This window comes from Diabrotica undecimpunctata, chromosome 3 (genome assembly GCF_040954645.1).
Source record: "Diabrotica undecimpunctata isolate CICGRU chromosome 3, icDiaUnde3, whole genome shotgun sequence".
In the NCBI taxonomy this organism is placed as follows: domain Eukaryota; kingdom Metazoa; phylum Arthropoda; class Insecta; order Coleoptera; family Chrysomelidae; genus Diabrotica; species Diabrotica undecimpunctata.
This window is the reverse complement of record NC_092805.1, coordinates 152,730,888-152,802,976: the sequence shown is the minus strand read 5'-3', so window position 1 is coordinate 152,802,976 and position 72,089 is coordinate 152,730,888. Positions and strand designations below refer to the sequence as shown.

At 33.0% G+C, this 72,089-nt stretch overlaps 4 protein-coding genes across 8 annotated transcripts; all 4 read left to right on the top strand.

Moving 5' to 3' along the window:
• Positions 1-595: 595 nt before the first annotated feature.
• Positions 596-9,903, top strand: LOC140436237 (facilitated trehalose transporter Tret1-like). Its single transcript, XM_072524934.1, has 2 exons — positions 596-885; positions 8,550-9,903. The coding sequence occupies exons 1-2, from the start codon at positions 741-743 to the stop codon at positions 9,884-9,886; spliced, it is 1,482 nt and encodes a 493-aa protein (XP_072381035.1). The 5' UTR covers positions 596-740; the 3' UTR covers positions 9,887-9,903.
• Positions 9,904-19,328: 9,425 nt separating this feature from the next.
• Positions 19,329-41,860, top strand: LOC140437598 (facilitated trehalose transporter Tret1-like). 5 transcript variants are annotated; one of them, XM_072527200.1, is made up of 3 exons: positions 19,329-19,477; positions 35,999-36,171; positions 39,909-41,853. In XM_072527200.1, exons 2-3 carry the CDS (start codon positions 36,009-36,011, stop codon positions 41,240-41,242), a joined length of 1,497 nt encoding a protein of 498 aa, XP_072383301.1. In that variant the 5' UTR covers positions 19,329-19,477; positions 35,999-36,008; the 3' UTR covers positions 41,243-41,853. The 5 variants fall into 5 exon arrangements, with proteins under 5 accessions (XP_072383301.1, XP_072383305.1, XP_072383303.1 ...); XM_072527202.1 differs by having other exon boundaries at positions 19,331-19,447; positions 39,909-41,854; XM_072527201.1 differs by lacking the exon at positions 19,329-19,477 and adding an exon at positions 28,753-28,849 and having other exon boundaries at positions 39,909-41,854.
• A 3,350-nt stretch (positions 41,861-45,210) lies between these two features.
• On the top strand, positions 45,211-49,387 carry LOC140436236 (facilitated trehalose transporter Tret1-like). The gene is made up of 2 exons (XM_072524933.1): positions 45,211-45,401; positions 47,987-49,387. The coding sequence occupies exons 1-2, from the start codon at positions 45,275-45,277 to the stop codon at positions 49,333-49,335; spliced, it is 1,476 nt and encodes a 491-aa protein (XP_072381034.1). The 5' UTR covers positions 45,211-45,274; the 3' UTR covers positions 49,336-49,387.
• A 1,856-nt stretch (positions 49,388-51,243) lies between these two features.
• On the top strand, positions 51,244-63,146 carry LOC140436235 (facilitated trehalose transporter Tret1-like). Its single transcript, XM_072524932.1, has 3 exons — positions 51,244-51,962; positions 54,560-54,747; positions 61,750-63,146. Exons 2-3 carry the CDS (start codon positions 54,591-54,593, stop codon positions 63,096-63,098), a joined length of 1,506 nt encoding a protein of 501 aa, XP_072381033.1. The 5' UTR covers positions 51,244-51,962; positions 54,560-54,590; the 3' UTR covers positions 63,099-63,146.
• Positions 63,147-72,089: the final 8,943 nt, after the last annotated feature.

Sequence of the window (72,089 nt, the reverse complement as noted above, 5' to 3'; positions counted from 1 at the left end):
TCTCAAGACCTATCAATACCAAATATGGTTCTCTTCTATTCTCGACTCTATAACTGTCTCAAAGAAAACAAGATATCATCAATATCTCGTTTTATCTAATCGAAAAGTTTAAAATAATTTCTATTTGCAATAAGTTTTTTAAAAACAGTTGCCGAAAACAAATGTAAAATATAATTTTTGTTGTACACAATTGTTGTTAAATCCCATATAAATACAATATTTAATTCATTGCAGGTGTATAGGGCAAAAAAGGATGCTAATGTTTAGTGAAATATTAAGTTTATTTGCTAAAGTGGCAAACAAATGAGATGTTAATAAGAAACATTGTTAATTTGTTTGTGAACATCCTTATTTAACATGATTTTTCATCAAATAGGAGCCGATTCCATAGACGTTTTATTACGTAAGTATATTAATTTTTTAACAACTAAGAAAATATCTTAATAAGCTTCAAATCTAAATTCCAAACGATGTTAAATACAACGTACTATGTGAAAATTTATAACTTATTTATTCTTGCTAAAACATCTTTATAACGTTTAAATCTTAATCAAAGAAATATTGTTCTAGATCATGTCTCCATTGTATTGTCAGGATTACGTATTTGCAATGGACTAATATTAAGCGACTTGTTAATTGTTATTTTAAGTTTCAGTTTAATATTTATAAAAAATTGTTAATAATGCGTTTTTACTTTTTAAAACTGGTTTTTCACGTACATAACATAGGTTAAGGTCAGAATGACTCTAATTAAAGAAAACAGTAAGACTAGCTCACAAGAAATTAAATATACTGCAGTTAGTGTAGAAACTCGACAAGAATACAAAGTAAAAAATACAAACGAGAAGTCAGATACATTATTTTTGTATTTTACTATAATCACAGGTAAGGCAATTATATTGTAAATACAGTTTTTTATTTTTATTGTAATTTTGCTTGCGATTTTTATATTGTTGTATTGGTTGCTAGTAACATCAGCGTAATGTCATCAGCGTAATGGAGATTGTTGATGTATTCTCCGTTAGTTCGAATTCTTATCTCCAGGTTCAAGTGTTTCAGTGAAAATATCTTTAAAGGATATACTAAAAAGAGTAGAAAATAACACATAGGATTGCGTTAATTTTTGCATGATCTTTATATTTACGCTTCTCCAGTTTTCCTTCACAACGGCAGTAAATATCCATTTACTGATCTTGATCAATAGTCAAGATGGAGCTGTAAATGTAGGTTGTGTTAATGGGCTTCTATATATAGTTGTGAAAAATAGTAATAATTGTTTGTTAATAGTTAAAATTCATCGTATTTATTCTTCATTAAGTCACGATATATGAAAATTTAAGAAAAACCTGTGTCGGATCAGGAACATCTTGAAAGTCAGGTTAAGCGGCTTGAAACCGACGTGAAAAGTGGCATTGAGGAGATCAAATCGCTTATTGATTAAAATACGGATGCGGGTATTGCATTTAATCCCAAAAGTAATAATCTCTTGGACAAAATTAAAGTGCTCGAAGAAACTTTTCAAAAATTTCCTTGATAGTATTAAGAGCGTAGGCGCAAGATTTCGGGCCAATGCTTTTTAAATGCAATCATTTTTTTCGAATCCTGACAAAACTAACAAATATTTTTAAATGAAAGACTACATTATTACCGAGGGCCGAAAGTCCGTTAGAATAAACAGAAAGTATTTTTGAATAAGATAGTTGAAATTAAAAATCACACTAAATTTTCTCTTTTTTTCACCCCTGTAACTTATTAAAATAAACATTATAGAAGTTTTCAGGGACTTTCGGCCCTCAGTAATAATGTATTCTTTCATTCTGCGTTTAGATTTTTCAAAAATACTTATTAGTTTTTTTAGGATTCGAAAAAAATGAATGCATTTAAAAAGCATTGGCTCGAAATTTTGCGCCTACGCTCTTAAGGCTTATCCTCGAAAATCCTAACGGTAAAATTCAGTACGATATCTATTTCAAAAATATCTTTCTTTACGAAAACACGAAGAATATTCTACACGTCATCTTGTACTAAAGTTGGGCTTTTTACCTACTTACAACCGGACACCCACCCCCTGTAGTGAAAAGTCTTGGGTCTATACAATAAAGCGAGCGGGAGATCTTCTATTCAGTGCGGTTATGGGGTAATTAGAATAATACGAGTATACCAGAGTAATATTATTTATTAAATAATTCATTCACAACTTAGCAAAGGTACATACAGGTATGTATAACAAGATATTTTGAGGTCACAGTATTGCCGAATTCGTTTTTTTATGTCTTATATTTTCTTTTGTTTTTTTTTTGTTACTTCTTTACTGACAAATTGGCTTTTAACGTAGAATTACAGTTCGATGATAAATATTCTGAAATGTAAATAGTTGAGATGTGGCGAATAAAAACATTCGTGAAATTAAAATGAAAGGATTTACGTCTATTAATAGTGCGATTTATAAAATTAGTACTTGAAGCCCAAATCGCGGGAGAAATATGTGCATCAGTTTTCAAATATTTATTATTTACTATATAATTTCTAAATTGAACCACTTTCACTTCTTTAGGTAATAATGTATCTGTTTTGACAACTAAATAGGTAATTAGACAAAATAATGAGTATTATTTTGAAATTATTAATTTCAAAACAGGAGTGTAAAGAATTAGAAGGAGGTAGTCCGGGCCCAGTTGAACGGTCAAGCTTATTCCAGTGGAAGCAATACGGAGGATTATTTTTCATTTTGGCTCAGCTGACATGCTCTCTCTAGCACTACAACCCATGAAATTGTGGTAAAAAGCATGCTTTTATTTACACGGTTGTGAAACGAGACGATTAACAGAGACATCGAAGAAAGATATGAAGCCGAACTGGATGCAATAAAGTATGAGAATAGTAGGTACAGTCATGGATGGCATACAACGAAAGCAGCTCAAATGGTACGGACATGTCCAATGAATGAAAGACAGTACCTGTATGAACACTTATTGTTTGATTTAGTTTTGGCTCTTCCTAAACACAAAATTCTTGAAACAGTCAACATTTTCAACAATCATAATCAACTGTTACGATAGGTGGTGACGTGTCGTATGACTCAGAACGGTAAACATGTTTATTACTAATATGCTTATTCATTCGAGTATTTTCGAAAAAGAAGATCGACGGGTCTCCCTAGGCTGAATAAAACCAGTATGGCGTGACCTTCTAGATTTTTTCGCCAAGGGTCAGGTCGACATCCTTCGACGAGATTCTAGTTAACGGTGCTTTTTATATAAATACGAAAGTTTTTAAAGAACAGTTGGTTAGTTTTGAAGATTCGCGGTCGCGATTTAGTTGTAGCGTTCGGATACATAAATTATGTAATTATTAATCAAATAAATTGTTGATATATATGATCGTGCTTTTTAATAAATTAAAATAAGAACAATATAATAAATTAGTAAAGAAGTAATAAATAAAATATAAATAATTATAAATAAATAAAGACATTACACAACATATACAATTTACAGTTGAGGAAGAGGTATATAATTCTCTACCATTCCTTGACATGAGAATTGTAAGAAATACAGACAATATGTTGAAAACCAGATGGTTCAGAAATCCCATATGTAGTAATAGATTTATAAGCTATTACTCTCAACATCCAAATAAGATGAAAATGAACCTTATAACAGAATTAAAAGAACGTGCTTTAAAGCTTTCTCATCCAGATTATCTACAAGAAGATCTTCAAAGAATATTGTTGGTCAATATCAATGCGGATTTACTGCTGCAAAATCAACTATACATCAAATTCAAGCACATGGGCAGATTCTAGAAAAGTCACTAGAATATAACATAGATACACACTATCTCTTCGTCGACTTCAAAGCAGCCTATGACAGTGTTAAAAGAATTGCATTATATAATGCAATAATAGACTTTGTTTGGGATCCCACCGAAGTTGGTTAAGTTGACCCAACTAACATTGCAAAACGTAAGCTCGTGCGTTAGAATTGAAGGAGAAAACTCTACATGCTTTGACGTTAATGATGGTCAAATACAGGGAGAGGCTCTGGCGTGTCTCCACTTTGCGTGACATAAGTGTAATTCCTCTGAGAAAAGGATGGAAGACAATTATCAGAATTATGTACTTTCTAAACGGTCTCGTGTTTAACAATAGTTCTGAGAGTGAGACAGAATAACTACATTAACAGGTAGTAAAAGCATTAACAATAAATTAAATATACAAATATCCGAAAACGACATTAATTATTGTTATCGGATTGGTAAAACACAAGATCCAATTGTTAGTTGAAGTAAAGTACGACCAACGGCAGTGATGTTTATAAACAGATGGAAACGAGATTTAGTGTTTAAAAATAAATCGAAATTGAAGGGCAGTGGATTAGTTGTAATAAAACTTCCAATAAAAGAGAATCAAGCTATTTATAAATACACGTGTAATAAGTTTGGCTACAACTGCTGCTGGTTGTAGGTGGTGCGAAGAAACATATTACCAGATTGGATATTCTTCTTCTCATTGCGCCGTCTTCTTTCGAAGGTTGGCGATCCAAATGGCAATTGTAGTTTTGGAAACTGCTGCGCGAAAGATCTCTGCGGATGAGCGGTCGAACCATCTCCTCAGGTCTTTCAGCCACGAGTTCTGGCGTCTTCCTACTGATCTTTTGCCCTGTACTTTTCCTTCCAGTATAACTTGAAGTAATTCATATCTTTCGCCTCTCAGCACATGACCCAAGTATTGCATTTTCCTCTCTTTGATTATTCTTAGTAATTCTTTTTGTTTACACATGCGACGAAGTACCTCAACATTAGTAACTATTTGTACCCATGGAATCCTCAACATTCGTCTGTATATATACATCTCAAAGGCATCTATTCTTTTTTCTATTTCAGAGTCCATTGTCCAACTTTCACAGCCATACAGTAAGATAGAAAAAACGTAACATCTGATCATTCGGATTCTAAGCTGTAGACTAAGGTCTGATCTTGTAAAAATGTTTTAATGCTCATGAATGTTTTCCTTGCTTGTTCGATTCTTGATAGGATTTCTTTTTTTGGATTACACTGACTATTGATATTTGTTCCCAAATATTTTATGGAATTTACCTGTTCTATTATTTGACCCTTGGCATACACCTGTACGTTTATTGGTGTCTTTGAAAATACTAAAGTTTTAGTTTTGGAAACGTTTATATGTAAACCGAACATTTCGCTGTGGTGAACTACCGCATTTATTATATTTTGTAGTTCTTGTGCGTTGCTTGCTATTAAGACGGTATCATCAGCATATCTGATGTTGTCTATGCTGATTCCGTTAATCTTAATTCCGCCTTAGACCTCGTCTAATGTTTCTCTGAATATAGACTCCGAATACAAATTAAAGAGTAGCGGTGATAAGACGCAACCCTGTCTCACTCCTCGTCGGATTTGTATGTCTTCGGATGTTGTGTGCTCTATTTCAATTGTTGCCGTTTGGTGCCAGTATAGTTCTGAGATAATTCGCAAGTCTTGTTCGTCAACTCCAGTTGTTATCAGAATTTCGATCATCTTTTGATGGTTAACGCAGTCAAATGCTTTTCGATGGTCAATAAAACATGCATATACATCTACATTCATGTCTCTGCATCGTTGCGTTAACACATTTAAAGCAAAAAGAGCCTCTCGTGTTCCCAATCCGTTTCGAAATCCGAATTGAGTGTCACTCATCTGGAACTCGCACTTCTTGTAAATTCGTGTATGGATAATTCTGAGAAAAGTTTTAAGGACATGAGACATCAAGCTTAATATTCGATAATCATCGCATTGTGAGGAATTCGATTTTTTTGGTAATGCTACGAATGTTGATTTTAGAGAGTCTGTTGGTATTTTACCTGTGTCATATATCTTATTGAATAGTGCTGTTTTTAAATCTATTAAAGCTTGGATATGGAAGATTCAAATTTAGACAAATCAACCTGTGAGTAAAAAATATATTTGTTGCATTGTGGCTATTAACAAAATGTTGAGTCGTGGGGCTAACTGAATGCTATTTTTGACAAACAAACACAAGAAATTTACGTAGAGTTATAGTTAACTTTTTATTTTGTTTTATTTTTAATTAATTGTTTTCTGCTGTTATTATCGCAAAAATAAATGTACAGTTCTACGAAAAGTGACAAAAATTTAGAAAAATTACATGTTTCTGGAAACGTTCCGGGGAAAAGACTTAAAGAACGGTCACTAACCAGGTGGTCCGAAACTCTGATCAATGGAGAAAATTTGTTGGAGTATTGGAAAAAATCACGGTTCTCAATAATGGAAACACGACAAAAGTGAGAGAAGCGAAATTCGTGTAAAATATCTATCATCATCATCATCCAGCCCCATTTTCACATCCATTGTTGGATATATTCCTTCTCCAAACGTCTCCAGTTTCCTCTATCTCTAGCTGCTGCAATCCAGTTTGTTTCTATTCTCCTTAGGTCGTCGGTCCATCGGGTGGGTGGTCTGCCTCGACTTCGCTTGTCGGCTCTTGGTCTCCACTCCAATAATCTCTTCGTCCATCTTCCGTCTTCCATTCTAGCAACATGTCCAGCTCACCTCCACTTTTGTTTATTGATTCGCAGTATAATATCGTCTACGCCAGTTCGTCGGCGTATCTCCTCATTTCTCACGCGATCTTTCAAGGTCAGGCCCAGCATTGATCTCTCCATTCGCCTTTGTGTTACCCTCAGTTTTTCGGCAGTAGCTTTCGTTAAAGTTAGGTCTCTGCTCCGTAGGTCAAGACTGGTAAGATGCATTGGTTAAATGCCTTCCTTTTCAGGTGAATTGGGGTATTTGTTTTAAAAATGTCTCTCATCCTTCCATGTGCCGCCCATCCCAACGTGATTCGTCTATTTAAGTCGCAGGTTTGGTTGTCTCTGGTTATTGTAATTTCATGACCCAAGTATGTGTATTTATCGATTAATTCTACCTTGTTATTGATCTGTATCTCTTCGCTGGGAACCATATTGGTCATCATTTTGGTTTTCTCGAAATTTATTTCCAGCCCAGTTTCTTGTAGTAATTCTTGTAATTCAGTTCTTGGAGCATGTCTTTGATCTCTCCCAGATTATCTGACAGAAGCACGATATCGTCCGCAAAACGTAGATGGTTTAATCTTTCTCCATCGATGGATATTCCTTTCTGTTGCCATGTTAGTTTTTTAAATGCATACTCAAGAACGGTAATGAACAGCTTTGGTGACATGGTATCACCTTGCCTGACTCCCCTTTTTATCTTTATTTTATTAGTTGCTGAATGTAGACTTATGGTTGTTGTGGTATTTTCATATATATTTTTAACTATATTACAATATCTGTGGTAGACCCTGCAATCTTGTACTGCTCTTAAGATGGACGGTAGTTCCACTGTATCAAACGCCTTTTTAAAGTCTACAAATATCAATGCCAAGGGACGGTTATATTCGTTAGTTTTTTCTATCAGGGTTTTTAGACACTGCAGGTGATCGTTTGTGCCGTAATTAGGGCGGAAACCGGCTTGTTCCCGAGGTTGGTAAAAATCCAGCTTTGTCTCTAATCTGTTCGTTATTATTCGGGTGTATAATTTATAAAGATGGTTAAGGAGACTGATTGGTCTGTATCTTTCCAGGTCTGCTATATCTCCCTTCTTGTGTAAGAGTACAGTTATTGAATTATTCCACATTGTTGGGATATTTTGATTCCATAGGCATAGATTAAAGAGCTTTTGAATTTTGGTTATCAGTACTGAGCCTCCTATCTTTATCGCTTCCGTGACGACACCGTCCTCCCCCGGAGCTTTGTTATTCTTCATCTTTTTTAGAGCCTTGTAAATTTCGTCCAAGGAGATTTCTGGGATATCTTCGGAACCTTGATTTTGAACATTCCTCTGCTGATATTCAACTATATCTAGGGTCGATTGGTTGCTATATAATGTCTCATAGAATGATTCCACAATTTGTAACAAATGTTTTCTGTTTGATGTGATGTTGCCATTTTTATCCTTGAGTTTGACTATTTGTGAGTTTGCGTCTCATTATTTTTATACTCTTATTTTCCTCAATGGTTTTGATGATTTTCTCATCTTTTTATTTTCTTAGGTCTTTTCTGATTTCTGTTGATACTTCCTTGTTCATTTAATTTATATCGTCGTTACTAGAGTTTTCGTCGCTTCTCAGTATTCTTCTTTGTTCCATTTTTTTCTGTGTTTCCAGACTAATTTTTTCTTCCTTCACGCTTTTTGGGCAGCATTTCTTTTGAGCTTCTGTTATTGCTTCTACTATTATGTCATTTAGGATGTTAATATCATTTGTTGATAATTTTTCTTGAAGGAATTTACCGATATGATCTTCAAAATGTTATTCGTTGTTTGGATGTGTCCATATGTTTATTTGCTTCTTTTTTATCATATTGTGTCGTTCATAGTTGGTATTTAACACAATGGTGGCTCTCACCATACGATAAAATATTTTAACTATAAAACAATTGCAGTATTCTATTTATTTGCTTATTAATTTTTGTGTAATTTGGATTTAGGAATAATATTTTTTTTATTTTTAGGAGCACTAACATGGTTTGTAGGAGCAACCACAATCGTTTGGGCGTCACCTGCAATTATGAAACTAAAATCAAATGATACGAACATTAACCCGCTAGGAAGACCCATATCAACCAAAGAAATTTCCATGTTACTTGGAGTACCAGGGATAGTGGGTCTAATTGGTTCCATTCTTCTCCCTAAATTAGCTGATTATATGGGAAGAAAAAAGGGTTTACAAATTACTTCATTCGTAATGTTTCTAAGCATAATTGGAGCATCATTCACTCATAGTGTTCTTACATTAACGGTTTTGATTACCTTTGTGGTCACTTTCTTTTTTGGCGTTTGGGCAATACTTCCCATATATCTAACAGAAATATGTGAAAGTCATAATAGAGCAAAATTTAGTTGCATCATGACACTATGTATTCCTCTCGGTCAACTATATACGTATTGTATTGGACCCATTTTTAGTTTTAAAACTTTTACATTACTAACTGCAGCTCCGTTGATACCTTTTTTGGTGTTGTTCTTTTTTGCACCAGAAAGTCCAGTCTATTCATTATCAAAAGGCAGGAAGGAGGAATGTTTAAATGCTCTAAGAAAATTAAGAAGTAATAAATCTGAAAAGGAGTTAGAAGCCGACTTAAATCAAATAAGTGAAAGTTTAACGTCTTCTATACAATCTAAAAATACTAATTTATTGGCATTATTCCGTACCAGAGAGACAAGATTAGGAATGCTACTGGGCTTTCTACCCATCACTGTACAGTATATGTCTGGAGTTCCGGTATTTATGCCACTTATGGCACCCATCCTTAACGAGTCTGGTTCAAATCTGTCTGGAAATACTTTAGCGATTTTTGTAGGAACTGTCAAAGTAATAAGCTATGGATTTACCTCCATTATAGTTGAAAGGGTAGGCAAGAAGAGATTGTTGGTTATATCATCTGCAGCAGCAGCGATTCCAGTAACAGTTTTGGGTATATTTTTTTATTTCAAAAATAGTGGCTCACCTTTAGTAGTACAATTTCAATGGATTCCACTTGTATGTGTCTTGGCATATTTCTTCTCTTATTCTTTGGGACTTGGTCCAATTCCTCTTGGCCTTATTGGAGAATTATTTCCGCTCGATGTGAGGTCTACTGCCACAGCTCTAGTTATGACAGCAGTTAATTTTATCGTTGTATGTTATATTTCAGGTTATCCATTAGTAGCAGAAATTATCGGCAGTCATAATTGTATGTGGATCTTTGGATTAACATGTTCTTTAGGAGCATTTTTAATATATTTCTTTTATCCAGAAACTACTGGTAAGAGTGTTCAGGAAATTCAGCAGATTTTAAAGAGCTATTAATATTAAAATATTTAGTTGCTCAGTGTAATATTTGTTTTACTTATTTTCTCTTCTTTTTTTTTTAAAAGAAAGGCGCAGTCGATATAATTTTCAATAATCCGCTTTTTAAACCTAACTCTAAAATAAGCAGGAAATGATAAAGAAATATCAATCTCCCAATTTTTAAAAATATATCAAGAAAAACACATTATATTTTATTACTATGGGATAGAGCTAGAAGTACAGATATACGATGTAGATACAAGGCGGAAAACATCAAGAACTGGGTAAGAAATAAGAGAGTAGAATGGAACGATCCTAAAGCCGAATGACAACAAGACAACAAATAGATTAGTAAAGGCCGTCAAGAGACGGTTCCTTAATAGGAAGACGATAAGTAGGAAGACCACGAAAACGATAAAACGACAACTTACTGGAGGCACATTGAAAAACAGACGGAGTTATGTCTACATAAAAAGAAGAAGAACAAGAAAAAGAATAGTTCTATTTAATGCAATAAACAAGACTAATATAAGTGCTCATTGTATTTTCTTGCACTTTTATTTCGCAGTTAAGAAGCAAAGTTAATACGAAATTTTTAAAACATTAATAATTTTTAAGTCAGCGCAAGTTTTATTGCGCAAGAATTATTTGAAATGTGTAGTTCATGGTCCATTAAGTCAGACGAGAATTGTTTGACCTACTCAACTGTAAAGATACATATAGGTTAGGGTAGGATGGCGATGTGGTATTTATCTATCAAGGAATGCACATAAAAAATGCCAAAAAAAATGGGGCCTGTCGATAATAATTTAAAAGACAAATCCTTTTAATAGGAGCTAAAACCATTCTTCATACTATGGCATGCTGGACATGCCATACAGTCTGTAGTCAACACCCCGAGGTATGAGCGGGAACACAAAGTGAATAAATACTCATACGCTTATGAAACGCACCTGGCGGATCATAAAGGCCTTCACATTTTACTCTTTTTCAACTTGTCTTGAGTGAAATGTCTTAAATCTTTCCTATCAGCCTCTCTTGGCTAACTCTTGTTTCTTCCGACCCCGAATGGCGATTAGGTTTCCGAAGGCAGACGGGTCACTATATTTCCTTCTACTACAACTCTAAAACTCGCCAACACGCTTGGCCAGCGCGGCGTTTCATGGCCAAATTTCCCCTCATGATGGATACATCAAGTATACGGCCCTCAGTCCCCGGCGGTTCCAATTTCCCTGACCAAGGTGGCGGTCAGAATAGTGTTGAAGCAGAGGGTGCTAAGAATCACCGGAAGAGATCAGGCCACCAAAACAAACGACAAATGCATATATGTGCCTACAATGTACAAACTTTATCAACAGAAGCATCAATGATAGAACTGGGGAATGAACTACAACACATAAAATGGGATATAATCGGTATAAGTGAAGTTAGGCGTCGAAAAGAAGATTAAATAATACTTAAGTCTGGAAATATGTTCCATTTCAGAGGAAACGAAGATTCATCTGTTGGAGAAGTGGGTTTTTTAATCCATAAAAAATGGGTACCAAACATAATCACAATAAAAAGTATATGTACCAGAGTCATTTATCTTATTTTTAAATTAAACCCAAGATACAAACTTAAAATTATACAGGCTTACGCACCAACTACGAGGCTCCCGGATGAGGAAGTTGATCAATTTTATGAAGATATCAGAGCAGCTATACAAACTTCAAAAACACATTACACATTGATAATTGGAGATTTTAACGCCAAATTGGGATTCAAACAAGATGATGCAGAATCTGCTATGAGAAACTTTGAATTTGGTGAGAGAAATGAGAGAGGTAACAGGCTTCTTGACTTCTTACATCAGGAAAATCTCTTTGTGATGAACTCATTCTTCGGAAAGAAACCCCAACGTAAGTGGACATGGAAGAGTATGAACCAAAGAACAAAAAATGAGATTGATTTCATAATATCAAATCGGAAAGATATTGTTCAGGATGTAACAGTATTGAATAAATTTTCAACCGGGAGCGACCATAGACTAGTTAGAGCAAAAACCACTTTTAACACTGAAGTTGAAAGAACAAAAATGATCCTCAAAAAGAAAAGTGGAAGGTGGCTGTTCCCAGAAGATATAACACTTTACGAAGAAAATATTAAGACTAGTTTGGATACACACGACTTAGAGAATATCAGCATCAATGAAATGAACAATAATATTACCCAAATATTGAAAGAAGCTGAAAAGAAATACTGTCCTCGTCCTGAAAATAATAACAAAAAATTAAGCCACAACACAAAACATCTTCTAGAGGAAAGAAGAAAACTTGGAAAATCAGGATCATAACCAAAATGAACTAAGAATTTTGAATAAGAAAATTAAAAAGGAAGTTAGAAAAGATCTGAGACGATACAATACGATGGAAATAACTAGAGTAATAGAAGAAAACAAAAGCTTGAAAGTACTCAGACAGAGCATGTCCATTGGAAGAAAAAACGTCCACAAATTAAGAAATGAACAGGGGCAAATCATTGAGGATAGAATTCAAATTATGAATACGATAGTGAGTTTTTATAGACAACTATACAAAGAACAGCAATGTAACCGGAGTGGATCATTACCAAAGATAATCAATCAGGGATCTGAAATTTTACCGGACGTAACACCCAATGAAGTTCGAAGGTCAGTGCAAGAAATGAAAAACAATAAGTCCCCCGGAGGCGATGAAATAGTGGCAGATGCCTTGAAGGTGGCTGGAAAAAGATTATGGCAGGTCCTTGCCAAACTATTCACTAGATGTTTGCAGGAAGCAATAACACCAACCCAGTGGTATAACGCAGAAACTATCATACTTCATAAAAAAGGGGATGCTACCGACCTCAGGAATTACAGGCTCATAAGTCTACTTTCACATATTTATAAACTATTTACAAAAATAATTACGAAACGACTAGAAAATAAATTGGAATTTTATCAGCCCATAGAACAGGCGGGTTTTAGAAAAGGCTATGGAACAAACGATCACCTACTGGTAATAAAAAATCTTATAGAAAAATGCACTGAATATAATAAACCACTAGCTTTAATATTTGTCGACTATGAAAAGGCATTCGACACCGTAAATCAACAAAAAAATGTTGGAAGCCGACAGAATGCCGAATTGACTATCGGTATATAAATATAATTAAACCTATATACCAAAACGCAACAGCCAGTGTTAGAGTGGGTGATCGTCAAACCCAGAAATTTGAAACCCCGAACGCTTTTGGAATATATATGTAAAAGGGCAAAACTGACGGACAAGGGCATAAACATAAACGGAGAAAAGCTTAGCCATCTAAGGTTTGCAGATGATATAGATTAGTACTAATAGCTGATAGGATAGATGAGGCCAAAGAACTTTTAAATCAGCTCTACCTTTCCTCGCTAGAAGGGGGATTGAAAATAAATATATCTAAACCCAGATGATGACAAATCTTGTAGTCAGCGAAGATATATGCGTAGGAACAAGATCCATAGACCAGGTAATGGCCTATAAATACCTAGGTCATGAGATTTGCATAGGAAAAGATAACCAAACCGTTGAGCTTCTCCGTCGTATAAGACTGACTTGGGCAGCCTTCGGCAAGCTGAAACATATTTTCAAGTCGTCTGATATACCAATATGCACCAATATGCCTTAAAAGAAAAACGTTTAATCAGTGTGTTTTGCCAGTGCTAACTTACGGTGCCGAAACGTTGACCATGACAAGGAGAACAGTTCAAAAGATCCGTGTGTGTCAAAGGGCGATGGAGCGTGCTATGTTGGGCGTTTCACTACGAGACAAGATCCCAAATTGCCAGCTACGACAAAGAACAGGAGTGGCTGATGCAGTAGAGACAGTAGCAACACTAAAATGGAACTGGGCAGGTCACGTGGCTCGAATGACAGACAATAGATGGACAAAGCGGATACTGGAATGGAGACCAAGAGATGATGCCTACCGAAGTAGAGGTCGTCCACCAACACGTTGGACTGACGATCTAAAACGTTGTCATAGGAATTGGATGCAAGAGGCACAAGATCGAAATAGATGGAAAATTATGAGGGAGATCTATGTTCAGTAGTGGATAAGCGAAGATTGAATGATGAAACCACAAAAAATCCGACTAGAAGCACAATAAATAATAATACGTGGTACCTACACACACCTAGGAGCTAAATTAAATAGAGCAAGGAAAGATTTTAGATCATCATTAACCAGATAATATAAATCAGAAGAAGAATAAACTGTTTAAACGGAATATGGTGGAGGATACTGGAAAACATCTTTCCTCTGATACTGGAAAACAACCACGATGTAACATATATGAAACCTTGGGTAGAATTAGTCTATGGAGGTATTTAGATGATCGTTAAGAATATGTAGAAGGGAAATAATTACAAATAATGATGTCGAATAAAATAGACTAAAGCCAAGTACCAAATTAACCATGTATGGTTAGGATAGTATCAAACCATAGGAAGTATTTGAGAACTAAGACACTAGAAAAACAGTTCAGTGACGGAAAAAGTAGTGAAAATATAGAAGAGCTTTAAGAAAATAATACCCAAAACGAAAAACAGAAACAATTAGAATAAAAATAATGAGAAAACAAAAAATATAAACACTCGGGTGCAAAAAATTCAATCTACGCCTATTTTATAGAGAAGAAGACACTTTTTGGAGACGCCACTTACATATTGGGAATATATTAAAGAAGAAACATCAAATGTAAATAAGAAACATGCGAAAAAATGGGAAAAAAATTATTTATTTTTCAAAAACATGAAGCATTATTTGAAAATTTAAAAACAGTGAATAGTATTTAAGAACAGTTATGAACAGTGGCTTTGGGAATAAAAAACAGTTATACCAAAAGAATTTTTATGTCATATGTCATATTAATAACTAGTGATTTCCTCCTTAGGCCCTTTTAACTCTTAAGTAATCGGGTACATGCAAATTACATGAACAATCGGGTGGAGTCTGTGAGGCCCAGTTTTTATTTTACACAACGCATTAGAAAATAATAAAATAAAACTATTTGATATATGTAAAATTTTTTTATTTCATTTTTAATACATCTTAACCATTTTAAGCCCAATGATAAAATAAATAACATCTTTACGAAAATTTTAATTTTCATTGCAGTATTGCAGTCTTTGCAAATCGGTTTAACATGCTCTAAGCATAGCCATTTTTGGCATTTCAAACAAAAATATCGTGTTTTACGATTTGGCCAATAGGCGCAACGACCTTGTGTATTTGCACGCGGAGGCGCTGGATTTGCATGTACTCCGTTTAATTTTTGGGCGATATTTCTGATATTCTTTTGAAAATAAGCGTCTTTGCTCTGATTAGCATGTTCTCAAGGCTAAACCAATTAATTTCAAAAACAATCTTCCAAAATTTTGTCGTTTTCATTTGCATTATATTTGTGCATAACGTCAGAGTTTTTTGCCTGCAATATTGAGTAAATTATAAAAAATGACCATTGCCCCTTTCGAATGTTTCTGCTTACGTTATAAGCAGCACATTTTTGATCGACGTCAGCGTCCGATTTTGTAATGTTATAAAAAGTAATCATATGGGGCTTACCCATGGCATCTCCAGAATCTTCATCCATCGAGTCATCATAGTCATTATTTTTTCTTTGGGATATATGATACCGAAGTAATGGATTTGCAAAATGCCAACACAGACGAGTACTGTGGTCTGCTGGGATCAAGAAATTCCTTTGGAATCTCCTTATTATTTTTGCGAATTGTTTCAGCAATTGTAATTTTATGCTGCTACAGCATGCGTTTTACAATTTGGTAACTTGTGAACCAATTATCCATGGATATATTTCTAGACGATCCAAATACAGGCTCACATATTCTTTTCACTAAATCGGTGGTTTTAGTTCTAACGCGATATGGACGCTGAGCTCCAACATATACTTCCCTATTTATCGTGTAAGAACATTATACGTCCACGCGTACACTAAGGAAAATACTTGTATGCCATATTTGGTTGACTTATTTGGAATTTACATGCCGAATCCGCAACGTCCACGGAATGCAAAAAGCATCTCGTCTAATGTTAAGTCAGGTCCAGGAACGTAATTAAGTTTGCATTTCTGCTTAAATTGGTCAAAAACGTTTCTAATTGGTGCAAGTTTGTCTATGGTTCTTCTTTTTTCTTTAGTCATAGTAGCTCGAAACACCTCTTCGCCTGTTCCATCAGTTTGCCATTCGAAGAGAAAAAAATTAAAGGCTGGAACATTACTTTATTTATATTTAACCATAGAAATTAAGATACTAACTCTCCTAACTCGTTTTAAAGATAGAAGCGTTCATGTTAGTTGTTTATCGGGAAAAAAGTAGATGTTTTGTGTTATATGAGTGACGATTTCAATCAACACGGTATAGATTAAGTAATCTTTTTAAGTCCAGTTAGAACAAGGGAGTGATATTTTTTTATCCTTTATAAATGGTATATAATTTAAAAGACCCTTTCGGGCTACATCAAAGCACGTTTTCAGACTAAAAAGTCCATTATCAGTCTCATATTACCAGGTATACATGAGTAAAGCCACTAAATATCTGGGTAAACACTCTTAAAAATTTACAAAATTTGTTTTTTGTTACATTATTGTTAAAAATATGGTGTTAAAGTATTTAACAGATACCCTGCATAGCAAAGTGAGACTCCCAATGTAACATAAAACAAATTTTGTAACTTTTTAAGGATTTTTACCCAGATATTGAGTTGCTTGAGTCATGTATACCTGGTAATATTACACTGAAGGTGGACTTTTTAGTCCGAAAACATTCTGTGATGTAGCCCTAGGGGAGATCTTTAATTATATAGCTTTTATAAAGGATTTTTATAAACAACTTTTCTGATTCATGGTATACAGCCAACCACAGGAATTTCATTTTCCTTGTGGATTTTACATAAAAAGTTAAATAAAGTTTATGAAATTTTTTATCAGGTTGATAGTGATGATCTTTATGAAGTTAGTCGTGTAGCATTTTAAAATTCCTTGATATATATTGAAATTCCCTCGTATATGTTAAAACACCGAAGAATAATTTCAGTGTATTTCTATTTCCTTTCGAACGTGTTAAAACACCAAAAATGTATTTCAATTCTTTTTGCTTCGCCGAGGTCGATAATAGACACATTTTAGAGTTTGTTTATATATCACAAATGTGTATTTCCTCGGCATTCTTTTGATCAAAAGCCGCTTTGAGGATATTCTGCGTGTCAAATAAATATTCCCGTTTATATGTTTTGTTTATGCTAAGTTGGGCGAATTAATTTAAAAGATAATTACTTGACTCTCGCTGAGGTCACTGATATGGGCGGTTGTTGGTCCAAACTTTGGGTTAAATTTGTAAAGTTTTTTCCTTTATTTCGCCCCTTTTCATGGAAAATTTATAGCAGTGTTAAATTCAATGTATAGTTACATTTTAAGTGGAGGTTGAAGAGAATCTTTAAAAGGGAAGACGCTGTGGGTGTCGGCGTCAAAAACCGGCAAATTTGTTGAAAAAAGTGAATTGTGCTCAATTTAATGTGTCAGTTTTGAATGAGTTATCACTGTGTTTTATTTTCAATGCCGTCTATCATCTGAGATACTTGTAAAACGGCGTTTACAATTTTGAAAGATAACCACATGTTGCCATCGTCTTCAGCTGGACCTGTTCCAGTTTTTTAAAAAGGCGAGTCCAAAGTTTGTGTTCTAGTGCTCCAACTTTCAACCTCAATTTGCTTTGTCCTGTCGCAGTTTGGAGATAAATTTGTTCCTGTGGCAGAGAGTTTAAATTCAGTTCCTAACCCCAGAAAATTTAAAGTAACAGTTAGTGAAACCCAGGTAACTGTTTTTGTTTGAACTTTTAAAGTAAAAATAGACATTTTTTTAATAATTGTTGCTTTCATACAGGTTAAGAAATTGTAGGTAATAATTAAAATTATAAATGTGGGGTGTGGCCATAGCTGTCATATTATTTGTTCTGTTTTAAAATTTAATATTGACATCTGACAGCTAGCTTTTTTTTTGACAGTTGATAAATATCTAATCAAATTGAGATCTTTGTTTTTGTTTGGTTTTTAGACAAAGGTTCCCTATGTATAGTTTCATTTAAAGAAATTTTTTTATTTGTAATAATTTATTTCTGCTACAAATTGTCGCCCATTAACAATTGTAAATTTTTTAGTATCTCCAACTCCTAGAGTTTGTAAACGAATAGGACAGAGTAAGTCTGTTTTTGATATTTTGTATTTTGTTTGTATTATCTATATTTGTAACTTTTTGTGGTGAGACAACAATAAATGTGTAACTTTTTTCCCTAAACCATTTTGTTTATTTATTTAAAAGTCTCTAAATTCTTTTTTGTGTTTTTAAGAGGGAAGAGCCTTTTTCTTTCATCCAGCAGGAAGTTTCCTCAAAGCGGCGTCCCATTTTAAATAGCTAGAGGACTTTCTTGGGTTTTGTTTGTTCCAGAAGACTCATGTAAGTACCACTTTATTTCATTTTTGTAGTTGCCCCAATCCAATCTCATTGTTTCATTCACTTATCTACGACCCAGTTTTCCAAATAAACACCGAGAGCTGTTCGCAACATTTTCGTTTGCTTGCAAAATCTGTACCCCAACAACTTCTGTCCCCAATTGTTAACCCCCTATAATAATACCCTATGTGGTAGGCAAAATATTCGTTACAATCGTTAACAGACATTTTTCATAATATATAATAATAAACATTTTCTTAAGATATGCCTGGTAATCCACGTGTGAATTAAGTGATTTATGAAAGTTCTATGTTTCATTTCAGATTTAAAGCGTCACTTGAATTGACCTTTTTGTAGTTTAATTAAAGGCATTTAGAATTTTGTGGGTAACCAACAAGTATTTGGTATTTTAAGTTCAATCACGCCATTAAAGGCTTTGATGCTTTTTACATCCAGCGTGACTTGTTCCAAGAGAAGCTTTTGGCATCCGTTTGGTTTTGGCAATGATAGTCATCTTAAGTTAGTAATCACTGCCACACTGTGGTCTGCTGTATATTCTTATTTCCAATATTTTTATTCTTTAAGTTTGTTTACAAATAAATATTTTTATAAATATCTCTAATACCAATATAAATACTGTTATCAGAAAAAAAATAAAATTGTAATAGAACGCTTATTTGTATTAAAGGGCATATTCCAAGCATAACAATGCATTATTGTTGTTAATTCTTGCATAAATATCTGCACATTTTCTCTTTTTTTGATGCATATTTACCAAAGCCTAATTTGTTTAAGTACATTTAACATACTTTATGTAAACTATAAATAATAACCTTATAAATGATACGTGACATATTTATTTTTAGTTATCAGACCCTTAATGTGTATTAGTATAAATTTAGTAAAATGCATGTAAATACAATATAAATACACAAAATAGTGGGGACGGGATGATTAAGTATCTTATTTTGTTATTATTTTCTAATATTATTAATCTGTTAAATAAACCAATTCAACACAATACATCATACTAATTAAAGACATAAGCAACAAATCTTACATCAGTAAAAGTGAGTGTGACTGTACGTTTCAATATTCAAGTAAGTAAAATATGGTAGACCTAGAAAATAATAGAAGACATTATAACAAACCACAGTCTTTTTTAGCGAGAACAATTTTTTTTTTCGCTTCATATATCATTTTTCCATACATTCCCTTTATTTTGCTCCTGATTTATCGCATTGTATTACAATAATATACGAGAATATAAATGATAATATATTTTTCCAACATTTACTTTTTGTTGTTCTTTTAAAACAATATTTTTGTCTTCTTCTTCCAACTTCTTTATAGGTATAAGTAGACATAAGTACCATTATCCTTTGACTAATTTCTCGGTTTCAAATATTGTATAAACATCGTTTTCTTGGTTTAACGTTGATCATCAGCCACTGATTCTGTGGAAAAAGCAAGACTCATTCTATTTAGTCTTGCTTTTTCTTATCCACCTGTTTATTCCTTTGATTTTGCATATGTGCCTTGGGTCTTTAGGTCTTTAATATACCCCAAGAAAAGAAGAAGTTGACTTTACTTACTTCTGGTGATCTAAATGGTCAATACATTGGTCATTTTCTTCCTATCCATCTGATATAAAATTCAATTCACTTTAGAAAAGTGGGTTCTAATGATAAGGAGCTCCGCCATGGAACTACCATTAATGACGGATGTTGAGTGGCACTTTTTCAAGTAAAATAGGTAAATGATTTCACTAAAAAGTTTAAATAAACCTCTCGATTTACTATTTTCTTATAGAAGAAAGGACTTATTACATAATTGTCTAAGATATCACCTCAAATATTTAAGAACTACCTAGTTTGACTCTGCGTAATTACGAAATATTGAAAACAAAATTGTGCTCTATCTGTGAATAAAACAATGTCAAAAAAAAAACGGGTGTGGCAGTCCAGTGGGACTGCCGGTAGAAGTTATACTTCTATACACGCGTTCGCCGTTACAAATTTATATGGGAGTCAATCTACACAATCATTACATATGTAATGCTATAGGTAAGAGAGAGCAGAAAGAGAAACAGAATTAGGTGTATAGGTATATGGTGCATCGTTTGCTGTATATAAACAACATTTGACCTATAATAGGAGTATAGTAAATGCAGGATTGAATCAATATTTTGATGAAAATGTATATTTTTATTTTCCTATATGTATGAAAAAAGTTGAATGCAAAAAAAATTTTTACACATACTCTGCAGTAAAATTCATTGTTTATTTCGTTATTAATATAAAAATACAATACAATACACTACAACATAATTCAATATAATAATACAATACAAATTAAAATGTAATATTCATAAGTATTTAAAAATGACAATATGCATAAGTTACTTACGTATATGTTTAATTTACAATGATAATAATATTAATAAATAAATGATAATAATATTAATAAATATTAAATATATTTACAAAAGGAACAATTTTATTTTCGAGAGAGAAAGAGAGAGAAAATATATCTTCTGTCTCTCTCTTTGCCGATTCACTCCCGTACAAATTTCCAACGTCGAACGCGAGTATAGAAGTATAACTTCAACAAACGTTTATGGAAGATAAAAATAAAAAACCAGCAACTCGGATTAAGTTGTAAATTATAACTTATCTATATCTTACATATGTAATGATTTTGCCGATTGACCCCGTACAAATTTCCAACGACGAATGAGCGTATAGAAGTATAACTTCCAAAATTTATTGCAATACAATCGTACAATAAATTTTTTGTTGGGCCCATTCATATAAAGCTACCCTTCTTTTAAAACCGTTCGCAGTCAATTCTTGGTATCGTTGAATGTGGTATGGATGCATGTGGTGTCTCGAGAAATTTTTTTGAATATACTTGTAACTAATGTCTTACTCTCTTGAAATATTTGGTATACTTGTATAGGGGTGCTCAGTAACGGCCAGTAAAACATTTATTTCGTTTTTTTTTTGTTGTAACCACTGGCCACTGAAAGGAAACATGGCCACTGAAATAAAAACATGGCCACTAAACATGTCCACTGAAAGGAAAATACTTGGATTCTGCATGAGGAAGTGCAGATATTATCGATCAGCACACATACATCAGGTAGCCAATCTAACAAAAAGTTGCTAAAAAAAAAGTTCCATTCCCTCCAGTTAAACTTCTACACAATACTGGACACGAACTTCATGATGAGTATTTTAATACTTTAGAATCATTCCTCTTCAAATATCGCAGCTAACAACTGCAAGCCAAGAATGCTGATTAAGAGCCGTTTCCAGTATGGCTGGTAACCCTTTAAAGTACCTCCTTCGACTTGTTTGGCCTTCTTTACCCACATATGCCACCTTCTTAACTTTACCCCATATCGTCCATATCACACATGCCACCTTCTGAACCCCAGCTGTTTAGTAATCCACTTGACATCACCACAATCATTTGTCATCACGTTTACCACACCCCCTTTACTCAAAAAAAAAGGAGTACCCCTTCCTTATTAGAGACGCAACAACCTAAACAAGGTAAAAACATTGGATCGGTTGTTGTAACCGTTTTTGTTTTAGTCGCCTATAACACTGAACCACACACCACACATAATATTTATTACTTATCACCAATTCATACGAACAACGAAATCATGGAAGCAATTGGAGAAGTGAATAGTATAAAGATTAAAAATGAATGCTGAAATAAAGAAATTAAAGATCCTGTGGGAGAGAAGCAGGATATGTATATTAAGTGGCTAGCAACAAAGGACCAATAAAATCGCCAACACTACATTAAAGAAAGAAGTAAAAAAAGAGGGTAATAAAGCAAAAAATGAGATGTGGAGTAAAGCCTCCGATAACGGAAAAAATTTTGTGGGTACCTCAAAAAGTAAAGAAACCTGAAAAACCATTAAAGTTAATAAAACAGATAACAAAGAACACAGTAGGATAACACTAATATCCCAGAACTATGGTTCGAATATTGTGAACATATTCTGACAGACGATGGAGCATAACTCTAAGATACTGGCTACGAATACGTGACATTTCCTACAGCAAAGAAACTTAAACAACAACAGAAAAAATTAAAAAATAAGCTAATGTTATGAAGCTACGCTAAAAATATGAAGGTAAAACTGATTACATATAGCCCTGACAAACTATGTTAGCTCTTAGCTTATCTCTAATTTATTTTTAAGAGGTAAAGAGCTGCCCCCAGAATGGAAACTGCGTAAATTAGCAATTCATACAAAAATAAAACCGACTGAAAGCCTTGTAAGAACTACCGAGGGCTTAGTGTTACCAACTCAATTCTGTCCACTATTAACAGGTTCAAATGTAGGATCCAGCTGGTGTCCTCTGCGTTTAATATTAAGCTTAGAAACTTAAAGGCCCCGATGTGAATATTTAATGATTAAAACACCCAACTCTTAACCAAAACGTAAAAATTGTATGTCATGCCATTTTACGTTCATCATCCACACCTTTATAACGATTTAAGTAGATATTTTGGAAAAGTTTTGAATACTCTAGAAAATATTTCCTCTGCATTTCGATAACTTGAAATTTCTTCCTACCAGGGACAGTTCTAACAAACTGGTACCAGTCATGAGGTATCCTTATTTCAATTTGTGACGCTATTTTAGCACACAAATTAAAATGAAGTAATTTAATATCATATTTAGGCGTTATCTTATAAATTTTACAATATTTTCCTTAGACATATCTAAGACATAAAATAAGGACTAAGACTAAGACATAAGAACATAAGACCTTAGAATATATAAGTTTTAGCATATAGTAGAAATATAACTTTAAACACATATCATGATTCACATAACTGAAAACCGTGATTTTTGACATATCGACTTTTGACAAATAGCCACAGAATTATACAGGGAGTTGAAATTGTAATGATTTTCAATAAAATTTAGTATTTTGTTAATATTCTGTACAGCAAAAAACGACTTTTATATATTTTTGTAACAAGGAAATAAGGCAATATAGTGGTTTTTTAATTTAAAATAAAGCAAGGGATGTTTTATTTAAAAAAACGAACGTTCGATGTGGTACAGTCTTATGGAAGACTCTGTATATTTGCAACTAATTTTAAAAGGCTTGCCGTTATTTCCAATTTTTGTAAATAACTTTTTTTTTATCTCCTATAATAACAGATAAAACGGACTTAGTCACAAAATTTGATCGTCCTGTATATAAAATATTTCATATTGTAATTACTATTTAATTAAATATAGAGCATCAATTAATGTAATTATTATATTTTGAACTATTTAGTTGCAATTCAAATTGTTTTGTTTGAAAAATTTGTTTGCCTACTTTAGAGAACAATGACCTTATAAATTGTTAGTTAAACAAATAATGCTAAAAATGAATCATAACGCAATAACACTATCATTTATTGATAGCAGTAATTACACATAAATCAATATGTTTTAAAATTGCCCCAAATACTGTGTGAATGCAATAAAGATTAAACAAAAGTATTTATAGTTGTTTTAGACAATTATAATCATAATGTTCCCATGACTCTTTCTGTTTTCAATGTGCCTCCAGTAATTTGTCATTTCATCGTTTTGATGGTCTTTCCATTATCGTCTTTCTATTAGGGCTCGTACACCAATTCGATAGTCAATCTTCTTCTTCTTCGCGTTCCATATCAGAATTATACGACGTTGGCGATCACCATTCCGAAGGCTTCTCGATCTACTGCAATATGGAATAATTGCCCTGCATTTGATATCTTTATCCATTCACAAATGTTTTTTAACTAAGAAACTTGTTTTCTTCCTAGACCTCTACAGCCCTCTATTTTGCCTTTAAGGATCAGTTGTAATATTTTATATCGACTTCCCCTTAGTACGTGTCCCAGATAAGACATTTTTCGATCAGTCTTTAGCAGTTCTCTATCTTTGTTGACGCTCCTTAGTACTTCTACGTTAGTTTTCCTTACTGTCCAAGGTATCTTTAGCATTCGTCTATGAACCCACATTTCCTATGCTTCAATTTTGTTCATGATCGATACTTTTAGCGTCCACACTTCTGCACTATACAAAAGTACGGACAAAACATAGCACTTAACCATTCCTTGTCTTAGTTCTAAACTGAGATGATTATTGCAAATAAATGACTTTATTTTCATAAAAGTAGTTTTAGTCACTGCTATTCTACGTTTTATTTCTATATTTGGATCTAGTTGGTCCGTTATCACAGTTCCCAAATATGTCATTTTGTGAACTTCTTCAACTTGGACTCCGTTTAATTAAAGCTTTGCATCGCGATGTGAGTCACGACTAAACACTAAAAATTTGCTTTTCTTTGAGTTTATTTTAATGCCCAATTCCTCTCCTACCTCGTGACTACGATCAAGCAGAATTTGGAGACCCTCAATATTATCTGACAAAATTACTGTATCGTCTGCATATCTAATCACATTAAGTAGTTTCCCGTTGATTTTTATTCCATATGGTTGCCTCTCAAGTGCCTTTTTAAATTACTGGTCCGAGTAAACATTGAATAATGGCGACAAAATGCAACCTAGTCTGATTTCTCGTTGTATGGAGATCATCGGTGTAGTTATCTCCAATTTTTATGATTTTTACGAATAACCTTGTCATCTTGTCATCATGAAATACGCAACATCCAATAAATTTCGCCGGTTAATATGTATCTTTTGAGCGCATTTAAAACTACTAGGATTCCTGAAAATGTCGTTCACTGAAGCAACGAAGATAAAGCAACTAAATAAAAATACCCGGTGAGAATACAATCCCTAGAGAGAACAACCCCCAGAGAGAAAATAAATTAAAGAAAGAGGACAGTTAGTAGCTCTACCAATTCAGACTAGCACAAAACACTGTGTAGACCCCAATAAAAAATCTTACCAACCATCACATCCTACTAAAAAAATCAATAGAAAACTTAAAAAAGGGTTCGGCTACGTAAAAAATGAAAAAAAAAATTACTAACAAAAAACTGGCGCAAGCCACAAAAAAATTACTAAAACCCAAAAAACTGGGCACGTAGAGCCCAAACTTTTGAGCAACAATTCTCCGAATTGGGCGGCAGCCATGTTAAATTTCCTTATGGTTATGTTAAATTAGTTTTTTCTGTATAAGATTACTTTAAGTTATTTATTTTCTTCTATTTGGTATTGTTTATGTTTTTCGTGCTTAATTTTTTTTATTAATTTATCCATGACAGGTTAAACAATAGAGGACTCAAGGAGTCTTCTGCCTCAATTGGTCGGTTTTTTTTTACTAAACTAAACTAAATAATTTTTAGAGAATTATAATGATAATTTGCTGTCTTTTAAAAATTTAATTAAGGAGTTGTAAATATCTACAGAGCCAAGTGATAATAAATATAGTATATTCCAAGGAGCTGCTATTTTATATTTTAATAAATCATTTATAAGTTTGGATGAGTATACTCTGTTTTTAGAACAACCAAAAAATATATGATCTAAATCACTTTCCTCTCCAAAATGCTCACATTTGTCATCATCCAAAACCTTTATTTTAAATAAGTGCTTTGGATAACATGCGTGTCCGAAACGTATTCTAATAATGAAGGTTATGTGCCTCCTGGAAGCTCGAAAAGACTTGTACCAAGGAAATTTAGGAATATCTGGCTGAATTATCGAGTATGTATTTTGGTTCACAAAAGAGTATTCCTTCCACTGGTAGCTCCACTCTCGAAGCAATGTTAACTTGCAAGAAACAATACTGTCAGAAAGCGTTACTTTATGTAGAATACCAGTATCGGTTAAAATGCTTTCTTTGGCTAATAGTCGACATATTCATTATGTTCAAATCCTGCATGTGCTTTAATCCAGAGAAAATGAACATTGATTCCTTTAGTTAAAAGAGTTTGAATAATATGTTTAATTCTATAAATGTATGGGCAGTCTTTTAAGTTAGGTGGTCCATATTTACCAATGGATTTTAACACTGCTAAGGAGTCCGACAAAATTAGAATATGGGCAAACTCAACTTCAGCTACATATAATAAAGCTTCATATATTGCAATAGTCTCTGCTGTATAAATCGAAGTTTCCGGGTTCAGTTTGAATTTCATTTCTATATGTTCCGATGGTATAAAAAAAGCGCATCCGGTTCCATCTGGAGATTTAGACGCATCTGTATATAGAGCTATTGCCTCTTTGTATTTGTTTGTTATAGATAGAAGAATATTTTTATTTAAATATATATTTTCACTATAATTCGGTACAATAATATCTGTATGTAAAAAGAAAGAAGAGTAATTTTTGAATATGTAGTTCGTTCTATCTATATTTTTTAAAAGTGCTATATTTTGATTATACGCTTCGCAAAGTAAGGGGGATTTCTTTTTTTGCCAATATTTATTTGTCAGGTCATGGCAATTCAAAGTGACTATCTTTTCGTATAGAGATGAGTTCAGTAAGTACACTTTCATTAAATATTTTTTGGACAAAAACCTTCGTCTTATATTTAAAGGAGGTTCTAAGGCTTCCAAATATAAAGCTTGTACTGGAGTGGATCTCATGGCTCCTAAACATATTCGTAAGGCTGAGTTCTGTAAAACGTTGATTTTGTTTAGTAGTACATTACTTGCTGATCCATACAAAACACTTCCATAATCCAAAATAGATCGTATGTAAGCTTTGTAAAATAATAAACTTACTTCAATATCCGATCCCCACCAAGTTTTATTAATTGATTTAAGAAAGTTTAATCCCTTATTGCATCTGTTCAACATGTCATCAATATGTAAATTCCAGGTCAATTTCTGGTCGAGTATCATTCCCAGATATTTAATTGTGTTTTTAAGGGAAAATTGGTGCCCACCTAAATTGATTGTAGTAGCATTGGGAAAGTTATGTCTGGTAAATAAACAAACTTGTGATTTACTGCAGGATAATTCGAAACCATTTTCTATAAACCATTTTTTATGGAATCCGTACACTTCATTCAGGTTTTCAATGGATTGCTGATATTTTTTGTGTTCTGTATACAAACAGAAATATTGTCAGCATATTGTACAATATTAAATGCAATATAAGTAATAGTGATGTTGTGTAGATCTGCTGTGTAAATGTTAAACAAAATAGGACTCAAAACGGAGCCCTGAGGTAATCCTTTGTTATTAAGTCTCGGTCCTATAAGAGTATGATTGTGTTTTAAATAAATTGGTCGGTTAGTTCTTCCACTTTTACTTTTATTGTGTTGTTCTAGTGGATATTTTCGATCTTTTTGATTAATTCTAGAGGTACCTCTCTTGCGTACAGTTAGTGGATAACGTTCTTTATCTTAACCTTATCAAGGTCCCATTTAGGTCCTTGAAACGCAAATTAGGTAATTAAGCCAATATCCATAATCTAGTAATTGAGTATGAGGGAAAAAGGAAACCAATTTATTAATAGTTGGTCATCAAATAAAAAAATACGTCGATAACAGCATTCTACAAAAATCACAATCAAAAATCCAAAAGCCTGTTTCTTCTAGACGACCATAGAACCTGTTAATGTCTTCTTGTTGTGCAGCTGTTGTTGCTTGTCGTGCATTATTGTACATTTTGTGTGTTATAGTGTGTGTGTGTGTGTGTATGTGTGTGTGTGTGTGTGTTTGTGTGTGTGTGTATGTGTGATGAGTAATTACCGTGTTACTACGTAAAGTCGACTTTATTATCTTAACAAAGAATCGCTTATTATACTCGAACGACTGTGGTGTTTAGAATAAGTACTGATCCGACAAAAAGGAGATTACAATAAAAAGTCTCATCACGGCCAGATTCCAACTCACGACCGTCGAGTCGTTACGCTTAGTAAATTAACGCTCTTATATACTATAATTTTAGACTGGCAAATCCTAAAAATATTGTTTTTACATAAAAGTCTGTTACTTTATTTTTAATAGCTTACGGTTTTAACAGCTGGCTACCGTAATTTGCGACCATTTTTTCTCAGGTAACCTTATATCATCACATTAAGAAAAATAATTGGCTTTAATATATCATCTCCTTAAGAAAAAAAAAAATTGGCTTTAATTTGATAAAAAAATGCATATACGTCATAAGCAGAGTATTTTATTTAAAAAATAAATAAACGAAATAACATTTTTGTTCAACAGTTAATTACTATTAATTGAATTAAAAATATTTGCAGCCACTTCTTGACTGGCAACTTATTATCTCCTAATTTGATATGTGTGGAAAAATGTGAGTTTGATTAACTACTTCATGAACATAGTAATACAGCAGTGGAATCTTAAACTACAACAGACATTTCCTTGTCTTATCAATTATTTCAAAAGCTTTAAAATAATATTTATTTGACTTAAGAGATACATATAAATATTAAAATTGCATATATATTTTTTTCGTTAGTATTCACTTTTGCAAAATATTTCGAAGTTGCTTTATTAAATGATAAGTTGTGAAACAAAGGTAATTCTTTAATAATTTATATTTGTTAACTCATTATGAGATAATAATAATCAAAAAATTGTATTCTTTGTATTTGTTTAGTTTAACACTTGATGAGAATTGTTCTTCCAAGCTTCTTCCGTTATAATTTTTAGTTTTTCGTTAAACATATTACCCTATTTTTGTCGTTGTATCTCTTTTTTTCTGCACTCGCCTTTTTTACAAAACTATTTTTAGTTCTTTCTCTTTTCCTATTCTTGTTAACACCTATTGCCTGTCCTATTCTGGCTTAAATCACTTTAGTGTTGATACTTATTATTTTCTTTCTTTCTTTTCTTCTATGCCTTCCTTTTACCAAATTATTAGTGTCAAGTGAAATATCCTTTCCTTCAATCCTTCGCCACTTTCCTTAAATATCTCAGCTGGGATATCACTTTCTCTTGCACTTTTGTAATTTTTTAGGTCTAATATTATTTCTTTGACTTCATTCAAAGTTGGTTCCTCGCACGTCCCTTCTTCATTTTCTTGCAAATTCTGATTTTCCTCATCATTCTCTTGTTGGTCTGTATTTAATAGATCTTCGAAATATTCCGCCCATCTATTTAATTTTTTTGTTGTTTCACCTAGAGGTAGGCCTTCTTTGTTTCTGCAATACTGTGGATTATTCTTTGTAGTTTTTCTGGATTTCTTAACTGCTTCTTCTATGTTGTTCAGTTGATTTTCTAGTTGTTTTCTTCTCTGTTTTCTGCAAATTCTTTTCACTTCTCTTCTTCCTGCCACATAGTTTTCGATCACATTTTGGGTATTTTCTTTATCTCTTTGTTGTTTTGCCCTGTTTCTTCTTGTCAAGGCATTTCTACATTCTTCATCGAACCAGTCTTGCCGTCTTTTTATATGCTCTCTTCCCATACACTTTTCCGCTGCTTCCGATATGGCTGTCTGCATGGTCTGCCACTCTTCTTCTATATCCTGTTTGATAGGATTCTGTAGTTTTTATTTATTTCTTCCTTTAGTCTGTTTACAACCGGATTCTCATGAAGGCTCTGTAATTGGTAATTTAATCTATCTCTTACAGGTTTTGGAATTATTTGTAGTTTTTGTTTTAGGTTTGCTATTATTAGTGTATGGTTACTGTTGGTACCTGCCTTTCTGTAACTCCTGCAATCGATTATTGCCTTATCATGTTTGCTATCAATTAGGACGTGATCTATCTGATTTTTTATTTTTTCATCGGGAGAAGTCCATGTTACCTTAGGAATGTCTTTGTGATCAAAACGTGTACCAGCTATCTTCATTTTATTCTCTGTAACAAATTTTATTTAATTTTTCCCGTTTTCATTTGATTCCTTATGTAAACTTCGTCCCATGTTAGTCTTCCACATAGATATATATCTCTTTTTCGACTTTCGCATTCATGTCACCAATGATTATTTTTATATCGTATTTCTGTGTATTCCCTATTAGTGTTCCCTTTTCGTAGAACTCTTTTTTAGTTTCGAAATCTTTATCTTTAGTGGGCGTATGTACATTAATACATATTATGTCTGATATTGGCTGAAAATCTACAACTGCCAATACTGTCAACTATTTGTTGTAAATCCTCAAGACTTTCCGCTATTAGAATAGTGTCGTTTGCGAAGTATTCCCGTCATTAGGTCTTCTAGTACTTCCTGAATTAATTCCTCTAAATTTACGTAACACTCTGACACCCCTCTCATTCTGTATTTTTTCTAAAAAAGCACTGTTCTTCTCTACCACAACTATCTCATTAAAATGGAGGGCGCTAATAATCCTGATGTCTCTTATGCCTAAATTTTTAACACAACAAGACATTTAAGGAAAACAGGGCTTCTATCTTTCCCAGTGAATTTCTAAGTCCAAATTTTGTGTAAAAAATGTCTTGATAGCAAACCTCCAGTAATGGAGTGCACCAAAAGAAGAAGAAGAAGAATGTCTTGCTTAAGTTTGTTATGTATTCTCCAGTCTCCAGTGTATAATTTTTAAAAATACTTTAAACACTTGACTCATCAAACTTATTGTTCTGCCCATCTGCTTTTGCATCCTCTATTGTATTAATAGTTTTTCGTTTGTCTTCTGTGTCATCCAATTTTTTATATTGGATACTAACTCGGATTTTTAACTCCATTGACTGCTGTTCTAAAAAAACCTGTTTTAGGTTGAACTATTTAAGTTGTGCAATCACGACACCGTCCATCTTACTAGACCTTTTCTTTAGAACATCCTGCCTTGTAGTTTAATTTGCAACATGTTATATCATTATTCATTGTATGTTATACAGCTCTGAATGGTTGGGTACCAAATTTGTTATTTTTTTTTATTTTCGAGATGCTTATATTTAAACCTACATTTTCTGTAGCCACAACGAGTTTTTTGTATCATCTCTCTTGCCATTTGTAGATCCTCAGCTGTTATGACTATATCCTCGGCAAAACGTAAGTTGTTTAGGTATTCTCCATATATTTTTATTTCCTTTGTTAGCCAATCCAAATTTAAAAGCATGTTTCAGCATAGTTTAGGTGTTTGAAGTTCACTGAAGTTTAGGTGGCATTAGGTCTCCATATATTTTGACAGTGGTTATGGCCTATAGGTATATATTGTATATTAATTTTTGTATACCTGTAATCTAGCCTGCACTCTTTTGGTACTTGTTGTATTTTGCTTAGCTCAACTGCCGCGAGCTTGCGATATAAACGTTGTGAATCTAAAGAGTGGGAAGTTTGGTTGTCATGGATAAGTGGTCGGGTGAACTACACGCATTTGTTGTAAAAGCTAAAAAACGGTGAAAGTTTTATGCGTGTACAATGAGCGTTTCGTTTACACTACAATTTGCTGCCAAGCGCTCTAGTTCTGTCTAAGAAGGCTATTCAGATATGGGTTAGGAACTTTGAAAGTAGTGGTTCAACATCACATAAGAAAGGTGGCAGAACTGCTCAAACACTACAGGGTATTGAAGCGGTGCTAAACTCATTACAGTCTCAAATATCCCTGCGATGACGAAGCTTAAATCTGGTATCAAGGTAAACCACTACCAGCAAAATTTTGCATAAAGATCTCCAGTATCATCCATACAATATCCAGATTGTGCAAGCAATTATCCCAGCCAACTACGGTTTTGTGAAAAAATGTTGGAGCATTTTAATGAAAACAACAACTTGCTGCATAATCTTTGGATGAGTGATGAAGCCCACATTCATCTAAGTGGGTACCTAACCAAACAACATTTTCCCTATTAGTCAGACAATAATTTTCGGCAATTACACGAAAAACCCTTTTTTCAGTCTGGTGTGCAATTTCTTTGTTAGGGATCATCGGACCTTCTTTTCTGAGGACGAGAATGAGCACGCAATAACAATAAACTATGATGGCTACGTGCACATGTTAAATAATTTTTTTCTTCCGGCACTTAAGAATTATATAAATGAACTCACGACCTTTCAACAGGATGGAGCAACATGTCACACATCACGAGTGTCAATGGATTTACTAAGAAGATCATTTTCCGGTCATCTTATGACTAAAAACGGCGTTATTCCCTAGCTACCTCTAGTCAGGACCTGTTCCTATGCAAAAAATTTCTGTGGCGGTATCTAAAGTCCTAAAGTCGAAGTAACCCCCCGAGAACTATTGCGGCTTTGATACGCAAAAAAGTGGAAGGAATTGCTCAAGAAATGTATTCAATGTAGTAAACAACTTTGTACCACTGCTTCAAGAACGTGTTTGACAAACTAGAGGCCACCTTTACAATATCTTCTTTAAAAGCTGAGTATTTTTTCACTTACATATTAATTTACATCTATGTAGTATACGTTTTTTTTATTAAATTTATTAAAAAGATATTTCTTCAGTTTTTTTGTTTGTTTGAAAGCGCACCGTATCATTGAATCACCTCGTATATATAACTGAGGAGGCCAATTGGTCTATAATTCTCTAAATTTGGTTTTTCTCACAATTTATGTACTATAATTAAAGTAGCGTGGTTCCAGTAAAGTAAGTTAAGCGGTAAGGATTAATTTTTTTTGAGGTGCTAATTAGGTTAGGTTAGGTTGGGTTTGTCCTATCCGTGTGTGTGTGCTTATGCAACCTAAGAGGGGTATTGCCCACTTAATACTAGGCATATACCCAGAGTGCTTGTAGAGAGGAATTACTTCGAGCGTGTGTGGTTTTTTCCAGAGCGCCGAGTGTTCCTTCTGTAGTGGAGAGTAGAGAGTTGTGATATTTGCCCGTCAGAGGTGCATCTTATTGACACCTTGCAGATTGTGTGATAGAGCGAGGAATTTCCTGCATAGAAGTGAGTGCAATAAGTCTGGGAGGCGCCAAAGAGATGTTAAGTCCCCACAAGATGGTCCCATTTTGCGTTCTCTGGAGAATACGGTGGTGGTGGTTTTAGCTGGTAGCGAGCCTGGCATTGGACCTTGTGGCTTGAGTCCGGCACTGTGGAGCCTGCAGTTCTGCAGTTCGGACATAAAGTCTTCCCACCAGCAAGCAAAAAAACGGTTAGGTTAGGTTAGGTTAGGTTAGGTTAAGCTAATTAGGGTTTGAGTGACTCGCGATTTTTTTTACAAAAAAAAGACCAGCTTTATTTTAAGCGTAATTTGTATAGTTTTGGCGCTAGAAACTTAAAAAAAATCAAAAATAAAGCTCTTTTTAAACTCTTTCAAAAAATTTTAATGAGTTTTCCTCAAAATATGCTCCATTTTTTGGTTATTTCACGTTAAAATATTCGATATTGAATTTGACAAATAAGAACCTATTTTTCATGACCTGTAGCTATGCTTCTACTAGGTCTGCAGATTTCATAAGTCTACAATTTGTTTGATTTTTTTTGCTTACAACATTTTGTTCGTAAATATTTACTTTGAGAGTTATCTGTGAAAAACCGTCTGAAAATGTGGTTTTTATTTTAAAAGATAAACATTTTGACCCACAAATAACTCAAAAAGTATTGATTTTGCGAAAAAATCTCTATAAAGTAAAAGTTGCTTATAATTACTCCATTTGTCTATTTCCGGACTTATTTTTGATGTTTTACTCCCGATTTAGGGAGTAGTGTCCGTACGAAACGCCGAGAGGCAGCCGTAAAGCCAGATGCCTTAGCATCACATATAGTAAAAACATCCAGAGCACCAAAGGATAAAGCACACACCATTTTCGTAAAGAGAGAACTTAAAACTTTAAAACACGTAGCCACAGAAACGGAGCATTCCCTACCCTTCACCAGAGAAGACATATCAAAGGCTCTTAAAGACGTTAAGCTAGTAAAGGCACCAGGATTTGATAATATTCACCCTGAATTCCTAATAAATTGTGGCAAGTATACAAAAGTTTGGCTGGCTCGATTTTTCACAGACATCATGGTAACTGGAAATATTCCACAAGAACTAAAGCGCTCTAAGATAATAGCCATACTAAAGCCAGGCAAACCCACCGACAACCTAAAAAACTACAGACCAATTGCGCTTCTCTCTGCCATCTACAAACTATTAGAGAGGCTTATATATAATAGAATCAGTACAGTACTGTTCCAGGCGATCCTAGTCGAACAAGCGGGTTTTCGACCAGAACGAAGCTGTGCAGACCAGGTAATGTCACTCACCACCTATATCGAAGCGGGTTTCCAAAGAAGACTTAAAACTTCAGCGGCATTTATTGATCTCTCGGCAGCTTACGATACAGTATGGAGAGAGGGCCTTATATACAAAATTCTCCGTGCAATCCCCTGTAAACCAATAGCACGCCTAATAGATAGCATGCTCAAAGACCGAATATTTCAAGTAGTGATGGGCACAGATATCAGCCTACCAAAGAAACTTAAGAATGGCCTACCACAGGGGTCAGTACTCTCTCCACTACTATTTAGCTTATACTTAGCAGATATGCCGGAAACACAGTCAAGAAAGTTCGGATATGCCGATGACTGGGCCCTCGCTACACGATGCAGAATACTAGAAACGTCTGAAGAAGTTCTGACGGCAGACTTATATACATTGGGCAAATATTTTTGCAAGTGGCGACTTCAACCAAATGCAGCCAAAACAGAAGTTAGTTGCTTTCGCCTGAACAATAAACTTGCTGGAAAGGAACTTAACATACGGTTTGAAAATACCACACTTACCCACAACAAAACACCGGAGTACCTGGGCGTAACACTAGACAGAACGCTATCATTTAAAGAGCATTTAACAAAAACTGCCCAAAAGTTGAGTACAAGAAATAACATTATACAGAAGCTCTGCGGTACCACCTGAGGAGCATCGGTTTCCACTCTCCGCTCTACTGCCTTAGCCCTTGTTTTCTCGACCGCTGAATATTGTGCTCCAGTCTGGCTACACAGTCCACACGTAAAAAAGGTCGACAATCAGCTGCACTGGTACAATTAAATCAACTCCCATTCAATGGCTTCCAGTATTAAGTCACATCCCACCTCCACATTTACGACGAGTCGACGCACTTACACGTGAATACAAAAAGATCATGAACAATATAAACCTGCCCTGCATTACCCACAAGCCACCAGGTTTTGATCTTCCACGCAAAACATGGTCCACTCTAAATAGGATCCGAACCAGACATGGCAGATGTACATACATGCTACATAAATGGGGAAAGAACCCGTCTCCTCAATGTGACTGTGGGGAGAACCAAACCATCGACCACATTATTCAAGAGTGTCCCTCAAGATCCTACAATGGTACCCCTGAAGACATCCTGTTTGCAACTTCAGAGTCAATAGATTATATAAATACACTTGATGTTTGTTTGTAACTATTTAAAGTTTGTTAAATACCTATATTACTAGTGTTTGTGTATTTGTTCTAAATGTGTTGTAATTGCCATACGATAAATAAATAAACTCCCGAGAAGTGGTGGTTTTTAGCCCCCAAGTAAAAGCAACCCTTCAGTTGTTCAAAAGTTCAAAAGTAAAGTAGAGGGTAAGAGTAACCTAAATCAAAATTTTCTAGCAAATCCGTCATAACGAGGAAAATTACACTCCAAAAAGGTCATTTACTGGAGTATATGTACAGTGAGTCTCCTTGACGTAGGCCTTTTTAACCGATTTTATCTTTTGTTTTTTTTTAACCTTATTTTTATGTATTTCGAATTACTGCAATTAAAATGTTGAGATTATGTCAAGTATTGTTATTGTTTTAGGTTAAAAATAATGGTGTGCGAGACAATTCAAAATGAAAAATTAAAAAATAATACCAATGTAGCGGACTATGATTTCAAACAAGTAAAATATGTACCGATCAGACAAGAACCACTAAAGAAACTAAAAGAGCAGAAAGGGGACACCTGGTTTCTTTATTTTACCATGATAACTAGTAAATCTACTGAATTTATTAATTTTAGTCAAATATAAGTAATAAGCAACTAATATTAATATTAATATAGAAAAGGAAGTAAAATCTCAAGTAAACGAACAAATCGAATACGAGAGTATATAATTTTTCATATAAAAATGATTGCACGTCATTCAAGATTTACGAGGTCAGAAACAAACAGCGTTGCCAAAACATCAGAATAGTTACTAAGTGAGGAATTTTTAAAATGTCAACTATTTGTCAAACTGTTATATTAACAGTAAATACACTTAGTTTTAAGACTACTGCAATACACTAAAATACATAAGAAAACATTTTAATACAAAATTGTTTATTCTAAATTTTAAACTTTCCTCTTTTAGAGCATTCACAGTAAAAACGTCCCGCCATTATTTCTTGTTCAAAATAATCTATCTTATATGAAAGCTTATCAGCTTTCTACAGACTATTTAGTTGTTTTGACATAGCACAATCACAATACACAAAAATAATTATTTTCTGAAGCTATTAATCTTAATTTAATATGTATTTATAAATAAAATTTATTAATATATAATATGTATATTGTGATGCAATTGTGTAAGAAATCAAAACATAAACAAAATTCCTACTCTAAAAAAGCGGCAACACTTTATTCAATCTTGCCACGCGCTGAAATGTCATTAAAATTTGAAGTATTCCCGTATCAGTTACGTAAAATTGTCTAATCTATTTAATTAAAGTTGTTATTTTGTGGAAAATTAGACATATTAAAGTTAAAGAGAGGCCTATGAAAGATCGAGCAGTTTGGTATGGGTTTCGTATTATTAACTGTGTTAGAAAAATTTGAACTCTAAGGTTGACGTTCTGGAAATTTTAAATATAAGTAACGTCACTTTATATAAATAGTGACATGCAACGTTTTTACTTTGAAAAATGGTATATTTAAACATTCTGTGAAAAAAATTATCAAAAATAATGTCTAAAAGAATATCGAATAGTAACAATAAATATTTTGTAAAGAATTGTACCTACTATAAATACGAGAAGGGTCATTATCATCATACAGCGTCTGTTTGCATCCATAGTAGGACAAAAGCTTCCTCAAGCTCTTCCCATTTATTACTATACTCTGCCCTTGCAATACAAATCATCGAGATTTTCTTGATACCATCTTATCATATAACGATCCAAAGGACTTATATTGTTTTCTTTAGTCTATTTAATTCAAAACGCCCTACTTGTACAACGTAGGTATCTTCATTTCAAATACCGTAAACGCTAAAATTGTTTTGATTGCCGATTCTTGGGAGATAACACAAGCATCTTATAGGACCTTTTTTTTGATTGGTCTGATTAGACCATAAGATTAAGCTGAGGTGTAATTTCAGTGGGAATATTCGAGGTTTTTACCAAAACCACATCTCATTCCATTTCTAATCGCAGAGTGGGTCACTTATGTTGTATTTTTCCGAGAATGTCCATCGGGTAGGCCATTATAATTATTTTTCTATAGGCTGAGAGGCTGAGGATCTACCCATTTTAGTGTGAATAGGGTACTAATAGCTTCTTCTTTAACTTATTTACAGAAGGAAAAATAGAGATCTTTTATTTCAAATATTTGACTTTTTTGTTTGTCTTCATGTACTATTAGTCATTCAATTTTAACTTTATATCTCTCTTGGAATGAATACAAGCAGTTACATCTAGTTAATGTTACTTCTAATAGACTTTGGAAAATTAGGGATACTTTTGGAGCACAAATATAGGATTTAATAAGATACTAACTGGGACTTGATAGGGCCGAGGCGGTCTTGTCTAAAATCCACCTTACTTATCCATAATTGAGGATGATTGAAGCCCTTTGCTGAACTACGGATTTTCTTTAACTGGGATTACTATCTAACTATATTATAATCATGTATCATACATATGCTTATTTGATCCAGTGCATATCTCCTTCACAAAGAAAGAATTCAAAATGAAATAATATTTCTTAATTTTAATTAACATTCATAAATTGTTTTATTTTTCTATTTTAAAAGATAGTAGTTTTTTTAATATTTAATAAACTTTGTTTAAAATTTTACATGTTTATTTTTTATACAAAGGCCATACTTTTTTTTTTTTTTAATAACTATTATTTAAATTTTACGATATGTAAAAATGTTTTGCTTGCCGGCGAAAGAATCATTTAAAAATTCAGAATTAATTTTGTGCATTTTTCAAATATAGATCAAATCCTTCTCTTCAAACCAATTTGTCAACACATTTAATAAGTGGTATTTATTTAAGATTCTCTGGTTGAGCTCTAGTACCTATCACCTTATAATTTTTTTATTCTCTTCTGTGAGACGCAGCCTTGTCCATTTTGTGTATCTTAAACACTCTTCATCGTTTATTGTGTTACAACTAGCGGGTTAGAGGTCTACATTTAGCACATTTAGCACTCTTTGGCCTCCATTCCAGAATCTGCCTTTTTTATCTGCCATCTCACCTTCCTGGGATTGCGGACAGGAGGTTGACAAGAATGACAAAATATCTTCTCATTTCTTTATTCTCAGTCTCAGTGCTAGGCCAATCATTAAGCAAATTTTTTGTTATGTGACTATGCGACTATGTGACTAGAAATGAAGATCTCTAGAGGAGTTAGACAGGGATGTATTTTATCGCCACTTTTGTTTAACTTATATTCTGAAGAAATTTTCCAAAACACGCTCAATAATATCAAAGCGGGAGTTACCGTTAACAGAAAATTAATTAACAACTTACGATATGCAGACGACACTATGATCATAGCAACAAGTATAGAAAATCTACATCTTATCGAAAGCTTAAGTTTGTATAGCGCTGAGATGGGAATTACTATAAACGCTAAAAAAACGAAGTACATGCTAATTACAAAAAGACCACAAAATATACATCACCTATTGACAACCAATGGTAACGTGATAGAACAAGTAGAAAAATATCAGTACTTGGGAACTTTGATCGATGAAACCAATGATCATAATGCAGAAATAAACAGGCGAATAGAGATTGCCAGATCAGCATTTATACGAATGAAGCCACTCCTAGCGTGGAAAAATCTAAATTTGGAGATCAGACTACGTATCATTCGCTGGTATATATTTTCAATATTATTATACGAAGCTGAGACTTGGACATTAAAAAAATGCAATTTAAAAAGAATCGAGGCTTTCGAACTCTAGTTATACCGCAGAGTCTTAAAAATATCACTTACTGAAAGAATTACAAATAAAGAAGTACTGGAGAGGGTTGGTAAAGAAACAGAACTAATCACCACTATACAAACCAGAAAACTGGAATACCTAGGCCACATGATGAGGGGACCAAAATATAAAATTTTGAGACTCATCATACAGGGAAAGATTCAAGGAAGAAGATCTGTTGGCCAAAGGCAGAACTCATGGTTGAAGAATCTACGTGATTGGTATCAATGCAGATCGATTGATTTGTTTAGAGCAGCAAGCTCAAAAATAAAAATAGCCATTATGATTGCCAACCTCCGTAGGGAAACGGCACTCTAAGAAGAAGCAGATTATGTGAATTGTAATGTGACTTTTAAGTGCTTGGCATACATTATGAATTCTTTTTTAAATTTGACAAATATTCACTAGCAAAACTCCAGTTATCTATGACGCGTATTAGAAAAAAATAGAGAACTGAAAGATTATTTTATTTTTATAAATATAATATCAATATATAATACTAATTTAATAATTTTTTATTTTCAGGTATTTTAACATGGCTTTCCGGAGGCTCATCAGTTGTTTGGCCATCCCCTGCTATAGTAAAACTAAAATCAAATATCACAGGCGAAAATCCCCTGGGCAGACCTATTACCACCCTTGAAATATCGATGTTGCTTGGAACCCAGAGCACAGTCTCATTACTTGGTTCTGCTTTATTACCAAAACTGGCTGATATATTGGGAAGGAAGCGCTGTATACATCTAATGGGATCAGCAATGTTTCTTAGTATGTCAGCATTAGCGTTTAGTAACAATATAAACCAATTCATCATTTTTTTTACACTCACTGCAAGTTTTTTCGCTGGGATTATGGGTGTATTACCAATGTACATGACTGAAATATGCGAAGATCATAATAGGGCTAAATATGGTTGTCTTATGGCCGTTTGTCTGCCTTTAGGTCAACTGTACACATTTTTAATTGGACCTTTATTAAGTATTCAATGGTACACACTTCTATTAGCAGCACCTTTAATTCCCTTTATGGTGCTGTTCTCTCTTGTACCTGAGAGTCCAGTGTTTTTATTAAAAAATGAAAAGGAAAAAGAATGCATACTTGCTATAAGAAAACTAAGAAGCAATAAGACTGATGAAGAATTAGAAAATGATTTTCTTAGTATTAATTCAAGATTAAACGCAAATGCACAACATGGAAACACATTTACTAGGCTATTTAATACCAAGGAGGGCAGACTTGGTGTATTATTGGCTTTAATTCCAATGTGTACACAGTTCTTATCAGGAATATCAGTCATACTACCTCTCTTAGCTCCTATTTTTAATGAATCTGGATCAAATATGTCGGGGAATAACATAGCAATATGTGTAGGAGCAACAAAACTAACATGCTTCTTTTTAACCTTCTTAGTAGTCGAGAAAGTTGGAAGAAAACCGTTGTTGCTTTTATCTTCTATTGGTGCAGGTATTTCCATTTTTGTTCTAGGATTATTTTTTTATCTGAAACATATAGATTACTATTTAATTAACCAGATGCACTGGATACCTCTTACAAGCATATTATCATTCATTGTTTTTTATTCACTAGGACTAGGTTCAATCCCTTTAGGTATGATCAGTGTCATGTTCACTGTAGAGCTTAGATCTACTGCGACCTCTTTTGTTATCACCACTACGTACTCGCTGGTTGCTTTGTACCTTACACTATATCCTTTAGTATCTGAGGCTATTGGAATCTACTGGTGCATGTGGCTATTTGCAACAACTTCCTTTATTGGTTCCTTTCTAATGTACATGTTTTTACCAGAGACCAAAGGAAAGAGTATAGAAGAAATACAAGATATTTTAAAAAAATTGTAACAGTATATAAGTGATATTATTTAATACTTAAATTTATTTTTATATATTTTTTACTATGTAAAATATTTTTGTAGATATAAATTATATTTATTCAATTAGTTATATCAATTAAATAAAAAGAAAATTATTGTTTATTTGCTTGTATATATTAGTAATTAGCAAAATTTTTTTAATCGAAAGAAATTCGATTTAGATAAGGAAGCTTCTTCTTCTTAAAGTGCCTATCCGTTCCGGATGTTGGCGATCATCACGGCTATCTTTACTTTGTTTATTGCAGCGCGGAACAGTTCAGTGGTAGTCGTGTTATACCACTTTCGTAAATTTTGGAATCTAAGGAAGCTAGGAAGGTCTAATAGGTGAGGAAATATGATGAAATTATAAGCAAAATAGTAAAAGCAACTGTTTTATTTTCCCATATAAACAGTTACATTATACTCATATACAAAATGTTTGCAAACAGAAAAAGTGCAAATAAATATTTTTGTTTAGAATTATCTTCTTCTTCTTAAGGTGCCTTCTCCATTACTGAAGGTTGGCTATAACTACAGCAAATTGCTCTCTATATTGAGCTGTTCTTAGTATCGAATGTGTGTCCATGCCTGTCCAGTCTCTTGCATTCTTCAACCAGGAGCATGTTCTTCTTACTGGACCTCTTCTTCCTTCCACTTTCCGTTCCATTATAAGTCGTAGGAAGTTGTATTTTTCTCCTCTGTAAATATGTCCTAGATAACTCGTTTTTCTGTTTTTTACAATATTTAGGAGTTCTCTCTCAGTACCCATTCTTCTTAGCACCTCTTTGTTATAAATAAACGTTTTTACAAATTGGTATCGGATATCCAACGATAACGTAGAGTTTATTAGGAATTTTTTCATTCGTTGAAATTCGGACCTAGCATATTCTATACGAGCATGTATTTCGACCTCGTGGCCAAGGTCGTTTGTTATCCAGCAACCAAGATACTGGAATCTTTGTACTATTTCTATGTTTGTTATAGACACAAATATTAATGTCGACATTTGGTGCACGTGTAACAGCCATTTTGTTTTATTTGTGTTTATATTTAGTCCCAAGCTATCTCCCTCTCTGGTTATGACATTCAAAAGTCGTTGTAAACCCTCAGCACTGTCCGCAATAATGACGGTGTCGTCTGCGTATCTTAAGTTGTTTACGTATTCTTAGAATTATCTTAGCTTCATGTTTTATTGAAAATATTATTTTCTACGGCGTGTGGATTCTTGGTAAATCGATTTTTTTGCGTTTTTACACCATACGGGGGTGTTTTAGGGGGAAGCGCGGAGGTAAAATTAGTAAACTTTTTGCATTTTTTTATGGTCTCAAAATTAATATTCTCGGTAAAATTCACCTTGTTCGTATGATTTTGTAATGTTATAAACGTCACACCTTTATTAATGTATATTTAAATAATTATATTATTTTAATTTCTTTATTAATTTATCAATGTCGTTATCTCCAGTTTAGTTTTTACTACTTTTTTATTTAAAAAGTAGTTGGCGCCCTCTGTTTTTCTTTTCTCCCTATGTCTTTCTTTTCTTTCTCTTTCGGTCCCGTGGAATAAATATTCGGCCTCTCTATTTATGTCCGGTAGACTAAATATTCTGTTCCATGTTGACAGAAAAGCTATCTCTATCATAGGCTTACGTCCTATGTCATATGTGCTAACTTTATTTCAATCTCCCACTTACTTTTTGTCAGTCAACTGTCTTAATGTAGTAAGAATATAATTTTTTGCCTCGTTTTGAAATTTATAAAAGAAGGCAAACAATATTATAAGATTCATTTTATGGTCTACAAAATTCTCTTGTTTATTGACCATATCGAAGAATATACTGAAGGGTTTATTGACAACATTTAAATTTATTGACCATATCGAAAAATATATTGAAGAATTTATTGAAGAAATCATGAATGTGTTGCTTGTGTGAGTCCATTTCAAAAGGTAAAAGAAATAATAAATTAGACTTACTTACAATCAATTTAATTTAACTTTTCAGACGACCGGTTTTGCTTTCTATAATATGCAAAGCATCTTCAGGTCTCGATACAAAGTTAAATAAATGCTGAAATAATAAACCCATATTAGGGTGTTGTCTAATAAAGATAAACAAAGATAGATGATATAAATTATATAAATTACAGTAATTATGCCAATATTACATGTCTGTGGTTTATCAAAATGAATAAAATGTTTAAGCAGACAAGGTAAGACCCATAAATTGGTAAATAGTCTATTAAACTGTAATGAATTAATAAATGAACAAATAAATAAAACATTACTTACATGCCGGTACTCTATTAATTGATGGTTGAAAGAACATGGTTCAGACTATCCTGTATTGTTGTTTGGAGAACTCAAGTCTGCTATTGTAACTATTTGACAGTAAACGGGGAAGTTCTTGAGGGGACAGATTTTATCCAATGAAGTAGAGATAGGTGTAATGTAATTGTTTGTTTGATGAAATTAATGTTCTATACCATTGAGTTATTTAAAAGTTATTTATATTTATTCTGGAGATATATTTATGAAATATGTGTTATTTATTGAGATTTTATTTAGAAGGTGACTGTTGTGAGACAATGAATGTGATTAGATGTACAAATTGTGTGGGTGTGCAATTCCATTAACTTAGAATTGCTCACCCACACAATTTGTACATCTAATCACATTCATTGTCTCACAACAGTCACCTTCTAAATAAAATCTCAATAAATAACACATATTTCATAAATATATCTCCAGAATAAATATAAATAACTCAATGGTATAGAACATTACTTTCATCAAACAAACAATTACATTACACCTATCTCTACTTCATTGGATAAAATCTGCCCCCTCAAGAACTTCCCCGTTTACTGTCAAACAGTTACAATAGCAGACTTGAGTTCTCCAAACAACAATATAGGATAGCTTGAACCATGTTCTTTCAACCATCAATTATTAGAGTACCGGCATGTAAGTAATGTTTTATTTATTTAATCACTTATTAATTCATTACAGTTTAATAGACTATTTACCAATTTATGGGTCTTACCTTGTCTGCTTAAACATTTTATTCATTTTAATAAACCACAGACATGTAATATTGGCATAATTACTGTAATTTATATAATTTATATCATCTATCTTTGTTTATCTTTATTAGACAACACCCTAATATGGGTTTATTATTTCAGCATTTATTTAACGTTGTATCGAGACCCGAAGATCCTTTGCATATTATAGAAAGCGAAACCGGTCGTCTGAATAGTTAAATTAAATTGATTGTGAGTAAGTCTTATTTATTATTTCTTTTAGCTTATTGAAGAAAGTTTTTTTAACCACTTAATCAGGAGTCCATATCCACATGTTAAAACATAACATCTAATTGGGAGGACACATAAGCAGTCTATCTATGCCATAAGTATCATCCTCACGAATTAATTGTTAAGCTTTGGCAGGGTTGATCATTGTTTTTTATTTTTTTTAATAAATATGTTTGGTTAAAATTTGTTTTATTTGCTATCAGCTAAGAGCTCGGGTTCAATCTCTAGTTTAAGACAAGACGAACTCACACTTGAGATACTGAGCTAAGCAAGGCATAGACGATAAACTCCCATGGTTGATGGAGGTATTATTTTTACAGTAGTACTTCAATTCTCTTTGGTACTCTTATGAGTATAAAAACTGTCGATCTTAGAGTGAAGTCTTATACTTGAATGTATATTTGCAATAGACTCATGGATTTGAAGCTAATATATTTAGGATAAAATTTAAAGTACAAACCTAACATTGTTTATTCGTGGCTCTTAAACAAAACAATTTAATATACTCGAGTCTAAATCAACGTTTAAGTATTGGATGTTAAAATATTTATATAATTTACATCAATAACAATGCCATTCATATTATTTTTATATCAATATACTGATTGGTTTATCATTGATATCTAATGATAATCAAGTAAATCGTAGACGTATGAGATAAATTTTAATGCAAATATTTAATTTTACTAAGTATAAAAAATAATACCATGACAGAGAAAAATATTGTTGACACCGAAACATCTACACTTCAAGAAAATATGAAGTATGAAGATGATCACAATGGTGGTAGAAAAAAACCTGACACGTTATTTCTGTATTTTGCAGTTGTAACTGGTAAGTATCATGCAATTTACTTACATTTTATCCTAAAACTTTCAACATTGTCAATATTACATTATATATATATATATATATATATATATATATATATATATATATATATATATATATATATATATATATAAATTAAGGAACCACTTTTTCGGTCAAAGTGGAGAAATAAAAGACAAAGAAGGTGACTACTTCATCTATTTATTGAAGACGTTTCGCTTCCTAATCAGAAAGCATCATCAGTTCATCTAAAAAGAACAATATGGAAAACCAAACATCCATAGAAAAGTTATTATAAGTGTGTTACCTTAAAAAGATATGTAGCAGTCAAAGATATTAAATGTGTAAAGAAGCTTATGATAATGGACATTATAAGATTATGTTGTATAAACAATTAACTAGGACTAAATACAGTTTACAAATTAACTCAAACTTAGCACAGCAAAAGACATGTGGTAATTGTACATGTATATAAAAAATATATGAAAAAACTTAAGTAAAAAACATAAATTTACAGAGAACCAAAAAGATAATACAGTATATTATTAGTTAAATTTAATTTTAACTTTAGGTAACATTATTAAAATTGAATTATAGAGATATTTAAAAAAATATATATATAATGAAGTTACCACTCTTAGCCCCCTTTCAGACGAGGATACTGTATCCGAGATACTGTATGCGAGATACAGAATTTTCGATGGCGGCTGTATCGGATTCACGGGCATGCTCGTCAGTGTGAAAATAGTAGCAGTGCAGTGCGGTTATATTTTTGGATTATGGATGTAGAAGAGTGTGTTATGCTGTGCTAAACATATTAAATAAAAAGAAACTGAGAAGACGACGTAATTTGTGGGTTCATCCTATTTTAGAATTAAGAGAAACCAAGGGAACGTATAGTTTGCTGTATCAAGATTTATTGCAAGATCCATCGAAGTTTTTTAATTATTTTCGAATGTCTGTGAAGTCGTTTGAAGAACTTCATAAAATTTTGGAAATTCAATTGAGTAAAAAAGACACAACTATGCGTAGAATTATTTCATCAAAAAACGGCTTTCTATGACTTTTTAAAGTTAAAGTCTATGACTTAAATTTAAAATAAATATGTGTACTTATCTCCAATTTGTAAATTGTTTACCTCGCCCTAAATAAAAAATGACCTTAAGCTTCTCAGTCGCGGTCGGTGAAATGCGACCAGCAGTTAGGTACCACGCCAAACGAGAAAATTTTATTTTTTCTTTTATTTCTCCACTTCGACCGAAAAACCCACCACTCTTCGAGTGTTCCTTAATTTATATTGGATTGACGATCGTACTGATTTTCTCGAGATATATGTAAATGAAACCTTTTTAATTTCCTGGGTTTAATCGGTCTGATGTAAATAAAACTATTTAAATTTTGCTTAAATGTTTCGGCAAATTTGCCATTTTCAATAAGCACTTTATTAAACTTAAAACATTACATTTTACAATTAAATTTCATATTTACACTTTTTTAAAAAGTTTAACATGGATTAAAAATTGGTATCTGACATTGACAGATGACATCTGGTAGATATCTTAAAATAGGAGTGGTTCAGGGTCGTATCTTAAATATCTGCCATAGTGCATTTAAAAAAACAACTCAATTTATTAAATTATGATACATATTAGAAAGATCTTCGATGTCAGTCTTAGTATTGATGGAACTTGGATCTTTTTTTATGTGAATCATCTCCAATATGCATCTTTTGTTATAATTTTGTACTTTTTCCAAAATCTATTTATCTAGCTATTTTCTAGAGAATGTTTGGCTAGGGCTGTTGTGCCTTGGTTTGTACACTATGTTTGTGTGCAACAATTTTTCTATGTAGGTATTGGTGTGTTTGTCCAATATATGTTGAATTGCAGTCTTTACAATTTATTTTATAAGTAACGTTTCATTGATGGTCTTTATTAACTTTAGGTTTAAGTTTTGAAAAATATTTTCCAGATGTTTTTGATGATTTATGTCCAATGTTAATATTATACTTTGCAAACATTTTTGACAGTTGTTCAGAAAATCCATTATTGTGTAGTAAGGATATATAGGATTTGTTGGAGTTAGTGACATTATTAGTATTATTATTACTAGGTATGGTTTGGGTTTGTTTTGGTGTGGTATTGGAATTGGATTGATTTTTGATAATATAATTTTTTTTTTAAGAGGGTTGTAAAATGCAGGTGGATAATTATTTTTTTTTCTAAAATATCTTTAACGTTTCTCAAATTTGCGGGGAATGGTACTGTGGACTACATAGTTTAATTATTGCTCTGCCAGTAAGACTGAACACAACACTTTTTTTAGAGGCTATGGGTGCGTTGGTATTAAATTTTATTGCCATTTTTAATATTGTTTTACTTTGTATTCTTAGGCTAGTAAATAAGTTATGTCATCCTTAAGAATTAATAAAAATGTGAAGCATTCTCTATTAGGTTTTTACACGCGGGCGGCCAACTCCCTAGAATCGGCTCTGTATGTTATAGTATGTGTGTGTAATACATCCGTGCAAAAATAAGATTTTTTTAATACAATATAAAGAAAAATGTTAACTGATACTTATTTTTTAGCCACGCTGCTGATGTTAGTAAATTCTGCATTATCCGTCTGGACTTCTCCAGCTATTGTCAAAATGCAATCAAATAACCCGGATGAAAATATATTGGGCAGACCAATAACAACCTGGGAAACTTCTATTTTACTAGGTGTACCAGGATTAGTCTCATTAGCAGGATCAACGTTTTTACCCAAATTGTCTGATATACTAGGAAGAAAAAAAAGCTTGCAACTGATGGGTTTAGGAATATTCCTTAGTACAATCGGTTTAGCTTTTTGTAACACAATAAACCTCATGACAATCTTAAGTTGTTTTATACAAATATTTTGTGCAGGTGTAATAGGTATTTTACCAATTTATTTAACAGAAATATGCGAAGATCATAATAGAGCTAAGCACGGATGTTTAATGACAGTATTTTCACCAATAGGTCAAGTGTACGCACTTAGTCTTGGACCACTATTTAATCTAAGAGTTTTTACACTGTTATTATCAGCACCTATGGTTCCTTTTCTAGTACTATTCTTTTTAGTCCCTGAAAGTCCAGTTTACTTACTATCAAAAGGCATGGAAAAAGAATGTATAGCAAGTTTAAAAAAATTAAGAAAAAACAAAACAAAAAAAGAAATTGAAAATGAATTTTATAATATAAACGCGAGTATAAAGGAAAGTGAAAAGAGCAAATTTAGTTTTATTCAACTTTTTGGGACGAAAGAAGGAAGAGTAGGTTTGATGTTAGCGTTTATTCTCATACTTTCTCAAAATCTGTGTGGTGTCCAAATTATTTTTCCTTTATTGGGTCCTATATTTAACGATTCAGGGTCTAAACTATCTGGTGACGTTATTGCTGTTATAGCAGCAGTAGTTAAGCTTATCACGTTTACCATTACGACTTTTGTTATAGAAACGACTGGAAGAAAACCCATGCTTATAATATCTTCAATTGGAGCAGGAGTATCGTCGACTACTTTGGGAATATTCTTTTATTTAAAATATATTAATTCACCGTTCGTTGAATCATTTCACTGGGGACCTTTATTAAGTGTTTCAGCATTTATTATTAGTTATTCTATAGGACTGGGTCCCATTCCCATGGCTATAGTTTGTGAACTTTTTCCATCTGATCTCAGATCTACTGCTTTAGCTATTATCTCGACAGTTAGTGCTATTGTAGTAACAGGGTACACAACTTTCTACCCTGTATTAGCCGAATTAATTCACACACATTGGTGCATGTGGATATTTGGACTGTCTTGCTTTGTAGGAACTTTATTAATCTCCACAATGTTGCCAGAAGTCCGAGGAAAAAGTGTTGTCGAAATTCAGGAAATTTTAAAAAAGTACACGTTTTGTATGAAATAGTATTAATTTATTTGTGATATGTTTAATTTTTAATATAAATTTTAAAAACTGTTGTTCTGTTTTCTTATTCATCTGATCTCAGATCTACTGCTTTAGCTATTATCTCAACTGTCAGTGGTCTTGTAATAACAGAGTGTACAACTTTCCACTCAGTATTCGCAGAATTAATTTTCACACATATACCTGTTTAGTTTGGATTCGTGAATAAAAAAGTTACTATTTATTAGAATATATTTATTCTAGGTTTAACACATACTTTGTAAGAATCTTAGTTGCTCTCCCGCAGAATCATAACCTATCTCTGTATATAGTTATACTAACTCTTCTAATGTCCTCCTGCCCTTATATGGTAGGCAACTATAGGTACGCCAGTAGAACATCCCCCTTTAAGTCTTTTATATCAATTATACAAAGTATTAATACAAAACAGCATACAATCATATACTAAAGCTTACAATCATTGTACATAATCAATCAAGTGAGAAGGTTTTCTTATATCTCGTTTGGGTCCGGCTGAAATAGGAATTTCCGCAATACTGTGTGACAATTTAGGGGTCCACACAAATTGAGATTTTGATGATACTAATTTCACTTTCTTGATCTTGCTTTATTATGGTCTGGTTAGACAAATTAAATTTTGTATGTTGATTTTATTTTTGTATACTACGTTCCTTGATTATGTTCAAAATTATTACAATTATTATGAGTACCTAAGGACTCAGTTTAAACCAATGTTGTGAAACGCTGAGGGGTTTGACCTAATAAGGTGCGGGCATTAAATTCCACCTATTACGACGTCAAACCTGACCTAAATTGAATTCAGTTAAATAGGATCTAGGTTAATTCAAAAGACTCACAACTTTAGCTTAAATTATAAAATCCGTTTTTCTTCTTTTTCTTGACTGGCTTCTCTGTCTCCATCTCCTACGATATTGCGCTTCCTTTTCCCATTGTTGTACCCCAATAGTAAATAAATCAGCTTGAACATACTTTCGTCTTTTTCTGAGACAGTCTACTGATCTTCTACCGTCTGGTTTCGCCGAAAACACTGTCTTTAGCACTCTGTCTTCCTCTGATGTTACACATGACCTGCCTGTTTAATCCAGTTAGCTTTTATATGTCAGACGATGTTTTCGGTACCATAGAGAGTCGCTGATTCAGTATTGCGTCGCCTTCTCCACTGACCTGTCAATTCATTCTAAGATCAGTTACCCATGCAAATTCGCCAATGGTTAGATCCGGCAATATTCTGGTCCGATATCCTTTGGTAAAGTTTTTGCACTGTTATTCTTAGTTCTACCCTCTCTTTTCCTCAGGAGGCTCAAATCTATAAGACACTTGGTCACAAAGGAAGAAATAACCTTATCTTTCTGTCATAAAATAATTCATCTGGTGAAAAACCTTATTCTAGGGAGGTACTAGGTAGAGTGGGAAAAAAACCTCATGACACTATCATGACATTGTAAGTGTTTGGTCTTGTATTTAGTATAAATACTCCACATATATTTTTATAGTTAGAACTAAATTTTGTCCCATCTTTGATATTTCTAGTCATAAATTCTTTGATGCCTCACTCTTAGTAGTGAAGGATTTCTATAACTGTAGTATGACAACTGTGCTTCCTCTTTTCTAGTTACAAAGCATTCATATTATGAACCGTTTGCTTAAAAGTTTATTATAATTACATTAGAAATCCTAAGATTTTCTACTTGGCAAAACTAAATTAAAATTTTTACCACTGCACTTTCTACAACTTGCAAAGCAGACAGTTTTATAAATTAGTCGGTAAGGGAATCTATAATTTGCATTCCATATGCCGTTTGTCACGGTAAAAATTCTTAGTGAATTTAGTTTCTACTACTCAAAACCGAGTAAAAAACTAAAACAGAAAGATGGTCTTAGATTTAATTTCAGTGGAGGGCATCTGCCATCTACTTATATGTATTTCATCCTCAAGAGGTATTATCAGAGCATCATATATACAGGCTCTAAATACCGTCTTTCTGTTTCATTATAATTGTTGATTAATATTATTATCCAGATTTAAACCATATAACCCTGATTCCCTAAGCTTTCTCTGAAGAAAATTTTCTCATATTAGATACCTAGTGTATTAAAAACATTTAGCTTCAGATATCCTTTTCTGTGTGCTGGTATACATTATATTTTCCTATATAAGTGGACGTCGCAAGTAAATATTATTATTTAGTCATCACAATATTTGCAATTAATAATTTTTTTGGTGTCCTTTTGCCTCGCATAAATCCTAGGTATAAAAATTGGTTTATGCCAATATTATATTATATTCAAATCTTATTCGTTGATTTCAACTAATTGCAGTATACTTATAAAGGCTAGGATTAGCGATGTACGTAGAAACTAAATGATACCTAGATATTTATTACACATATATCTATCAATAGGTTTCAGAAAGTATTATAGAATTATTATCAGTTATAAATTTAAAAGGTATAAACTTAACACCAATAAACAAAAATATCTAACATTATTGTGTTTAAAATTATTGAATGAACTAGATCATTTAACTGAGATATATTTATTTTTTAGTAGTATCTATCAAAAATGACTGTAATGTGTGCAACAAATTTGTGTTAAAATAATTAGTGGTAAGTAAATATAAAATATTATAGTTTATTAATTATAAGAATAAAGCACTGAACTCTTTTGTTTTAAAACAATTCATCATCCCATCCTGCACAACATAAATTGACAGCCTACCATAGATTAATAGAAATTCTGATGTCAAGAAACAACGTTGAGACAGAATTAAATATCATGAAGCAAATAGCAGTAAACAATGGGTAGAACGAACAAACAATAAATATTTAATAAATTTAATTAAAAACTACATAAAAAAGCCTTGAAATTAGTAGTTCCAGTATCTTCTGCTCGATTTCCTATACAGGCAAGATGTCAAAAAAAATACCCAAACAAATAAAAAAGGAAGGAATAATACCAGCTTTTAGAACAAACAACAACTTAGGCAAAATATAGGTAAAATAAATAAAATAAGACTTACTCACAATCATTTAATTTTACTACCAAACGACCGGTTTCGCTTTCTACACTTAGCAAAGCATCTTCAGGTCAAACGGTACAAATAAATATTACCGACGTTTCAGATGGAGCCACCTCTCTACAACACACTTTGAGGGCGGCAGTTCAAGATATAATTCTTGTTTGACAAGATTTTTCATACATGTTTAGGAAAAAATATTCAAGGTTTTATTGTAAATATTTTCCACTTTTACAGTTTTATATATGTGTTTGTTCGGTTTCTTACCGTTAGCTATAATATAAACCGGAAAATATTATTTTTTTATATTGTGGAAAAACTGTACATTCAAAAATTTTCAAAAAAATTCATAAGTATTTATTAGGATTATATCTTTATGCTCTAAGAAAATTAACAAAATTGTATGTTTGGTTTTTCCGCTTTACACTTGGATAAAAGTAGTTTGTTTGTGTTTTTTCGAAAACGAAAACAAACAGTTTTAAATTATTTATAACTCGAAAAAGATCAACTTTAGAGAAAACTTGATGTAAAAAAATCTCATGGGAATATTGTTCTGAACGAACCTGAGCTTTTTGCCTTATTTAACCCTTAACCAACGTCGTGGAGTCCCTCGGACTACGCAGTTCAAACAACGCTTCATATTTTCCCCACTATTGATCCAAACGAGTGGTGTCGTACAGTACCTTCAGGTAGTAGGGAGATCTCCGTTCTGCTTATGCGAAGCCATCTCAGAATTAGCGCTTGCCGAGGTCAGTGAGGGCCTTATAATAAACGGTGAGCCACTTAATAACATAAAATATGCTGACGACACCGTCCTTCTGGCAGGAACACTAGAAGAACTGCAACACCTTGCTGAACAACTAAATATATATTGCAACGATTATAGACTAAAAATAAATTTGAAGAAAACCAAGTTCATGGTATTTACAAAAGCACAAAACATCAAAGTTAAGCTAGTACTAGATAACACAGAAATTGAACAAATATCTTCGTACAAATACCTTGGAGCATGGATCACAGAAGATACTGATCAAACAAAAGAAATAAGATGCCGCATTGAAAATGCACGGTCAACTTTTAATAGAATGAGAAAACTTTTTTGTAATCGCGATATCAGTATATCGCTCCGAATAAGAATGCTTCGATGTTATATTTTCTCTACCCTTTTGTATGGGGTTGAAGCTTGGACACTTAAAAAATCCAACATTAAAAACCTAGAAGCATTCGAAATGTGGTGTTACCGACGTATTTTGAAAATATCATGGATGGATCGCAAAACAAACGAACAAGTTCTCGAACAACTAGGAAAACAATGCGAAGTTTTAAATTCCATAAAAATCAGAAAATTGAAATACTTGGGGCACATCATGAGAGGTGAAAAATACGAACTACTGAGGAATATAATGCAGGGAAAAATCAAAGGCAGAAGAAGCGTAGGAAGACGTAAAATCTCGTGGCTACGCAATCTCCGTGAATGGTTTGGATGTAGTTCAATTGAACTATTCAGGCGCGTAACCAACACAATTATAATTGCCAGAATGATTTCCAATCTCCGATAGGAGCAGAACTTGAAGAAAAGAATGACAATATGGAATTTAAAGGCAAGCTGAAATCCCAGTTTTGCTAGTCTTGCATCAAAAAAGGTATTTTGTTTAATATGTATTTATTTTCAATAAAATTCTATAATAAATTAAAAACTAACCTAACCCAATATTACATTGTATCTAATATTTAGCGAAGATTGTATTATCTATTATTTGAGCAGCGTTATCATGTTATGTAAATATACTTTACTTCTTACACTTGCTGTAAATTTTCCATATAATTTTATAAATAGCTTCTCGATTTTTAATTGTATTGGTTGCGTTGTTCTTTGGACAAATAACAAAAAGGATTTATTCAATGACGTCCGTAACAGAAATTATTTAATTAATTCTATGTATATGCGAAACATAGAAAGGAAAAATCCTCAGGATTGGCTGCATACCAGCCAACTCGCTGTTACTAAGTAGTAATAGCGTAATTTAAAAATTTATAATCCTTTTGGATATTTTTACAATTTTATACAAATAAATAATATAAATTAAAATAGAACTTTTACACTTCATTATTTTTTTTTATTAATTTGTATCAAAATCTGGAGCTAAACAATATTTAAAATATTTCACATTATTCTTCTATTTTTAGAACAATCTTGTCCATAGCAATTAGTAAAAAGATGGAACTCGATAGGAAAAATAGTATAGATACTAGAAAAAAGCTTGCAAATGGTTTGCTTCTGCCGAATAAATATCCGTCAATAACAGTAAAGGTTTTTCAAAAAGAAGGGAGTACAAATACGGACACATTTTATTTGCGTTTTACGGTATTAACAGGTAAGGATTTTTACAATAATTATGTTTTGGAGAAAATTTTGATCAAATTCAAAGTATTTCAATTTTTTGATTTTTAGTCCTATTTTGATGATTTTTTTAGAACACTATGTATAAATTTATGAATTTTAATTTGGTATAGTTATCAGTTTTTTGATAAAATTTTTTATTTTACTTATTCATCATCATCATCCAGCCCCATTTTCACATCCATTGTTGGATATAGGCCTCCTCCAAACGTCTCCAGTTCTCTCTATCTCTAGCTGCTGCAATCCAGTTTGTTTCTATTCTCCTTAGGTCGTCGGTCCATTGGGTGGGTGGTCTGCCTCGACTTCGCTTGTCGGCTCTTGGTCTTCACTCCAATAATCTCTTCGTCCATCTTCTGTCTTTCATTCTAGCAACATGTCCAGCCCACCTCCACTTTTGTTTATTGATTCGCAGTATAATATCGTCTACGCCAGTTCGTCGGCGTATCTCCTCATTTCTCACGCGATCTTTCAAGGTCAGGCCCAGCATTGATCTCTCCATTCGGCTTTGTGTTACCCTCAGTTTTTCGGCAGTAGCTTTCGTTAAAGTTAGGGTCTCTGCTCCGTAGGTCGAGACTGGTAAGATGCATTGGTTAAATGCCTTCCTTTTCAGGTGAATTGGGGTATTTGCTTTAAAAATGTCTCTCATCCTTCCATATGCCGCCCATCCCAACGTGATTCGTCTATTTAGCTCGCAGGTTTGGTTGTCTCTGGTTATTCTAATTTCATGACCCAAGTATGTGTATTTATCGATTAATTCTACCTTGTTGTTATTGATCTGTATCTCTTCGCTGGGAACCATATTGGTCACCATTTTGGTTTTCTGGAAATCTATCTCCAGCCCAATTTCTTGTAGTATGTAATTTAGTTCTTGGAGCATGTCTTTGATCTCTCCCAGATTATCTGACAGAATCACGATATCGTCCGCAAAACGTAGATGGTTTAATCTTTCTCCATCGATGGATATTCCTTTCTGTTGCCATGTTAGTCTTTTAAATACATACTCAAGAACGGTAATGAACAGCTTTGGTGACATGGTATCACCTTGCCTGACTCCCCTTTTTATCTTTATTTTATTAGTTGCTGAATGTATTATGAATGTATATGAATATTACAATATCTGTGGTCGACCCTGCAATCTTGTAGTGCTCTTAAGATGGACGGTAGTTCCACTGTATCAAACGCCTTTTTAAACTCTACAAATATCAATGCCAAGGGACGGTTATATTCGTTAGTTTTTTCTATCAGGGTTTTTAGGCACTGCAGGTGATCGTTTGTGCCGTAATTAGGGCGGAAACCGGCTTGTTCCCGAGGTTGGTAAAAATCCAGCTTTGTCTCTAATCTGTTCGTTATTATTCGGGTGTATAATTTATAAAGATGGTTAAGGAGACTGATTAGTCTGTATCTTTCCAGGTCTGCTATATCTCCCTTCTTGTGTAAGAGAATTTTACTTATTGTACGGGGTTAATTAAAAACGTGGTTTTATTATCCTAATTTTGAAACAACTTGTGGAATGATTCCGTTTGCGATTTTCGTAAAAACTTATTTTTTAATTGCAACCATGTCTCCTAAGCATTGTGTAAGCAGTTTCTCAATTTTTATAAGAGTTTTTTTGAATGATTTTACCTTGCGACTAAAAAGCCAAAAAAAAGAGACACCTGCAATAAATGTGATGCCTAAGATAAGGAGTATTAAAGATGATAAAAAATTGGATATTGTTAGACCACAGGAACTGCATTTAGAACAAGCTGAATTGGGAAGAAAACAAATGAACCTTGACTTAACCAAAGCAATAAAAGATAAACAAATAGAAACTCTTGCCTTTGATTTAGAAAAAAACGCTGCCTTGACCTCTTATATCTTCAAATATTATATTTTATAAACGACAGTTATAGCATATAATTGCGGAATTTATGCAGGTAAGCAAAAAAATCCACTTTTCATTTATGACTCAAAGGACAGGCAGGCCGTGGAGTTGAGCACATTATTCTATGGTGCGACCTTTGCGAGGGTCAAAAATTAAAATATTACTTCCGTTAAAATTTCTTCTAGAAGAATCACATACATTTAAAGACTATCAGGTTGAGATTTTTAGTTCCAGGTCATACGTTTCTTCCAAATGATAGTGAGTTTGGAGATGTGGAATGTGCACTTAAAAGACAACATAATATATTTTCACCTGGGGAATATAGCAATATAATAAAAACTTGTAGACAAAAACGACCCATTACTGTAAATATTATAATACAAGAAGATTTTTTGAGTACCGCAAAATTAGAAAAACAGATCACCAACAGAAAAAAAAAGTAAAACCAACGAGATAATAAGTTGGTTACAAACCAAAGAAATTAAATTGTGTAAAGATAAGCCTTATAGCATATTTTTTAAAACGATTTACCAAGACACTGACGAGTATACAGAAGTAAGCATAAAAAAGGGAACAGGAAGAAAACCTTCAACTGGGTTACAGTTTGCCACGTATCTGGAACCATTGTAGTCTTGTAACGATAATATTTTGCCTACCATAGGGTAAGATTTTGGGGCTAGAAGATTGGGGAATAGAAATTCTTGGGGCGAAGATAGGGTAAGCAAAATAAACGCTACTTGTGCGAACGGGCACCCAGGGGTTAGTTGGAGAGCTGGGGTCGTGGATAAGTAAAAGACAGGGTGTCGGATTGGGGTAAGTACCAGAAAAATGAAATAAAGGGTCATAAATCTCTTGGGACGAACAGAATGAAAATAAACCGGAAACACCTCAAGAAATTTAATATAGGGCGCCACTTGAGGTGCCTAATTATACCTATTACAACAGCTAGTTGTAAATGGAGATATAATTATCAGAAATGCAAAACATTCAAAATCTTTTTCAAATTAAACTCAAAAAGGGTTAGTTAAAAAAAATAAACAAATGTTAAGAAACAAAATTTAACATTTATTTTTGTGTCACCACAAACAGTTACAAAATATAGAGAACACAAGAATGCTCAAAAAAGACAATAGCTCAATACAAAAATACAAAAAAAACTTACATGTGTCATCTGTTTACAATTTACAGGAGTTGGAGATACTACAAAACTTACAATTGTTAATGGGCGACAATTTGTAGCAGAAATAAATTATTACAAATCAAAAAAATATCTTTTTAAGTGAAACTATGCATAGTGATTAACCTTCTTTAAAAAACAAAAACAAAATCTCAAATATGATTAGGTATTTACCAAATGTCAAAAATAGTGTTAACTGTCATATGTTAATACTAAATCTTAAAACTGAGAACAATTAAAATGACAGCAAGCTAGGCCCCTCCCTAACATCTACAATTTTAGTTATTACAATTTATTAAACTTTTATGAAAGCAAAAAACTGCATCTATAGTCTGGAATGACGACCAAGGACAAACAAAATTGAGGTTAAAAGTTGGCAGTGGACACAAACTTCGAAAATCTGCTTCTTTAAAAAATTGGAACCATGTGGATATTTTTCAAATTTGTTGAAAACGCCGCAAATCTCTTAGATACAAATCTTTTTTTTCAACAAATTTGCCGGCTTCTTCAAACCACACACACCGACGTCTGCTCTCAATGACCAATCTTTTCAACCTCATTTTAACTTCACATATAACTGCTGCTATACTATACATTTTCCCATGAAAAAGTGCGAAAAACACAAAACATTACGAATTTGAAGGAAAATTCGGACTCCAATAAAACTAAACACGCCTTTAACAGCGGCCGGCATTACCGTGAGTGACGAAATTATCTAAAAAAAATTGCTCACATCAGTTAGAATAAATAAAGCACTTAGCTAGCGTATAAACTAAACACAACGGAAATTAAGACGTAAATTAATTTGAAAACGCAATATCGGGCGGTTTGAAAAAAGAAATTTCGAAGAATTTGCGCCTGTGACATAAATAAACAATAAAATGATTCATGATCGACGGCGGCGACCTAAAAAGACGAAAGATTATAAATTGAAGGATACGAACTAAGAAACATTGAAAAAATTCTTTGTTATTCTGATGCATATACAGGGTGGTCCTTAAGTAATTGTACAAAAAGAAACAATAGATTCTACACTTTAAAATATTACGATTTAAGCTAAATTGCTTTAATAAAATGTTGATATTAAGAAAGATACAGGGTGTTAAAGTGCAAATTAAAAATTTTATTTTTGGCTATAACTTTCATGTTTGTAAACATTTATGCATAAAAATTTACAACTGGGTACTTTTAAATATGGGAAATTATAATTTGATGCACACTTTGATGTAGCGGATAGAGGGCGCCACATATGCCACATATGTGGCATAAATTTGCACTTAACTTTTTTGCTCTTTGAGTGAACTGTATTTGTGATACAAAATATTAAAGATACATTATTTCAACAAAAAAAGGTATACCTGTTAATAACTTTTAAACTCAATAGTTTTCGAGATAATCGCATTTTACAAATCAGCTGCATATTTCTGAGTTAAGGCAATTACCCCAGGCAACGAAGGAAAAATAGACAAAAACATTAATAAATCTAAATTTTGGTATAAAATAACAATAACTAAAGTTAATAGTTAACGAAATATTAAATAAAATAAATATATCAGCAGGATAATTAATAATAGGATATGACAAAAAACAGAATAATAGGATTTTACATCAAACATTTTATATTTTATGTTAAATTAAAGTCGTTTAACTTCACGACTTTAATTTAACAATTAATTACAAACAAAATTAAGAAATAGTTAAACTAAATTACTAAACTTTTTGTTAAAGTAAGTGTTCGATATGTCTACCATTTTCATTAATTCATTTGTCAATATATTCCATAAAAATCATCTCATATTAAATAGCATCATTGGTTCTAAAGAAACTGTTGCAGTATTTATTTCTTCCCATATTTGGTTGCAAATGTTTATGGCATTCTTATAGACACGTTGTTTTAATACGCCCCATACACCAAAATCAAGCGGATTAAATTCTGGGCTACGTGGTGGCTATAATGTATAATGGACGAATCTATATCCAAATCTTATAGTATATTATGTCGCAAAGGTTAAATAATGTATTAAACTGTGATGTATCTCATTCATTGGTTACTTATATACACTCATATAAGCTTACGAGTAACTATAATTACATATCGAACAAATGGACTATTATGATAATGATGATAATATTATGAACTAACGAACTAATATTATGCTGAACTAAATTGCCTGTTTGTTTATTATATTTATAAGAATATCGGTTATTAGGCCAACGATGATGTTTTTGTAAAAATGCTGAGTCTTTAAGGTAAGATTTGTAGCAAAAGTATTATGAAACAAGACACGTGTGTTATTTCATACCTGTGCTTTAGTTTCCATTTGTCATAATAAAAATGGGTAAACAACAATTTACGTAATGAATAATAAGTATTATTTTGGGTTTTTTTATAAATTAAATAATTATATCAATATCTCATCACATTGCCAAGGAATATGACTGCCACGTCCAATCCAACGTTCAGAAAAGGTATATTAATTTATGTTCTCAACGCCTTCTCTCTAGAATGTGGTGGTGTACCATCTTACATAAACCATATATTTTGGTTTTTCGGCATTTTACAATAGGGAAAAAGTAATACAACGCCAGTAGGTATAGAAATTTAAGAAGCGATAGAAAAGGGAAATTGTATACATGATGACGGCCAGCGTCTGAATACGGACACGGCACCTAAAGAAGAAGATGAAGAATATTTTCTCCAATAAGACATTTAGCAGCCATAACAAAAATTTTGTAATATTACATTATCATTTTTGAGTTGTTTTAATAAGAATAAACTATGAATTATGCTTATCTACAGGTATTGAGGGCTTTACCGCACAAATATCACAACTAAGAATTATGAGGCAGCTGACTTATAAAATGCGATTATCTCGAAAACGGTTAAATTTTGAGGTTACTAACAAGTATACCTTTTCTTTGTAAAAATAATGTATGTTTAATATTTTTTAACACAAATAGAGGTAACTTTAAGAGCAAAAAAGTTAAGCGCAAATCTATGCCACACCTGTGGCATATGTGGCGCCATCTATCAGTAACATTAATTTATGTATAAAATTATAATTTATCGTACTCAAAAGCGTCCAATTATAAATTTTTGTCCAAAAATATTTACAAACGTAAAAGTTATAGCAAAAAATAGAATTTTAAATTTCCACTTTAACACCCTGTATCTTTCTTAATATCAACATTTTATTAAAGCAAGTTGGCTTAAATCGTAATATTTTAAAGTGCAGAATCTATGGTTTCTGTTTGTACAATTACTTTAGGACCACCCTGTATAAGGGGATTTCAATTAACACATATACGAGGGGATTCCAATAAATTTCAAATGCTACAGTCTAAAGAAAAACCAGTTTCAGAAGCAAAACTTACAGATATACAAAGTTATCTTCACTTAATACCCTTAAGTTACCACGATTTCTACACAAATCTTATAGTAGATAATACTATAATCGAGAATATAGACGGATTTAACGGAAATCCAGATTTCTAACCAGATGCGGATTGTTAATATTATATATAACAATAAAGAACCATGGATTTTTTTCTTACTTATGAGTTAATTTTTTAGTTGTTAATTTGATTATAGCATTAATATCCATAAGTTATAATAAACGTGTTTACTTTTGAGTCGTTTTTTATTATTTTTATATCCAAATAATTTCCTCAAATAAATAAAACATTTTTCTTGATTTTCTCAAAACTGAGTTAATGTCAGTTGGTTCCTTGTTGCTTAACAGGGTCCAATTTCTATTTATAAACATAGATTTAGTTTTGTTTTTTTTTTTCCAAGTCAAATTTATGCAAAAAATTTTTCCATTTCCATTTTGGTATGTTTTCATTCCTATTGGTCTTTTTTAAAAGTTTTCTAAAGTATATACATATTACAATTTTAAGTATGCAAGAGTTTTCTAAGCTTGATTCTTTTTTAGGAGTAATTGTAATGTTAGAAGGATCTGCGTTATCAGTTTGGACATCTCCAGCAGTCATAAAGCTACAGTCGAATGATAGTAGTGTAAACCCCTTAGGAAGATCGATAACTACAGTAGAAATTTCTGCTTTACTAGGAATACCTTCAATAGTTTCTCTTGTAAGTGCAGGGTTATTACCGAAATTAGCAGACGTAATTGGAAGAAAGAAGAGTCTACAAATATTAGGCTTAGGAATATTTTTAAGTACAATAGGATTAGCTTTTTGTCAGTCCGTCAGCTGGATGGTTTTCTTTATTTGCATTTCTTCAAGTTTGACAGCTGCTGGGGCGTCTATTCTTCCCATGTACATTACTGAAGTTTGCGAAGACCGAAATAGGGCAACTTACGGTTGCCTAATGACAGCTTCTTCTCCAATGGGTCAGCTCTTATGCTTTTTGATTGGTCCGGCGTTTCATTTTAAGGTGTTTACATTATTAATAGTAACTCCCTTAATTTTCTTCTTAGTATTCTCCGTCTATATTCCAGAAAGTCCTGTTTACTGTTTATCCAAGGGTAAAAAAGGAGAATGTAAGAAATGGCTAAGAAAATTACGCAGCAATAAATCGGATAAAGAATTAGAAATAGACTACAATGAAATTTTTTTTAATTTAGAAAGTTTAAAAAAAACTAAACAATTTAGTTTATGGAAACTTCTTGGAGAAAAAGAAGGAAGAGTTGGCATAACATTAGCCATGTTATGTATACTTGGTCAATATTTTTCTGGTGTACCGATTGTCATGTCTTTGTTAGCACCTATTTTTAATGAATCAGGATCAAACCTTTCCGGAAATACAATCGCCATTATTGTAGGAACTGTAAAAACGTTATCTTTTACATTTACTTCCTTAGTAATACAGAAGACCGGAAGACGACCGATGTTGATTATTTCTGCTGCTATGGCTGGTATACCAATATCTTGCCTTGGAATATTTTTTTACCTAAAACACCTAAATTCTCCTATTGTTCATCAATTTCAATGGATACCACTTGCATGCATTCTAACCTATATTATTAGCTACTCTCTGGGGCTTGGACCTATACCATTATCTCTAATGAGTGAACTATTTAGTGCTGATGTCAGATCAACAGGTTTAGCATTCGTATCAACCGCAAGTTCACTTATTATGTCTTTTTACATAGCTGCTTACCCTGTGCTTGCAGAGAATATTGGAATTTACTCGTGTATGTGGATATTTGGAGGATCTTGCTTCGTTAACTCTGTTCTTTTTACCTTATTTTTGCCGGAAACAAAAGGAAAAGGTGATACTGAAATTCAAAAGTTGTTAAAATACTATAAATTTTTTAAATAAAATTAAAAGTAAATATTAGTTTTTATAATTTTCCTGTTTAATCTTAGCTGAATTTATTTTTCAAGGTACAATATATATTATCTCTTTTACTTTGACCAGACAACAAAATAAAAGATGAAATTGGCTTTATCGATATCTTAGAAATATAGTCTAAAAGGTACTATACTGAATTATGTCAACACCAGAAGTAGTCATTGACTGGTTATCGACTACATCACGAGTTATCAAGTCTTGAAAATGGCTATTTTCGCGCTTTTTAAGACCTTAAATTATAATTCAAAAACCAATTAACCTAAAAAAAACTTGTTTCGGGCGAAAAAATTAATTTTACAATTTGATTAAAAAAATTTTTACCCCGGTATCTTACTTATTTACTCTGTGGCGTTACAACCCTTCGTGGGTTTTAGCCGACTCGATAACATGCCTCCACTGTTTTTTGTCTTGAGCAACCTCCATCCAATTCTCCACGCCCATAGTGTTTAGGTATCCTGCTATATTATCTCGCCACCGGAGACGAGGCGTCCGCGTGATCTCCTGCCAGTTGGGACTTCCTCCCACACCAGTCTTACTGTTCGTTCATCAGAATGTCTTCTGAGGTGTCCTGTCCATTGGAGTCTTCTGGACTTTATTTCTTTTATGGCGTTGGCGTCTGGGTAAAGTTCTTTGATCTCTTTGTTAGCTCTTATCTTATATTGTCCTGAAGCTTCACCCAGAACAGGGCCAAAGATCTTCCTTAGGATTTTTCTTTCCCAAATACATAGTCTTCCTTCGTTTGCCTTTGTTATCGTCCACGTTTTGCTTCCATGCATCACAACGGTCGTATGATTGTTTTACGTCCATCTTACAGGTCGTAAGACCTGTATCTTCGAACGTCTTGTTAGTTGTTTCGATTTTATAATATTTTGGAGGGCAAAAAGACATCTGTTGCCGGCCTGGATCCTTTCTTTATTGGAGAGATTGAGATGAGATTGAGATATTGATCGGAGAGATCCCTCTTCGATAAAGAATGCTACAGTGCTACGTATTTAACACGCTATTATACGGTGTAGAGGCCTGGACTCTCAAGCAGAACAATATAAAAAATATTGAAAGTTTTGAGATGTGGTGCTATCGACAAATGCTGAAGATAAGTTGGGTTGAAAGAGTTACAAATTTTGAAGTAATGCGAAGGATAGGAAAAGACCCAGAAATTTTGTCAACGATCAAACGGAGAAAACTTAAATATTTGGGTCACGTGATGAGAGGATATAAATACGCGTTACTTCAAAATATAATGCAAAGAAAAATAAAAGGAAAACGGAATCAAGGCCGTAGAAGAATGTCATGGCTGCGTAATTTGAGATAGTGGTTTGGCTGTACCACTAATTAACTCTTTAGGTCAGCTGTAAACAAGGTCAGGATAGCCTTGATGATTTCTGATCTCCGATAGGAATGGCACAAGAAGAAGAAGAAGAAGAAGAAGCTGTATGTTTGGTATAAAGGCTGAGTTAGTTTCCGGGTGTTCTTGTAATATCGACAGTGTATGTTGTATCCAGTAGTGAAGACAGGACAGCTCCTTGCGGCACTCCAGCCTCCAGGGTTTTGAGGTCGGTCAGGACTTGTCCTTTCTGAGTTCTGGAACTCTGATTGATTAAGTACGATGAAATTAATCTTGTCATATCCCCACTGTATCCGTAGCCTCACGTTTTGTAGATTAGTTTTTTGTGCCAGACTCTATCGAAAGCTTTGCTTACATCCAGGAAGGCGGCTTCTGTGTATTTTTATTCGTTGCATCCAGCTGCTATGGATTACTGCATACTGCTACGTGATACTCAGTAACGACAATTGCCTTATTAATAATGTGTTCTGGGAAAGGCCAGAGGGAAGAAGGTCTGTAGGGCGGCCTAGAAAAAGGTGGAAAGATGCAGTCAAAGAAGATCTAGAAAAAATGGGAGTGCGACAATGGGAATTACTGGCACAGGACCGACAAATATGAAAGGCAATAGTAATCGCGGCAAAGACTCACGAAGAGTTGTAGCGCCATTAATGATGATGATGAATCCAGCTGCTATGTACTTAGTTAGTTTGAGTACTTGTAGCTCGCTAGAGTGTTCTGATCTAAATCCAAATTGTGCTTCAGGTATTATTCCTAGCCTATTTGTTTCAGCTTGGAATGTGTTGACGATGACTCTTTCTACTATTTTGCTGTATGTGGCAGTAAGTTTTTTTAAATGAAATAAAAATTATGAACTAATAATTAATTTCCGATTATTTTAAAAACTAAAACGTGTCAAAAATATTATGCAATCTATTCGTAAATTGTTTCTAATAAATCAAATTACAATTAATTAAAATTATATTTAATATGTAAATAAATAACGTAAAATGAAGATCAGTAGCTTTAACTTTCCTATGTTCTCTCCTAAATGACCGCTCCTATTTTGCTTCCAACTTCCTCGATGGTGGTCGCTAGTAGAATGTTTTACTGTACTTCCTTAATGAGCTTTTTTAAAAGATTCTCAATAGAATTGAACAACTAAAAGTATATAAGCCATTGTTATGCTTAATAGATCTAAAATAGTGCCTCTCTGTATTATATAAAAATCAGCGGCTGTAAATTCTAGTTTAACGGTGTTGCTAAATCTAATCAAATCTGAAAGTATCAGTGCACCTTTTGAATTTCTTGTCTGAACTAACAAAATTTCTTGACACAATTCTACAATATTCTTAGCTTCCTGACTAGCAACGTCACAACATATTAAACCGAAGAAAACAACAATCTAAAAACAAAAAAAGTAATTAATTAAAGATACTGTTATTAGTTATTAGAGTTCTAGTCACATTTTTACAAACTGCGAATTATTGGTTTTGTTTTTTTTTTAAGAATTTTGGTTTCAATGCTTTCTTCTGGTGAGGTGTCTAGAGATATATAACACTCTCGTCATAATATGTGGCAGATTAAAGTAGCATGTAGGCTATTCGTTTTTTTTTGCAGAAAACAGGGGGGTTGTTTAGAGATAATGGGTGGCATGGAACTTTCATTTTTTAATTCCGCGGTGCGGAAGACTTGACTCTAATTGTGTACCAGGGAAAAATGAACAAAAATGTTCTAGTGCTGAGTTCTCTACACTCAAATAATATTAAAACTGGTATAGATAAAAAGAACAAACCGGGAACTATTGCCTACTACAACATAGTTGCAACATTGACCGAAGATCACTCATTATCAGTAATACGGGATAGTTTGAACTATGTATCACCAATCACTATATAAAAACTCTTGGACCGGAATGAATATATATATATATATATATATATATATATATATATATATATATATATATATATATATATATATATGTTGAATATATAATTCAACAGATTTTTTTTTCTTTTACCAATTTGTGGGTTGTTACCTTGTCTGCTAAAGCAATTTTATGCATATTAATAAACACAGACGTGTAATATTGGCATAATTACTAAAACCTTTTTTGATCTATAACTTTTTTGATCTATATCCTTATAAGACAGCACCCTAATATGGGCTTTTTATAATTTTAGCATTTAATTTACTTTGTACCACTGATCTGATGATGCTTTGCAAATTTTAGAAATCGAAACCGGTCGTCTTGGGTAGTAAAATTAAATTGATTGTGAGTAAGTCTAATTTATTTCTTTTTACCTCTTTTTAAAATGGACTCATACAAGCAACACATTCATGATTTTATATTTTTTAAATATATACTACCCAAAATTTGATAGGTTTAGTATACACCTCCCCTATATAGAATAATTCTTCTTTTTTTAAAGAAAGAAGTCTGCAATAGTAGTATTTTTTTTTTTTTTTTTATAGCCCTTTTTCTATCCGAATTGTCGAATAAAGGCCTCTCCCATTTCTCGCCATTCATCCCTGTTGTGTGCTAGGCGTTTCCACATTGGTCCTGCGACTCTTTTGATATCGTCGCTCCAGCGCATTTGAGGTCTTCCTCTTGGTCTCTTCGCATCGTACGGTCGCCAGGTTCCGACTTCTTTGTTCCATCTACCATCTTCGAGACGTTCGTTGTGTCCAGCCCATTTCCATTTTAATTTAGCTGCTTGTTTCGCGGCGTCCTTTATTTTTGTTCTGTTCCGGATTGCTTTGTTCGTTTGCCGATCTATTAGTGAGATACCAAGCATCTGTCGTTCCATGGCTCGCTGAGTTTTTCGAATCTTGTCCATGTTCTTTTTTGTGAATGTCCAGGTTTGAGCTCCGTAAGTGAGAACGGGAAGGATACAAGAATCGAACACTTTTAATCGAAGGTTTTGGGGTATCTTTTTGTCTTTTAGTATGTATGAGAGTTTTCCAAATGCGGCCCATCCCATTCTTACTCGTCTGCTTATTTCGGTAGTTTGGTTTTCTTTGTTTACCTTGATATTCTGACCCAGATATATGTATTCTTCTACATGTTCCACTTTTGTTCCTTGGATGGTTATCGTCGGTTGATCATCTTTATTCGACATTAGCTTAGTTTTACTCAAATTTATTTTCAGTCCTTTTTTTATGGATTCTGTATGAAGCTCATCGATCATCGTCTTCAGTTCTTTCCAGCTGTCGGCTATTAGTAGTACGTCATCTGCATATCTTAGATGGTTTAAATACTTTCCGTTAATCGATAGTCCCTTCGTTTCCTAATTTAGTGATTTAAAGATGTCTTCAAGTGCGGCAGTAAATAGTTTTGGAGATATGGTGTCTCCCTGTCTTACTCCTCGGTTGATTTTTATTGGCCTCGTTTTCATTCCGTTATCCATCGTGACTACCATTTCAGCGTGTTGATATATATTATATATTAATATCCTATATCTAGAATCTATTCTGCTGTTGACCAGTGCTTCCTCAATAGCCCATAATTCTATGCTGTCAAAACTTTCTCGTAGTCTATAAATGCTAAACAGATTGGTAAATTGTATTCGTTAACTTTTTCTATTAGGACCTTTAGTGTGTGAAAATGGTCACATGTACTGAACCCTTTTCTAAATCCGGCTTGCTCTACTAGTTGATATACATCGAACTTTGTTGTCAATCTATTTGTAATTATTTTTGTGAATGTTTTATAAATTTGTGATAGTAGTGATATTGGACGATAATTTTTCAGATCTGTATTGTCCCCTTTTTTGTGTATTAATATTGTGTTAGCAGTATTCCATTCCTTTGGTATGTTTCCTTCAAATAGGCATTTATTAAAAAGTATTTTTAGGTACCTGATGACTACTTCTCCGCCTTCTTTCAACATTTCTGCCAGAATTCCATCACTACCCGGTGCTTTATTTCTTTTAAATTCTTTAATTGCATTTTTTATTTCTACTTCGCTTATTTCGGGCATTACTTCAGAATTTACGTTTGTTATTTGTCTTTTCAGATTTTGCTTTGAAGAGTCGGGGGGATCGTTTCTTGAGCGGTATAACTCAGTATAGAAGTTTTCAACTATGTTTGATATCTGAGCTTTGCTTGTTTCTAGTTGGCCTTGTTGATTTTTCATAGTTATAATATTTTTCTTTCCTAATTTCGGTTTGGTATATTTCAGACTTCGATTTTTCTCTATCACTCTTTCTACATGTTCTTGTTGATGTTTTTTAATATCGTCTTTTATCTGTTTTCGTATGGCTCGATTAAGTTCTTTGTATTCTGTGGTATTTCTTTTGTTTAGTGACAGGAGCTCTTTTCGTTGTTTCAGCATATTCTTCGATTCTGCACTTATTTTGGATTTTTTGTTGTTATGGCGGGTTGCTACTTCTGAGCTAGCATTCAATAGTTCTTTTGTTATAAGTGAGTTAATTTTATTAACGCTGAGTTGTTCTAGATTCAGTGCTTGGGCGGTTTTTAATTTGCTAGCATATTTTTCTTTATCGACTTTTAGCTTTTCTGTGTCTATTTGTATCGTGTTATTAAAGTTAATTCTACGTTTGCTATACTTAATCCTTAGTTTAGCTCTAACCATTCTGTGATCACTACCCAGAGAGACATTATTTATTACTGTTATATCTTCTACGATATCTTTCTTGTTACACATGATGTAATCGATTTCGTTCCTTGTTTTTCCGTCTGGTGATAACCACGTCCACTTTCTTTGCGGTTTTTTCTTATAAAATGTGTTCATTACGAAATATTTGTTGCTATGTAGGAAGTTAACCAGGGTTTCTCCTCTCTCATTTCTAACACCATAGCCGAATTCACCAATATAGTTTTCGCTTTCTTCTAGTCGTTGTCCAATCTTAGCGTTGAAATCTCCTATTATAAGTGTGTAAGTGCTGTGATAGTTCGTGTTGGTTTCTATTATTTTAGGGTGATTTTCTCGTTTATATTTATCACAATCATTGCAATTCTTTCTGAGATTCCCACATATTGTTCTATTTTATTAGCATGTTTCTTAGAAACCAGAAATCCTACGCCATTTAGACTTTGTTCTTTGTGCCCTTTGTAATACAAGATGTTACCTGATTGCAATGTTATGTGCTCCTCACCCTTACATTGAGTGTTGCTATATTCAAGTTTGTTGTTTTTAGCGATTTCTTGCTTCCCCCAGTAGTATACTTGAGCTATTAATACTGAGAAGTAGGAATTGTTGTGTTGTATGTTTCCGACAATAAATCTGTCAAAATATATGCCCGAGCTAAGCAAATAGAGTATAATTATTATTTTAGTTATGTTTAAGTACTTTGCTAAATTTTCCATTTTAATTTCTAAATTATAACAATTATCCAAATTTAACTTAAATAATTAATATACCTTACCAGTAAGCAAGTCGTCCTAAATGCATATAAGAGGCTGTGTTCATGGAGAGACGCTAAAAAAACTGTATTACAGACGTTAACTATTAAATAGAAATGAATGATTGCATAACTATAGCCAAAAATTTGATTGTGATAATGGATTTGTTTCAGGGCCTCTCTATAATTTGATTTAACTGAAATTAATACTTTCATCCTAGAAGATTCCGGTAGACTTTCCAAATATACACTCTCCAAAGCTAAATATTGATGCTTTAGTATATTTCTTATATTGAGAGCAATATGACCTGATAAAAGAATAAAGAATCTTCCAATATACTTGGAGGGCCACACTAACATTTCGTTATAATCTAATAATCCAATCTGAAATAAAAAAATATCGACTCCTATACTTGAAAACTGAAAAAACAGTTGCTCATATTGACATCTCCTCCATTTTTTATTGTTTAAGTCATATTCAAGATATCTAATCCAAAAGTCTCTCGTCACGAAGTTTGATCTTAATATAAGTACAACAACACTTAAAGTAGCAATGATGTTTTTACCTATGCTTGTCAGCGAATACCTAAATCCATAATCTGTAATCTGCCCTTTCGTATGTATCACGCAACCAATAGTAAGCACAGATGCAAATAAGAAACTATACAGTTTGTTTATGTTTACTTGTTTAGTTTGCCACGGTACTAGTGACAATAGTTTAGCCCACGTAAATACCAACCAATTTACTGAATTAATACTGTTAATTTTAATTAGGTTCATGTTAAAATAAATTTAGTTGTGATATTTCATAGCTATTATAACACTCAATGCAATAACTATTGATTATTTTTTACTCTAGCTTGCATTTTCAAATAAAAAAGAATTTGTACACGCATAGTATATTATATCAAGTATATGTCAACAAAAACTTTTTTTTTTTATTTAAACAAATATACCCGCATCAACCACTAAGGGTTATTAGCGGGGGGACATACACAAACAGTAAGATACATATTGTTACATAAAAAAATATTTTTTACAATCTGGTATATAGTTTAGTCATTTTGAGATAACTTAATAAAGACTGTAAATTTGACGTTAGTAACTTTTTAAATTATCACTAAGGCACACGCGATTCTTTCGTTCTGGTACACTGGACACTCAACAAGTATATGTTTCACTGACAACTGAGTGTTGCACTTGGTACACATCGGAGCAGCCTCCTGGTTAAAGATATGCTTGTGTGTAAGGAAAGTATGTCCTATTCGGAGTCGGTTGATGATGACTTGGTCTTTTCTATTATTTGGTAAGATGAGTTTGGTTCCTACTTGACTTAGACATTCTTTGAGTTTATTAGCAGTGTGATCCCAAGTAGTTTGCCACGCTCTGTACACGTGGGCTTTGATATTTACTTTGTGATCAGTCCAAGGCATTTGATTTATGATAGCAATACTTTGGTCGGTGGTTGCATTGCTTGCCAGAGAGTCCACTTCCTCATTACCAGTTATTCCCATATGGGAAGGTACCCAGATAAAGGAAATACCTTTTTGTTGAGTCTGTAGATAAGATAACTCTTCTCTGATCTTGAGAAGTATGGCGTGAGTTGTATATAGCTGTTTTATTCCAAGTAATGCGCTCATTGAATCGGTGATGATAACAAATTTGCTTTCATTGATAGAACAACATTTTTTCACTGCCTGGTGAATTGCCGTAAGTTCTCCGGTATATATACAACAATTTGTTGGGATTCGTATGGTAGACTTGACGTTTTCGTAGATGTAGGCTGCAGCATGTCCTTCATGACATTTGGAAGCATCAGTGAAGATTTGATGGGTTGTTGGGTATTTGGATATTACATTTTTATAAGCTTGCTGTATAAGGAAAGGATGTGTGGAATGTTTCGGGAGTTCTTTTAGAGACGTGTCTATTTTTGGAGGTTTAATCATTCAAGGAGGAACATTTACATGAATAGGCATAGTAAGACTGAACTGTTATAAATTAAGACCAATACGTTTTATTCGTTCGGGAAATGGTAGTTTTTTTATTGCAATGTTTCTGTAAAGATCGGACGATATATTTGTTCTGCAAAGTATTGTTGAGTAGGTTACGTTGCTGTTGTTTGCTGAAATCCTGGCAACGTAATTTAGTGATAGGAGTTGCCTTCGTTGGCTTAAGGACAGTTCATTAGCCAAAACTTGTAAGCTACTTACTGGACTAGTTCTTGTGGCACCTAAAACTAATCTCAAACACATATTTTGAATGTAGTCA

Coding starts and splice junctions, on each gene's coding strand:
- LOC140436236 (XM_072524933.1), top strand. CDS start 45,275: ATGACAGAGAAAAATATTGTTGACACCGAAACATCTACACTTCAAGAA. Junction 45,402..47,986: donor GTATTTTGCAGTTGTAACTG/GTAAGTATCATG, acceptor CTTATTTTTTAG/CCACGCTGCTGATGTTAGTA.
- LOC140436235 (XM_072524932.1), top strand. CDS start 54,591: ATGGAACTCGATAGGAAAAATAGTATAGATACTAGAAAAAAGCTTGCA. Junction 54,748..61,749: donor GCGTTTTACGGTATTAACAG/GTAAGGATTTTT, acceptor ATTCTTTTTTAG/GAGTAATTGTAATGTTAGAA.
- LOC140436237 (XM_072524934.1), top strand. CDS start 741: ATGACTCTAATTAAAGAAAACAGTAAGACTAGCTCACAAGAAATTAAA. Junction 886..8,549: donor GTATTTTACTATAATCACAG/GTAAGGCAATTA, acceptor TTTTATTTTTAG/GAGCACTAACATGGTTTGTA.
- LOC140437598 (XM_072527202.1), top strand. CDS start 36,009: ATGGTGTGCGAGACAATTCAAAATGAAAAATTAAAAAATAATACCAAT. Junction 36,172..39,908: donor TTATTTTACCATGATAACTA/GTAAATCTACTG, acceptor TTTTATTTTCAG/GTATTTTAACATGGCTTTCC.